Source organism: Leptodactylus fuscus, chromosome 1, assembly GCF_031893055.1.
Source record: "Leptodactylus fuscus isolate aLepFus1 chromosome 1, aLepFus1.hap2, whole genome shotgun sequence".
Lineage (NCBI taxonomy): Eukaryota > Metazoa > Chordata > Amphibia > Anura > Leptodactylidae > Leptodactylus > Leptodactylus fuscus.
Window position 1 is genome coordinate 96,380,443 of NC_134265.1, and position 72,089 is coordinate 96,452,531.

The 72,089-nt window shown below is 41.2% G+C and overlaps 1 protein-coding gene across 3 annotated transcripts; it reads right to left on the reverse strand.

The window, feature by feature from the left end:
- Positions 1 to 718: 718 nt before the first annotated feature.
- CCDC92 (coiled-coil domain containing 92) lies at positions 719 to 28,239 on the reverse strand. Of its 3 annotated transcripts, XM_075274372.1 has the most exons (5): positions 28,049 to 28,239; positions 15,315 to 15,405; positions 10,644 to 10,808; positions 6,845 to 6,886; positions 719 to 2,018 (listed from the first exon to the last, which is right to left on the reverse strand). In XM_075274372.1, exons 3-5 carry the CDS (start codon positions 10,771 to 10,773, stop codon positions 1,252 to 1,254), a joined length of 939 nt encoding a protein of 312 aa, XP_075130473.1. In that variant the 5' UTR covers positions 10,774 to 10,808; positions 15,315 to 15,405; positions 28,049 to 28,239; the 3' UTR covers positions 719 to 1,251. The 3 variants fall into 3 exon arrangements, with proteins under 3 accessions (XP_075130473.1, XP_075130455.1, XP_075130464.1); XM_075274354.1 differs by lacking the exon at positions 15,315 to 15,405; XM_075274363.1 differs by lacking the exon at positions 28,049 to 28,239 and having other exon boundaries at positions 15,315 to 15,710.
- Positions 28,240 to 72,089: the final 43,850 nt, after the last annotated feature.

Genomic DNA, 72,089 nt, shown 5'->3' on the forward strand with positions numbered 1-72,089 from the left:
CAGCTTTGCATATATGGGGCTATTGCAACGCATGGTAAATAGGTAATAACCTATGTAGACTCACTGGTCACTGGTGTTATCTCTGCTAGGCCTACAATATCATTAACACAGAATGAGAACTACCATGTTTCCCCGAAAATAAGACAGTCTTATATTAAATTTTGGTCCTAAATATGTGCTGTGTCTTATTTTCAGGGGATGTCTTATTTTATTTTTTTGTGCTGCAGCCACCACTGTGCTACACTGAGATATGCTTACTGCGCAAAGGTTGTATGAAAAAAAAACATTGCAGCTGGCTGAACGCTGTGTGCGGTGCTCCGTGTGCGCAGGAAAGCCGGCTGCTGCTGTGATACAGTATGCTTAGTGTTTGCACAGCGGGCATCTCCCAGCTCATCCCACAGCAGCAGGATCAATGGATACAATGTATCGCAGCAGCATCAGCAGTCGGCATACCTGTGCACAGGTAACATCGCGCACAGTGTTCAGCCGGCTGCAATGTTTTCTTCATACAATCTTTGCACAGAAAGATTATTATTGGGGGATGTCTTACTTTCAGGGGGTGCCTTATATTAGGCAATTCAACAAAACCTCTGCTATGTCTTACTTTCGGGGGATGACTTATTTTCGGGGAAACAGGGTACTAAAATACATAGATACACAACATGTATTCAGTAGCAAGGGGAAATCCACCCAACAAGATTTCTTTGAGAAGGCCTATCACCCTGAAAACTAAAGTTGAGAAGAAACTGGATAAGGGCATCTGGCACTGTGGGTAAATGAAATCTCTAAACACCATGGACTTGGAGTAAAGTGTCTTATTAAATTGATCAGACATATACATTTATCTGCGTGACATCACGTTCTGCCAGTACAGTAAAGGCATTGTTATACAGTGTACAGAATAGAGCAGTATGTGTGAACAGACTTATATAGCTCGCCACATTGGTATTGCTGTGTTAGTAGTGCTGCAGGCCTGTGCTTTCGGCAGCATAGTCAGTTACGGTTGGAGGGAGCAAGCTATACAGAGACTGATAGTTACTGAGTAATTTGCCATAAGGAGTTCAGGATTGTGTACTAGTTATCAAGAAAATGTCTGTGTATATTTGGCATGCAGGGAAATCAAGTAATTGTAAAAATAAAAAAAGAAATCAAATCTAGGGTTTTGTATTTACCGGACATGGTAACATAGTGCATAAAAAGCGTCATCATCATCATCATTACTATTTTACCAGTGGATTTGGATAAATAGGTTTAAATAGTTCTGTCCGTTCCTGAGTGCTTCCTAACAACTTTGCCTGCATTGACCTGGTCCACTGCTAGGGTCTCAACTTCTGGCTGGGGTTGACTCTGAACAGAGGTTGCATGTGGGATCCTGTGGGCAACCCCAACATGGGCTTTCTGTTTCTTCTCTTTAGCTGGACTACTAGAGTCAGAGCGTATGGGAGGGATAACAAGTGGGCGCTCTTTGATGATCTGTGTATCCACCGTCTGTCTTGCCAATAAAAATGGGGTGGGATCAGGCATTGCATCTACAGGTTCACGCAACATAATCTTACGACCATCAGCTCCAAGCCTATACACCTCTGCAAAGTCAGCGTTAAGTGGCGTGGATAAGCTCTTCTTCATCCTTCTTCGTGGAGTCTCAGGTAGCTTTTCTTTTGGAGGAGAAGGCTTATAGGTGGACATTACAGGGCTCCCTGGTGGAGCGGCCTCAGGGGCCCCACTTGTACTCAGCAGCTTCTTCTTGGTTGCATGCAGCTGTGACGTAAGATATGCAATAGTGCTGGCTCTCTGCTCCAGCTCACTGGACAACATATTGAGTTTATGGCTTTTAACTTTCAGTTCTTCCAAATATTTCTTCTCTCTTTCCTTTATTGTATTTTCCAGCACCATTATCATTGCATTTTTCTGCTCAAGCTCCTTTATTAGCTCGTTGTTCTCGGTTTCTTTGTCTTTTAGCTGGGCTTCAAGCTCTTCACATTTTCTCCTGAGCTCATCACTTCTTGAATAGCTATCACCTGTAAATGAAGTAAGAAATAACATTACTATCCAATATATTACTATCTGTATATCAAAACCAGGGCTGTAGAGTCCAAGTCATAGAGTCAGAGTTGGGACCAATTTTGGGTGGAGTTGGAAAAAAGGTACCAACTCCGGCTTCCAAATAAAATGATTATTTATTTTTAATTACATTATACTATTAATATTGTATAATTAGATGCACAGTTTATTACATATTTACTTTTATAGAAACTCGGTCACTGTGTTTTATGTCTTTCCTGCTTGTGGCTGATCAAAATGGTCAGTCATTTATGGAGGAGTCGGAGCAGGACTTCAAGTTGGACTGTGGAAAAATAGAGGATTCGGGGTCTACCAACTCCAGAGCCCTGATCAAAACCAGTCCAATATATGTAGTATCAGCTATATACAGCATATCACGATATTAAATAGATATTCCCCACTACAAGATCACACCATTACTTTTTTACTTATGGATTTGTATGAAATTGAAAGTGGTCTTGCTTGCTTTCCTTTAAGTCTCTTTTAGTAAGAAACTGTATTCCCCATAATACAACCATTCTGGATCCATTTTGTGTCGTGCTCTCCCTCTACTATTCCTCCTAGAAATGTATGGATAATCCTACAACTGGGTGATACCATTCTCCTTATCAAATGGTCCCCACACACTCTGACACTAACCAGTCAGTGCTACGGTGTCAGTGTTTCCACCCCTTTGACAAGAAAAATAGAAAAATCCACTTGTCAATATATTCCTAAATTTGGAGAAATGACCGAGTTCTAAGAAAAGAATGCTCCAGATTTGTTAATTCATGAAAAATACAAGTATTTCCTAAAACAGACATGTCATATGAGATGACCAATCCTTCTGAAAATATGCCAAGGTGCAAAAATGAACCAAATGATATTGTACTGGTGCCGTATTACAGCTTTTGTACAGTGCCATAAGATGGTCATATGTATGAGTCCTTACGAAAAGGTTCTGGCGTATGAAGTCATGATGCTGATGTGAACAAAACCTACAATTCTTTATTTGTCCCTCCATCCACATACTGATGTTTGTCTGGAATCTGTATGTATAATCTGATTTTAATTGATATTGCGAAAAAATGAAAGCCACCATTTAATGGTCTATGAAAAATAATCTTAATATTTTTCCACCATAAGCTGAAGACAATTCTGTGATACAGAAACAAAACATACTATTTACATTCATTATTCAGAAATTACATTACATTTTTCTTACTTTGGACAAATTAATTTAAAAAAATCTCTAGGAAATTCATTTATAGGGAAAATATATCTATGCATTTCCATGAAGCATATACTGTATCTCCCCTTCCCTGTGTGACATGGTTTAGTCCTTGCACTGTAAGAAATAATAAAACATTTATGAAACTGCAGTATTTGTATCCTACCACCTGCAAGCTCCAATTTCAGTCTGCAAGCAGGGCACAGCATGGACAAGTGCTTGTGCTCAAGGACACTAATGGCCAATAAATCAATAAGAAGAGGTCATTTGTTGTTTAAGGGTCCAGCTTTTCGCATACACATTTGACCCATCAATGTAGGCTGTAACAGGATTACATGAAACATTTATATCTCCTGTAATTCTGTCTTCCGAAACTCACAGGGGACCCTGTGCATGTAGCAGAGATGCAGCTGAGAGGAGATGATCAGCTGCTTAGTGACACTTAAAGTGACAGCGTGACCTTAGTGTCTCCAGGAACAATTTATGGTATGCTCAGGATGAAGTAGAATTATTCTTATTGCCCCCTTGGATATAATAAATACAGCTGTAGTAAAAGCATCTATGATATAACATATCTCATCAGAGGGGGGTGTTTGGGGGAAAAAAATAGCAAATGTGATGAAATAACAAAAAAAACTACACAACAGTACTTACATCTTAAACAACTCTGCCTGTCTTTGTCTATAGGAAGGGTTGTTTTTAGAGATGAGCGAGTAGTACTCGATCGAGTAGGTATTTGATCGAATACTACGGTATTCGAAATACTCGTACTCGATCGAGTACCACTCGTTATTCGAATGTAAAAGTTCGATGCAGAACCAGCATTGATTGGCCGAATGCTATACAGTCAGCCAATCAACGCTGGTTCTTCTCCTACCTTTAGAAGTCTTCTCCGTGCAGCTTCCCCGCGACGTCTTCTGGCTCTTCATTCACTCTGCCAGGCATCGGGCCTGGGCAGAGCCGACTGCGCATGTCCGCTTGTAGTGCGGGCATGCGCAGTCGGCTCTGCCCAGGCCCGATGCCTGGCAGAGTGAATGAAGAGCCGGAAGACGCCACGGTGACGCTCCAGGGAGAAGACTTCTCGGAGGATCCAGCCCGACCCTCACTCGTGGACTTGGTAAGTATAATTTGATCGAACGTTGCCTACCCCTGAAACGAGCATTTCCCCCCCATAGACTATAATAGGGTTCGATATTCGATTCGAGTAGTCGAATATTGAGGGGCTACTCGAAAGGAATATCGAACCTTGAACATTTTACTGTTCGCTCATCTCTAGTTGTTTTGACTCAGTGGCCTCAGAGTTATGTGCCATACTACTGGCTTCAATAATAGGGTATTTAGGACTTTTGTTGCTGGTCCTACATTTTTTTTCAATCCACTAGCAATTTTATGCACATAAAATGATAATAAACATTGCGCATTTTCCAGGTCTTCTATTAACCCTTTAGTGACTGGACTCTTTAAGGCCTTAAAGGGGCTCTATCATTGGGAAAAGTCAATTTTAACTAAGTATATACTTGCATAACCTATAGAAAGGATATTCCACACATGCCTTTTGTATGTAAATCGCCTCAGTAGTTTTTGAATGAGCTCATTTTTATTCATATGCTAATTAGCCTCCAGCGAGCACAGGAAGTTCTCAGTGAGCTCTCTCTCTGCTATTTTCTCTTATGTGTGTGTGTGTGTGTGTGTGAGAGCAAGGAGATGAGTCATAAGCAGCAGCAGCCTGTGCTGTACACACAAGAGAGAGCTCGCGGAGACTTCCGGGTGCACCAAGAGGCTAATTAGCATATGAATAAAAACTGGCTCATTCAAAAACTACTGAGTCAATTTACATACAAAAGGTATGTGTGGAATAGCGTTTCTAAAGGCTATGCAAGTATGTGCTTACTTAAAAATGACTTTTCCCAATGATAGAGCCCCTTTAAAAGGGAGTCTACCACCAATGTTTGTTTTTTTTTACATTTTAACATTGCCTGCAGTCCATTTCGCTTCTCAAAGCAAGTTACACTTCATATCTATGTGGTTAGAAACTACAGTCAGGCTATGATCTCACTACTGTTATCATAGCGCATGGCTGACACTCATCGTAAAATGACAGCAACAAACATTAACAGTAGTTGGGTAAAGGAACAGATGTAGTCCCCTCCATCTGTGTCCATTTGCAATGACCCTAATGTAAAGAATATGATGGAATAAATGCAGACAGACACCCTACTGAGTGGGCTCCATCTACATCTGTCTGTTGCTCTCATCCTGAGACAAATAAGATAATAAATAACAGTAGCATGAACCTGCCTCTAAGCTGCTTTCAAACCACAATTTCAGAGAAGGAATCATGTTTTTTGCTGGATGCAACACAAAGATTGATCTGTCTTCCTTGAATCAGTTTGTATGCATTTTTTGGAAACAAAAATAAATCAAAAATTCAAAAACGGATGTGTTTTTTTTTTGCTGGATGGAAAGGTGAAGATGTCTATGTGTTTACATTGTGAGAAGGTGACAGGTAGGGTGCTGGAATCTCGCTATATCTCCCCCAGATTTTTAACTTATGTGTGGTCCAGGGTGGATCTAGAGTAGGCCTCAGCTCCATGTGCGAGTCCTTGGCTCATTACTGGGCCAGAAAAAGGCTGTAGATCCTGAACTCAAATACAGATCCATGGAGTGAAAGAAGGTGTGTGGGTCCGTCCTGTAACCGGTGAGACAAAGTTGTGCTTATTTTGTTCGTGTGCATGGTAGTAAGCCACACGTATAGTTAGGTTAACACTGAGCGAACACTATTCGAAACAGCCATTTTGAATAGCATGCTCCCATAAAAGTGAATGGAAGCGGCCGGCACACAGTGTTTGCTGGCGGCCAGCCGCTTAACCCCCCGCGTGCCGGCCACGTCCATTCATTTCTATGGGAGCGTGCTATTCGAAATGGCTGCTTCGAATAGTGTTCGCTCATCTCTAGTTAACATTACTGGTCAGACGAGCAGGTTTTTATTTTGTTTTTGCCTGAAGTTAAGGCTGGTTTGCTGCATATTTTGTGTCAGTGTCTTGACTGTTTGGGTCCACACCACTGCTTCTACCGAGCTACATTTCCACAACATCCAGCAAACAAACAAATAAATAAATGGTTGGGTTTTTTTTTACATTTATGAAAATGACCAACAGCTTCCAGCTAAAAACTGCCTGAAACAAAAATCATGCTGTGTTACCAACATTGCATCCAATAAAGTCTCAGTGCTCTCCTGTGTATAGACAGGAGAAATGTAAGTGGAGCTCTGACAGATAATAAGTACAAAGGCAGCAGTGTGAGTGATATGTAGTCCACGCTGGCACAGTCCCTGTAGCCTTTCATTCTTCACAAGTCCTTATAGATTTCTACTTTTACATCAGGTTCAGCTTGAAGGGAACCTACTGGAGCAGGAAATAAAGGTGTCCTTGTTCTTTCCCATTGAGTAGAAGTGAACACAGAGCATGGACACAACTATTAAAAATCTTCATTTGTAAAGCAAACAAAACATATAGAACAAGAAAATAAGAAGACATAGTAACATATTAATAAGTAAAGCTTTACAGATTTTACCTGTCTGATCCGAGGTTTTCAGCGTCAGTTCATATGTTAGATCTGAAGCAACAAAAAACAGAAGATTGTAAGATGTAAGATATAAGTTAGACATAATAATATTATAATGTTATGGCCTATTACTAGGACAGCAGTAATCAACTACTTTTAGCAATGGTCCACTGACTGTGGTCCGCCATCATGTCAAGGTCAGAGCTGAACAGTAGTTGAACACATCCAATATTTGAAGTGGTTTTTGAAACATAAGATAAACTCCAGGTTTAGACAAGAAAACTAAACTTAATTTAACTTTCCCTGGTGGCCAAATTAAGTTGAGGGGTCGTTAAGGAGCTTTATACTGTGTGGGGTGGCATTAAGGAACTATACACTCACCGGCCACTTTATTAGGTACACCTGTCCAACTGCTCGTTAACACTTAATTTCTAATCAGCCAATCACATGGCGGCAACTCAGTGCATTTAGGCATGTAGACATGGTCAAGACAATCTCCTGCAGTTCAAACCGAGCATCAGTATGGGGAAGAAAGGTGATTTGAGTACCTTTGAACGTGGCATGGTTGTTGGTGCCAGAAGGGCTGGTCTGAGTATTTCAGAAACTGCTGATCTACTGGGATTTTCACGCACAACCATCTCTAGGGTTTACAGAGAATGGTCCGAAAAAGAAAAAACATCCAGTGAGCGGCAGGTCTGTGGGCGGAAATGCGTTGTTGATGCCAGAGGTCAGAGGAGAATGGCCAGACTGGTTCGAGCTGATAGAAAGGCAACAGTGACTCAAATAGCCACCCGATACAACCAAGGTAGCCAGAAGAGCATCTCTGAACGCACACTACGTCGAACTTTGAGGCAGATGGACTACAGCAGTAGAAGACCACACCGGGTGCCACTCCTTTCAGCTAAGAACAGGAAACTGAGGCTACAATTTGCACAAGCTCATCGAAATTGGACAATTGAAGATTGGAAAAACGTTGCTTGGTCTGATGAGTCTCGATTTCTGCTGCGACATTCAGATGGTAGGGTCAGAATTTGGCATCAACAACATGAAAGCATGGATCCATCCTACCTTGTATCAACGGTTCAGGCTGGTGGTGGTGGTGTCATGGTGTGGGGAATATTTTCTTGGCACTCTTTGGGCCCCTTGGTACCAATTGAGCATCGTTGCAACGCCAAAGCCTACCTGAGTATTGTTGCTGACCATGTCCATCCCTTTATGACCACAATGTACCCAACATCTGATGGCTACTTTCAGCAGGATAATGCAATGCCATGTCATAAAGCTGGAATCATCTCAGACTGGTTTCTTGAACATGACAATGAGTTCACTGTACTCCAATGGCCTCCACAGTCACCAGATCTCAATCCAATAGAGCATCTTTGGGATGTGGTGGAACGGGAGATTCGCATCATGGATGTGCAGCCGACAAATCTGCAGCAACTGTGTGATGCCATCATGTCAATATGGACCAAAATCTCTGAGGAATGCTTCCAGCACCTTGTTGAATCTATGCCACGAAGAATTGAGGCAGTTCTGAAGGCAAAAGGGGGTCCAACCCGTTACTAGCATGGTGTACCTAATAAAGTGGCCGGTGAGTGTATACTGTCTGGGGGGTACTAATGTGGCAGTAAACTGTGTGAGGGACTCTAATTTGGCATATTACTGTGTGTGGGGCCAATAAGCAGCTTTATACTGTGTGAGGGTCATTAAGGAGTATTATTCTGTGGGAGTCCCGCACTGTGTAATGCCCCATTAGTGGCCCCCTCATGTTATAAAGAACTATTTGTATATTTTGTGTACTGTATGTAATCCCCAAATGTAAAGCACCATGGAATTAATGTTGCTATATAAACTACTACTACTACTAATAATACTGGTGCCCCTCTCCAAGCTATATTCGTTCCCCATTAGTGTCCCATATACAGTATAAAGCTCATGTATGCCCCATAAGACAGTAATCCCCTGTTGTACTCCCACAAACAATTAACACTTAAAGAGAAAGATTCATCTCCGGGCCTTTGTCCTCTGTGCCCTGATTCTTTACACCAGCGGCAACAGGGGTCTTCAATAATTCCTGCTGCCTGCACATAAGCGGTTGACAAGGACGTTTGCCGATCCCTGCTGCTACCGATGTAAAGTCTCAAGACTCAGGAAACAGCGGTCCGGAGAAGAATCTTTCTTCTGACCGCTGTCATACTGAAAGATGCCTGGTGGCAAGGCTCTGGACAGCTGGTGGCTACGGTCCACCAATGAGTATTCCTGTGCTAGGATATAGCATAACATTGATAGGCAAGGTACCTGTCGATCAAAAACTAATGGACCTTGATTTGCTTGGCTGATTTACTGCCTAGTTGAGCTGCTGACCAGACATTGTGCAGAGAACACAGTGCCCTTGAAGTGTAAGAGGCCATACTGTAGATCCCTGGGAATGTCACTGTGCAGTGAAATGCATCTGTAGTGTTTCTTTTGAGGCCTCTACTGAAAAGGTGATGCTAATTCCTAACAATATGCCATCACTTAAAGGGGTTGTTCAGTTTCAGACAAATATTGAGAGACAAATGTTATTGTTTGTATAATGAAAAGTGGTGCCGTTTTCTAATACACTTTCTGTATCAATTCCTCACTAGATCTCTGCTTGCTGTCATTCATTCCGCTTACTTCAGTGGTAAAAATTCATGTGTTGGACACGCAGGTGCTTGTTACCAGACAGATGCCGGATTACTGTGACTATAACAAGTTGTTTACCCCTGTGTCTGCCACACAGATGGAAAAACCCTTGAAGACTAAGGCCCTGCATAACGGGCCCCAGTGAAAAATTACTGCGGTAAAAATCGTGCTGGAAAAGCATCACAATTTTTACCATACAGATTTTCACATTCTACTTCAATTATACCCATAGGGAAACTGCCAGCGTTTCCACAGGTATAACTGACATCCTGCAATTTCTGAATCCACTGCAGCATTTCCGCTGCACTTATTTTTCTGCAACTTATGAATGGGATTCGTTAAATTGGTGATTTTTTCGTATTATTTTGTACCCATTCTTCCAATGTACATCTAGCAAGTATCTAGTTATTGATTTATATTTGAAAATTCATGGGATCTTAATCATTTGGGTTATGTGATGTTACTTTCCATGATCCATATTATGATTCCTCAGCAAAGCATCACAGGAGCAGCTACAGACAGTACCATCTGAGGGACAGTGCATTTATCCTTTTCTTTTCATGTCCTCCTAAGAAACCATAAGTATACAGTCAGGGAGACTGAGCTGTCTTATAATCTGCAGTAACTAGTGTTTATCCTTCCCTTCCCATACAGTCCATCCACTTTGAATTATACAAGACGTGCTGTTGCCTGAGTCAGTGATCCCCCTTGAGAGAACAGAATGGCAAATTATCATCATTGGGGGTCACCATGAGATCACATGCAAGCAGCACTTTTCTCTCCGCATTTTTCGAGCTGAAATCCAGCAGACCCCATTATAGTCTATGGGGTCCACAGATTTCCGCAGGTAACCACTTTTTAAGTGGATTAGGTTTCTGTTCTTCGGGTCTCCAAGTGGACCCGTAGAACGGAAAGCAGAAGGCTAGTGTCAACGTAGCGTAATGCCTGTGCAGTTCCACAGCAGTGTACATCTGCAGCAAACATCCAAGTGCCAGCCTTGGCTTTCTGCCATTCGATTCTCTGGTAAATACAAGCTGGATTAAATCAGACATGTGTGAACTATTCTAATTTTTTTTTTTGTTTCCAATGGCACATATTGAGCTGAACTCTCAGAAAGTATCATGGCTTCATCCATTCTCACCTGTACAGTGTTGCTGTAGTCGCCGGATTTCAGAGTGTAATCCTTTAAGAGTGTTGGCATGCTCTTGTTGGAGAAACAACAGATTCTTTTGGGCACTCTGTAACTGATTTTCCAGGTTAGAGGTGGCCATCTTGATCACTCTTAAGGAAAGAGGAAGGAGTCAGCCTGCAGTAAAAAACAACAAAAAAAACCCTTAAGATCTTATAAATGAATGCAAAGAATATGTGGAATCTATCAAATGCAGCATACATCTTTATTTATGACCCAGGTAGTGTCATCCAATGACAAAAGGTTTACATATTATAATTCCTGATAAAAATGTACAAGTACTTCCACTGCCTTTGCTATAGCTAATGCTTGTGCCATCTGTAAGTTTTCATATATGCTATACTGTACATTAGCACACATTTAACAAACTGACCCCTATGGAAATTTGACAGCAGACTAGCAAATATATTACTGCTTTATAAATGCAAAATTGTGTCGTCATTTTGCTATGCTGGATATGCAAGTATTGGTATGATCTCTGTGATGGGTTGGCTATAGCATTCTGGATACTATATTGAGGGATTCCTGAAACAATCTTGCTCAGGTGAGTATTTCCTATGAACAGGATTAACATGTAATCTATGTATAAATAGCTGTTGAGTCATGAATGAGTGCCTACTCCACATGACACCAGTGAGGAGATGAATATTACAGGTCTGTCAGTACAGCATTGAGTCCCCTTCTTATCATCTCACTACTTCAGACATAATTCTCCAGGAAACTCTGAAAAATGAACAAAATGTCTGCGGTGGACACGAAAGAAAAAAAAATAAAAATATATATATATATATATATATATATATATATATATATATATATATATAGGCAGAATTCAGACTTAATTTGCTGAGGACCAAATTTATTATGTGTTTTAGACACTTCTATTACACCATCTCCCTTGCCAGGCACTTGCTTTGGCTTGTAAGACAAGGGTGGTGTTAGCCAGCAAATAGGTGGGGCTTAATATGCGACTATGCGCACCAGAATTGTGACAAAACTGGTGTAAATTTCTGGTGCAACGTAAGATAACTAAGATTTAAGACTAGACAGCCCAAAGATACCCCAGATATATTATACAGAATACGCCACTGTGAAAAATCTGTTGCAATTCTAGCCTAAAATTGCTAAAAATGAGACAGGATTAGTAAATCTGGCCCATAATTTAACTGATATCTTCCTGCAGTTTTATAGAATATGACAAGTACCATTACATCATGCTATTATCTCCATAGAGAGGCTACCAGGTGTAAGTTCCTCATCACCACAGGTATAGGTATTGAGGTAACAGTCTTTTCCATTTGACTTCTTTATTGAAACTAGATATCTTCTACAAAGTGAAGTTTTTGTGTGGTGTGGACAGATACTCGCCAGTGTTTGTTGTTAAATTGTCATTTTTCAACACAGAAATTTTGGTCTAAAAACAGGATTTGTGCCCAAAAAATGTCAGAGCAAAGAAAAAGGTGTGCCCACCCTAAATAGACAATATAAATGTCTATTTTAGCGTCTATTTAGGATGGGCACACCTTTTTCTCCAATTTATTTTAGAACACACAGTATTTTTTAGTTTCACTCAGACAAAATCCTTCCCAGGTGTCACAAGAGAGACCATCTTTAGAGGTTTCCTTAGAACAGAAAAAGTGGTTTTGTTTTTTTTGGAGTTTTGTGGCAACATGAAGAACACAGTAAGGGAGTCTGTCAGAGCCTTTACTAGTAATAGAAGCATACCTTTGTTGTCAAATATAGGGAAACAATGCAGAGATAATTATATTTTCATAGATATGCAAAATGTCCTGTAAGTGCTTTGAGGGTGGGTCTGGTTTGCCTCATTTGCATATAGACAGTTGCAAATGCTCCAGCACTTGCAGAGGTATCTAAGTTATTTCCAGAGATATCACTGGTTGAAAATACATATCTTCTATACTATACAGCTGCAAATATATCCTAATCCCAACTGTGTTTTCAACCAGTGATATCTCTGGAAATAAATTGCATACCACTGCAGAGAATCTCCTCTATCATATGACACAAAAAGCAAGTTTGTACGTTTTATAATGTCTGAGATATAACTGAAGTGACATTTACAGCCTGTACTCCCATACACAGTAACATTCAGCAAGAGGCAGGGACCGCTCTCAATACAGAAGGTGAAGGGTGAAAAATGCAGGATTTCACAGAAAAGTATATTACAAAAAGTATTAATGACACAAATACTCCCAGAAAATCAAAAGTTGTCTGAAAGTTTAGTTATGCTTTAAGATTGGCTTCAACACTGCAGTCCTGGTTATTAGTCAATATGAGGCTAGAATGACAAAGATCTGTTGCCGTGATGCCGTATACTATCAGAATCTATATATACTAGGTGTGGCCCATACAACTGATGTTCTGTCAGTTGTATTCAAAATTGAATGTAACTACCAAACACTTAGCATTAGTGAGACATCTCACAAGTCTCGCCAGAGGGGCCATGTGCGCAGTGGGATCCACCTTATTCTTTGTCCTATCACAGTGCAGTCATATCACATTGTTCTGCCTCCAGTTCACATTCTTGGTATACATCTTGCTATACAATTGGTGCTGTATGGTATGTTATTTCAGCCATATAAACTTATGGATCTGACACAGACCAAAAACATGACGTAAGTTCACTCTTTCCTGCTATTTAGGTATTTCATTGTATAAGTATCTGCTCCTGTTTAACTCAATGAAACAACTTCCATTGGTGAAGCCTTGCACCGACCAAGTGTGCTCTTAAGAGTCCAAGCTGTCTTCTGAGTCTGTGTGTTCGTTCTTATGGACCTGAACAGGAGCTTCTCTAGAAATATGGGAATGGAGGCCCAAAAGGCTCTCGGACAGCCCACTCCTCCATGTACATGTAACCTAACAAGCTTAATTCCCACAGTACATCTCTCAAAACTAACTAAAAGAGAAAACGTATTTGTTGCCTGGAACAACCGGTCACAGGGCAGCTTTCATTTTACCAGAGACATTTTAGAAATGAAAGCTGTGCTCTGATTGGTTGTTATGGACAATAAAGAAAGCTTTCTTTTATATGGATTTGATAAATGAGGCTCAATGACGTAGTTATCATATTTGTCGCTATCTTTGGTCTATTGAAGGTATTGAATCCAGCCTGTCAAGTTCTATGATAAAGTAAAGCAGACAAGCTGCGACAGCGCTCTCGTGTGTAGACTGTACAGCCTGGATGATGTTATCTCCACATGTAAACCATAGGGTACTGTACAAATGCTGGCCATCACATATCTCTATGGGCCTGTACAAATCCTAAGCATAGTATTGTTCTGGCAGTGTGTACAGGACACGGGGCAGGACTGCAGGACGTATGTTGTATCCTCTTCAGCTATTGGAGGAGACTGGAGGAGATCATAAGACCTGAGCACTGTGAGCTTATGGGTGTGTCGGAGAACAATGGTAAACTGACAGCTGACATAATACTTCCCGGCAGTCACCGTATACTGAAGGGTCAATAATATTTTCCTATACCACATCAGTAAATTTCATTATCTCCCTGGTTTATGAAGGTCCACACTGGCTGACTACAAGTGGCACTGCAGATAATCTAAGGGTACAATGAACTCGCCAAGGGGACACCAGCTACACAAGCCAAACTATTCCAAAAAGTCACCAGGGAAATAACACGCCATAATAGCCATACACACAGCGCAAATAATGGAGTGTATACGCACAGTACATTGGAAATTGATGTTCTGAAAACTCATGTGAAGAAAAGGTTAATTGAGAAAGTGACATTCAATGCTGTTCTGAATCACAATGTAGTTACAGCTGCAAATTCCCAGAATTTTACTATGAACAAAAACAGGAAAAGGGAACAAAAAGCCGCTTTGATAGATTTTTTTATTTTGTTTGCCAAACAAGATGAAGCAATGAAGCGAGCGATCTCTGCAGGAGATATCAAATGAAACGCACGTGGACTGGCCTGTAAACCTAGATTAACTCAAAATGGTCCCTGCCCGAATACAATGTCTTGTGGAGGGAAACTTCCCTTTTTCAGCTGTTTGCAGACAATGTAGAGTGTGTTGACTCTGGCTGCATACACTGCAGGTAATATGGATGTTCTCTAGGGTAGGTCATATGCACACATCTTTACGCCCTTTGTTGTCTCCAGGAACAAGTTGTTCTATTATCAAGAGTAAAACAGATATAAAAGCTCACCTACTTCTTCCATGTGCAGTCATTTCCCTGACGGGATGCCCTAAACAACAGGATACCTGGCAGCGTTACGTATTAGAGCTTATCTAAACAAAGTCAATGAGAAGACAGGAGGAAATGTTGCTTGTCTGTATGCAGGGTACTGGAGAAGGAATGTAGACACATCAGGTACCGGAGCTCTGGAGAGAGGTTATAATTAGAAGGCAATGAATCATTTTTGGACACTGCGGGGCGCAGCAGAAACATATAAAACACTACTATTTTACAGCAAGTCGCAGAGAGTATCCTCTCACATCAAAGCGAATAAATCATGATAGTACCAGCCAGGACACATAGTTTAGCATCTGCAATGCGGATCATCTGATCTCCACTTACATTCCTTCTGTAACCTGGAACAAGGAAATCCATTACATTATCAGGAATCTATGCCATTACCTCTGGGGGGAATATCCTCGCCTCCTGTAGATTTCAGCACCACGTGTAGAAGGGTCAGCTCATGAGGAAGTGCAGCACTGCTGTTCACACACTGGGGAATGATGAAAGGCACTGGATGTATGCAGACACAGACTGCAACGTGTCCCCACCCTGTCATATAAAGAGCACAGACAGAGGATGCTCCAAGCCCCTTGTCCTCTAGTGATCAGGGGAGGAAAACGCCCTTCATATCCCGGGGGTATGATATGGATCGCTTATTCCCAAGCAATGCCCCGCATACTGATGACGAGAGATGGGAGGTTGGGAAAGAAGACTCTGCCCCTCCTTCACATCAGAAGTAGATCAAATGTATTGCTAAAAATACAAGCTGCCTCAGGACTGCATCTACAGACAGTACAGTCAAACCCATGCAATGGAAAATAGAGAGTTAATACAGTGATGATATCACAGAAGTTCTACTACATTCACAGAATAGGCTTATGCCAGCCTATGCCCAATGGGTCCTATATTACATAATGCAGGTAGAAAAAACATTAAAAGCAGGAAAAAAGTGGATAAATAATGTTCATGCACCACAATATACCACAGCTCTATGTACCAATGTCAGAAAAAGAGAATTAGGCTTCATGCACATGACCAAGCTGTGTATTCAGCTGTAATACACTATGGCTTTCACAGCCGACGTACATCCGAGCGTAATCCGTTCTCACAGATCCCTCATAGACTTGACATAAACAGCCTGAGATATGACAAGTTTGGTTTTTATTTACTGACCAATAAAACAAACAACAACCCTCCCTTCCTTCCCCAAAATGGGCATATGAGTAGATCCATTATTTTCAATAGGGCATTGTGCTGTCTGTTACAAAAAAAACCAATGGCTCAGGGCCCTGACACCAGTCTTGTGAATAAGCTCTTAGATAATGATATTCATTAAAAGGGTTTTCACCAACATATTTTAAAAACTGCTTAAGGCCGGGACCCCAAGTGGCTTAGACGCTGCAGCAAAAACCGCAGTATTATCCAGTCCCTGCAGAATGGATGGCATTCTAGTGAATCCCATGCACACATTGTGGAAAGAGATGTGCAGAAGAGACGCTGCGATTTCCCAAACCGTTGCGGTTTTGCAAATCACAGCATGTCAATTATACCAGTGGAAATGCCGTCAATTTCCCTATAGGTATAATGGAAGCAGAAAGTCCTCAGAGGAAACCTATGTGGGGCCTTAAATGGTATAAAATATAAAATCCAGCACAGATATTACTCCTGCCGGTCTCTGTTCCTCGCCTCTAGTAATGATACATGTACAGTAATGTCTAGCAATGAACATAGACAGGTAGCTGTCATCACTGCGGGGGATGGGGCAGGACACACAAACTAGAGAGGAATTAGTGAAGGTATACATATTATACGTAGGTATAATACTTCTTTTATGGCATTTTAAACAGTTTTTACATTTTCTGGTGGCAGGATAACCCATTTAAAATCCATGGAGGCATATCAACACAAAATCACAATATTTTGCTTCATTCGACAAGCAATGACATTTTTTTGATATTGGTTGTTGGTATTAAAGTGGATACAGCCATATGGGACATACTTTCCACTCTTCTTATAATACATTCGTGGTCAGGACAAACGATGCAGAAAACATTCTCTACGATTGTTAGGATCACTTGGATTGAAAGTCAAGCTGAAGCCATAGAAACTGGTCAGAGACAGTCAATCCTATACAAATACACAATGCATGACTGATCTCTATGGGTCACTGCAAATGTACATCCAAATGTCATGTCAGAACATAATCCACAGTAGATCAGCAACATAACTTCTTCCTCTACTCTCAGGTTTCCATACTTATATCAGCTATAGAACATTACAAAATGATTGCAAAAAAGCTTCTACAACAAATCCAGCACCTATCAGAATACTGTACAATGTATAGTAACTACCAGGCGGTTAGTGACAGATTTTAGTTAAAGGGGTTGACTGGTACCAAAAATTTATTTTTAACTAGATCACCGAGGAGGTCTTTTTCCCAATTTTCTAGGGATGTTCTTCTGGAAACAGAACGTCAGCTATAATAACCTTCCCCTCATCATACTTACCTGTCTTCCAAGTAGGACCTTCTGGGTACCGGAAGTCACTTCCTCCTAGGTGGTCGGCACCTCCTCTTCTTGACGTCTGCTGGCCAACCACGTCTATGTAATAGAGCCGGAGCAACAGCAAGTCCTGCTTGCAGAATTTTTCCCTCTGCCATTTTAAGTGGAATCTCGGGTGGGTTCCTACAAAGTCACACCCCATTTTCAAGTTGAAAAAGTGTCTAAACAATTGATAAATATGGCACACAACATTCTAGACCATTTTTTGCTGCAATACATGACAGAATTCTGGCAAATTTTATTTAATAAAACACTCTCTATGTGTGAATCTAGTCTTAAAGTTGACCTTTCACGACACCTCTTGGTAGCCTTTAATCCTGCCACCCACGTATCTATACGTCCCCCCAGCCCCCAAGGTGTCACTTTTATAACCAAGGACGTATCTAAAATTTTCTTATTACTAATGCCGATATCTCAGGATTGATTAGGGTTATAAAAATGATTTTGGATTCATTTTAAAGATGAGAATGAGATTTTCATTATAGTCTTTACAGATCCAGAGCAATTCATTGCTGAATACACTATTCGGCATTGAGATCCCATTGCAGATCTTAATTACCGACAGTGATTTTAACAGTAAAATGCTCTGAATCTGTAATGAACACCTTTGTATCATTGGATCTTCATAGCCTTGATGGATCCTGAAATATAGGGCTCTAAAATCCCCCCCCCCGTCTCAGGTAGCATTTCAAGGTTGAGTTCACACTGAGTTTTTTGGACTGGATTTTGACGCAGAGGCTGCCTCAGAATCCGGCTCCAAAAAAACATCTCTCGCGGCTAGCTGCGACTGGATGTCAGTGTATTCTACTCTGGATTAGGCCCAAATGAATGGACCTAGTTGGGAGGGAATCTCGCGCCGCAGACACCGCAGCGGATTCAGCCGCATCAAGATATGGCAGCTCGCTTCTTTTTTCTGCGAGTGGGAAAAAAAACGCTAGCAGAAAAAAGAAGTGAACAGCTCCCATTGAAGTCAATGGGAGGCGTTTTTTGGAATCAGATTCTGAGGCTAGATTCTGCATCAGAATCTGGTCCAAAAATCTCCATGTGAACTCAGCCTAAGAGCTGCAGTAGGAGGAAGGAGGGGGGAGGAGAAGCCCTGCAGACTACACAGAGATGACAAATCATCATCATCTGTGCATAACCTGTATGTCACCCCAGTGGAGGGGTAGCATAGACTTCTGTCCATGTTATCCCCCCTCCTGTCAGAGCGCATACTATACCTTTGCTCTCTGATTGTCACATAGAGGTATAATGTAATACCCCTGTGAGCCTAATCACAGGAGTATTCTTATGTAATACCCCTCAGAACATAGGCAGGAAATTTATTGGCGCTGTGACCCAGACATTTACCATCAACTAGGTCACAGTGTCATAAGAGTTGCACCACTTACTCAACACAAAACGCAAAGTCATCAATAAAGTTTACATTTCTCCCTGTCTATAACTGATCTTTCTAGAGTAACATACGCCTCTCTAGCAATATCCATTGCACTTATTGCAATTTAGGTTTTATGTGTCTACCTCAAAACTATGAAAATTGCCCTGGCAGTCAGAGTAGAGAAAAATCTGGAAACCCCTGGCAGTGAAAGGGTTAATAGGAATTTCCAGCCCTCACTATTTCTGATATATGCCCCTGTTCCTGTGCAATCAGTACAGTTATTTGTGGTGACCAATATAATAGTTAGACTAGGGCTGGGCGACTACAACCCACATTAAAATAACGAGTAATGTAACATTTTACCTCGAATACAATTAATGAACAATTAGGACACATCAACAATCCTCTAAGGGTTAGTACACACGGGGAGTGGAAGCGTGGATTTTGGCACCGAGAGTGATGCAGGGAGTCGCGTCACTCTCAGGCCAAAATCCGCCTGCCATGACTGTCGCGGCTTCCGACAGTCGCGGCTTCTCCCTCCGGAGTAGGCTCAAATGAATGGGCTGACTCCGGAGGTTGCTGCTTGTCAAGCCGCGGAATCCGCCTGAAGAAAGGGCAGCTTTGTAGCGGTCTCCATAGACCACCAATGTGAGGGGGTGGATTATGACGTGGATTCCGCGCCATAATCTGCCCGTGTGAACTAGTGAAAAAAAAAAAAAAAAAATCGCTTAACGGCACATAGTGTAAAACCGTAGACCACAATGAATAACAGTGGATAATGTGGATGTTCAGAGGAGAGAGTGCACTGACACAATAGTGATACGGTCAGGATGTGCTGTCACCTGATAAGCCACAACCACCGTTACACGTATATAGTAGCAGCAGCAGGACTTCTACGTCTCAATGGAGAGGATTCCAAATGAAATTGATGATCCAGAGGATGAAGTGAAAAAATGTTTGCGCTTGCCAGTTAGTAAGTTCTTTTATTAATGACCAAAAAACACCATGCGTATTGGGGCAAGACCCCCTTTATCAAGCGCACAAATGATAAAGCATTACAGATACGTGGTATTTTTGGTCATTGATAAAAAAAATTAAAAAAAACCTGTTCACTGGCGAGTGCAGACATTTTTCTACTTTTTTACTTCATTCTTTGAATATCAACAAGCCTGATTTGGATAGTGTACAGTTAGTGACATATCCTGTAGTCAATGGCAGTGTGACACTGGGTGGCATGGGTGTGAAATAACTGAAATAATCAATCAGAGAAGTTCACAATGATTATTAGCTGACAATCGACTTTGCTTATTTTTCGATTAATTACCCAGAACTACTCTGTACTGTCAACTTCCAAGTTTCTCTCACTAGATAATCACTTAACCCCTTCCTGCTCCATGACAAATATATTGTCAAAGGCAAGGGGCATTTCATGATCTATGATGAATATATTCATCATGGTGATCACTGCCATTGTACTTGTGTGTTCACCAGCAGCAGTCAGGCTGACACACACACATCCAGATCACTGCTGTAATGGTCAGGGATGGATAACTCCAATTCCTGGAAGTTTAACCCTCTACATAATGAATACAGCATATAAAGAGGTTAGACAGAGGAAAGGAGTTCCCTCTGCCAAACCCTCCGCACTCCACAATTGCATTGCAGGGTGGATAGCTATGGCAACCAGAAGCCTGGCAATGGCCTCCTGCACTGCTATGTAGAGGCTGGGTCTGAGTGAAGTTAAGTTTTGCACTGATATATATATAATACCTGCAATACGATCAGGAGATTGCTTCCAGGAAGAAAAATGTATTGAAAAAAAAGTAATAAAATGTTAACAAATGTTTAAAAAAAAATTATTTTAAAAAAAGCACAAAACATATCACAATTTACACCCGATACATAATTTTTTGATAAAAAATTAAACAAACCCGCACATAACCAGCACTGCAGTGTCCAAAACAACCCGCACAAAAAGCTAACAAGTAAAAACTGGAATAGAAATAAAAAATAGTCTCATCTCCCAAAAAAGGGAATACAAAGTTATCAAAAAAGTTGTGTGCACCCCAAATAAGCACAAATGAAAATTATAGCGCGTTCCTTTTGCCGATTTCAGGAGTAACCAAAGCGAGGAGTTCATCAAATAATTCTCCGTCCATTTGTACAAAGTTGCGGAAATCATTTGATTCAATTACTCTCAGTTCATTGAGTAATTTGTCGTGGGTGAACTTCTTCCTATCAATAAACCACTGTTTGGCCCATTTTCTATCTTTCTGCGAGCCTTTTTTACGACTTGCGGTCACAACAATTATCGCGCAACAGAATTCAGTTTCACTCAACATGTTGACTTCTGGCAGGGAATGTTTGCACAATGTGGTTGTATGTCTGTGCTCTCGATTGCGCAATGTATTGCACAACCTTCAATATCGCCTCCATACGGTACAATCTTTTGTACAAACCAAAATATTGTACAATAATATTGACCGTCTAGGGGCCGCCATCAAAATATTGTGCAACCCACATTGCACAATAATATTGAACTTCTATGGGCCACTTTAAACATACAAACCACTCTATAAATTTGGCATCGCTGTAACCGTACTGACCCACAGAATAAAGTTACCATGTCATTTATACTGTATGGTAAGCAATGTAAAAATAAAACACAAACAAAAAAACAAAAAAATGGAAGAATTTGCTTTTTTTTTTTTTAAACCACTTCCGGACCGCCCATAGACTTTATACGTCCGGGAAGTGGTTGCCTAGTTCTGACAGGACGTACCGGTACGTCCAGTCAGAACACAGCAGCTGCACGGAGATCGTGCAGATACTGAAGTTGGGAGCTGGCTGTAACTTCAGCCGGAGCTCCCAGAGAGATGACAGGGAAGGTTTATTCCCTTCCCTGCCATTTCGATTGCTGTATATACAGTACAATGAGCGCTGTATACACGGCTATGGGCGCCCCCATGATGGAGGCGCCCCCATGATGGGGCCGCCCTCTGATCCGGCGGTCACGTGATCCACCCGGAGCAGCGTCTTGCAAGAACTGCTGGGTCCTACAGGACCCAGATCAGCTCTGTATACTGTGTATACAGCGTGCAGGAGGCTGTATTCCTCCTGCAACTGAGGCTAAATGTACCAGCCTCAGTTGCAGGGGAAATCACCCTTTGTAACAAAAAAAAAGTGATCAGATGTCCCCAAAGGACTCTTATGACCTTATGGGGACACAATCTGAAAGAAAAATAAAATAAAAAAAAGTTTTAAAAAATGTAAATAAAATACAAAAATAATAATACGCTAATAAAACGCCGTTATTAAAGGTTATAGCCCCACCCCCGACGACACCATACAAAATAAAAATTACCGCAACAGAGAGGAAAAAATATTTTATAAAGTTTTTCAGTGACACTTTGTGTTATTAAATAAAAAAATAAATAAATTGAAAACCAGACACAATTTCCCTTGTATTTTGTTTATATTTTCCCGGATAAAAAAACAATTAAAACACATTCGAAAATAAAAACAACATAAAAATAAAGCCCTATGTGTCCCCGAGAAAAGATGCAAAAATTAGTTGACTGAGACATACGGGAAAAATGTTACAGCCCTCAAAACCGCACATACAAAAAAACCTGAAAATGTGTCTGGTCCTGGAGCACAAATTGGCCCGGTACTGAAGTGGTTAAATTATTCCGTCAGTCAAAAAATAAATAAATAAAAAAAGGTTTTTAATGGATTATTCGTGGTTCCATGCAAAAATGCATCTTGTCTCGGAAAAATCAAGCTAAGGATATGCAAATGAAAAAATAAAAAAGCAAAAGTATGTTAAAATAATCTGTGTCATTAAGGGTGTATTCCCATCTCAAGGATCCTACAGGTATCTATACTGCTATCTTATGTATGTTGAAGAGTTTTCCTAAATATATTGGTTTAGTAATGCTGCTTTGTTTTCCTACTATGTGAATTGTTTGCATATCGTTTCCATAGAGCCAGCCCTTTGTGATAAGACAGGACAGATGACCTACCTCACAGCTCTCACTGTTATCTACAACAGGACAATCAGTTCAGCTAATTGCATTTTACTGATAATGTCCGTTATCTCTCTATGTAAACACACAGATAACACTGAGTCCATTCTCTACAAACGTGTCTATTAATTGATTTACATTTATATTAGATTTCTAGTAATCATAATAAGGATTGTGATACTTCGTAGTATCCTGTTCAGCAAGCTGGGGGGGGCAGCTTTGGCTGTTTGATAAAGAATACAAGAACTGAGAAATAGAGACAAAATGTAAAATTACTGAAACAGGGAGATGGAAAAACCCCTTTAAGGCTTGTTCACAAGGCAGAAAAGTTTTTCGTCGTGCAGTTTTTTGGCGTGAATGAATGGGCCTAAACAGGAGTCTGTCTCGAGCCGCAGCTGACTTAGCTGTGGAATCCGTGGCAAGATAGGGCATGTGGCTTCTTTTACCTGCTACTAGCTAGCGGGGAAAAAAAAAAAGCAAGCGGCTCCCATTGGAATCAATTGGACCCATTTTTGCAGGCGGATTTTGAGGCGGATTCCGCGTTAAAATCTGCCTGCAAAAAACTCAGTGTGAACATACCCTTAAAGGGATAAAGAAGACCTTTCATGTCCTCTATGATGTGGCATTTTTTATATTGCTGCGAAGCTGACTTTCAGTTTTGCAGGTATGTTCCCCAGTGCTGTTATTTTTGGCTACTGAGATCATTGTACTTTCAGCTTCACAGCACAGGATCATTGCTGGGTGGTGAGGAACACCCCTTTATGGTACATTTCTATAGACTTGAATGGTGAAATGAGCCTATTTTAGTGACACTCAGATCTACAAGTTATGCCAGGTGTTGGACACCCAGCCCGCACTTATCAGCTGATATGAGGAACCCACGGCGCTAGAAATTAATTGTGGATGAAACCAGAAGAAGACGGTCGCATTCATTGTGTAGAGACGGTCCTGTGCTACTGATGCTCATATCCCACTCACTGAAATCAGGAAGAGCCACTACATAGGGGATGGAGCAATCGGATTCAGTCTGTGCCCGCTATATCGTTTGTGTGGAACGACCTCATCTTGAAGTTGAAACAACTCACAAAAATTTTCGGGAGTAGATTTACTGATGCTGGGTTGGGTTTGTTATTAGGGCCCTTTAAGGGACCAAACAAGAGGCAACAGCGGTACACACAGAGCCCGGGCGGACCCCCAATGACTATAATGGGGTTTGTCGGGTGTCTGTCTTTTTTAAACTGAAACCAACAGAGGAAAACCAGTTTACTGAGCAGGACTTTTTCCTCTAATCTTTTACAGACTATGGCACTAATGTGCTGTATTGTTTCTCAAATTGTGCCCAAAACTGGTGTACATGTCAAGCATCATATTTTAGACATTTCTCTGCTTCACTTTACAAGCAAGTGGTCTTTTGCAAGAAGGGAGCTTACAATGCTATACCAGGGGCTAAAAGTCAACCAAAGTTTTGGCACAGAGTAATGCTAGGTTCACACTAGCGTTCTGGGACTCTGTTCCCCATTTCACTTAAAATAGACAGAGAGAACCTGGAGGACCCATCACAGTCTGCTTTTTAAGTGCATAGGGTTTCCATTTTTTCGGGTCCCCAAGCGGACCTGAAGAACGGACACCTGAATGCTACTGTGAACCTAGCGTAAGCTATTTTAGTAAATGAACAGAAAGAAAACAACAGAGGTAAAAAATCCACAGAACTGAACGGCACATGATGGACTCGACTAACTATAAGGATAAGTTCACAAAGGGGATTTTGCAGTGAGACCCAACATGCAAAAACAGTTAAGGAAACCTTCCTGCTATTGGCAGAAAGATTTTCTATTCCGATTCACTTACGGCCGGTTGCACACGACTGTGAATTAAAGGCACGGGCGGCACATGGGGGACATGCCGATGTCCCCCCGTGTGCTGCTTGTGCACGGGTCGTGCTATTGCGGCTCCTTTTATTAAATGAATAGGAGCCACAGAAGCAAGGGCTGCAAAATAGGACATGTCCTATCTGATGTGGCATGGACTGCAGGTCCGCACACAGGACCGTGTAATTCACAGTCAAGTGAACGGCCCATAGAAATGAGCGGTCAGTGTGATATCTGGGAAATACACTGACAGCACACTGATCACGGTCATCTGCAAGGGGCCTAGTAGGTGGAATCTGCCCGAAGATCAGGCAGGATGTTTCTCTTTTTTTCTGCTAGCGGAAAATGAAATGTTTCCTTCCCATTCAAATGAATAGGAGGCAGATTCTGCTGCAGAAGTTCCACTGTGAGAATATACCCTAATGAAGTGTCTTAGCTTTCTGTCAGGAAGTCTGGCATTTCACAAAAGAATAAAGAACAGCATGCTGCACTAATTCAGGTTCAGGTCACACACTTCAAAACATAGCGGGAACAAGCAAAAATACAGTGGAAATAAAACCACAAAAATGTTGGCGTTTTCATTGCTGTTCTGCATTTTTTCCTTCCCTATATAAGTTGCATTTTCACGGGTAGAATTAATGTGCTGTGTGTTTCAAAATGCTGCATTTTCCATGGAAAAACACAAAAAAAACATTCATGTGCAAGAGGCCTTAGGCTAAGGATTTATTTATTTTTTTGGACTCTATGACAGAGAATCAAGCCCCTGATGCACAAGTGAACATAGACTAAGGGTCGGTTCACACTTCTGTTTAGATTCCATCCGGAAGGAGTCTGCATGAGTCCCCACCCAGGACGAAATACAATCGCAACTGCAAGCGCTGTGCAGTTAAAGCACACGGACTCCATAGACTATTATGGGGGGACCCCATAGACTATTATGGGGGAACTCATGTGGACTCCTTCCAGACGAAATCCAAACACTAGTGTGAACCGGGCATAACATGACTAGAAACATCGACCCGATTTATTATACATTGGAAACAACTGCAGTTGGTTTGACATATAGACTGACTGAACTAAACCTACCCTCTACAGATATTAGGATTAGTATATATGCCTGAAATTTTGGAGATTAGTATTGCTGTGGTATTGTTGGTGCACAACTTCATGTACTCGCCCACTAGGATGCCACTTTTATGTTTAATCACTTTTTATTAAAGTTTTCAAATAACAACAATGAAACGGGGACAAAGTCTACAAGCAAAAAGCATGGGGTCTGACATTCCCTCACACGCAAGTAAAAAAACATTATGGCAAGGGTAGACGGCATTTGTCTCCTGACACTAAGAAGGCAGGAATGGGCAAGACAAGAGCATCGTGGAGGTTGTCAAAGTCCTGAACCAATAAATGGGTGTACTCCATGGGGTGAGCAGGGGTCCAGCAGCATGGGACCCCTACAACGCCATCCACCAAAAGATAAAAACAAGATAGAGGAGGACATGAGAGGGACCATATAACACTAAATAATGAAGAGACAGAATATATGACAAGGACAGGGGGAAGACGCATAGGGGAAAGGGAAGGGGTAACAGGGAAGAATGAGCAAGCTCCCAGGAGAGAGAAGGAGAGCATGATGCCACTATTAGACCTGGGATTGACAAAAGTTGTATACTAAGGGGTCATTTGAGTTGTTTTAAGTCACTAAAATATAACAAGCTATATTTTCCTGTTTAATTCCAGTCTCTGTTCACTTGTCCTTTAGTGATGATGTCACTTATCACTTCTCATTCACTTGTCCTTTAGTGATGATGTCACTTATGTCTACATGATGCCCTAGCCAAACATTTCCTTTAGTAATCTTGTGCTTTACATGCTCCAGCTTGTACAGGTCATCACTCTGAATAAGTATACAGAGAGCGATAGGGGTCAGGTAATTGAACAGGTTTTTATTTATTTATCTGCACTTTGACAATATTTAAGAAATGATGGACTACCCTTTTATACAGGGCTGTGGAGTTGGTAGGCCAAGCCGCTAACTTCAGCTCCTCTCATTCACGGAACACACTAGTGACTAAATTCCTTTTTAATGTAGATTGTGAGCCCCATATAGGACTCACAATGTACATTTTCCCCTATCAGTATGTCTTTAGAGTATGGGAGGAAATCCATGCAAACACGGGGAGAACATACAAACTCCTTGCAGATGTTTTGTCCTTGGCAGGATTTGAACCCAGGACTCCAGCATTGCAAGGCGGCAGTGCTAACCACTGAGCCACCATGTGGCCCCTGTGACTGAATTCCTATGAGAGTAAACATGAAAAAACTTTGTATCTATTAATTATACAATATTGATAATATAAATTAAGGTAATTTATTCATTCTATTTTGAAGCTGACTCGGTAACTTTTTACTGACTACAAAAAAACAACTTGACCCAAAACTGTCCCTGACTCAGACTCCACAGCCCTGCTTTTATGTGCATATAGCCAACAAGCAAACGCTCAGCCTCCATTAAGGCCCCACATCTATATCTATACTGCCTATGTAGACATCTATACTGCCCATATACTCATCTATATTTCCCAAATACACATCTATATTGCCCATATACACATCTATATCTATACTGCCCATGTACACATCTATATTGCCCATATACACATCTATATTGCCCATATACTCATCTATATCTTTACTGCCCATATACACATCTATATCTATACTGCCTATGTAGACATCTATATCTATATTGCCCATATACACATCTATAGCTATATTGCCCGTGTTTCCCAATCTGAATCTGGTCCATGAACATATAGAGCACTATGAGGCAAGGAGTCCCAATCTATGGGCCAGGTTTGGTATGGGAAATGCAGACAATATATACAAACTGGATTTTTTGGACCATATTTGCCCTTGAGCAGAAGGCCTCACAAAAGGCAATGGGGGCAGAAGGGGCCCCGCATTCCAAAATCCCAATAAGTAGTCTTTCATAATGACAAGTCATGAGGGTCACATTTGCTCCACCATATTGAGAAGCATAGGGCTGGAAACAAGACAAAAAAAAAAACCAAGAGCTGCTCATCCTGCTCACATGTCTGTCTGTCTACCTGATCATAAGGCTATGGTCAATCTACATGAAGACAGGGCAGTCTCATACATGGAGTCCCTGCACATAGGACATGGACACTGTGACCTGCAGCTCTGTCCTCCGCCATTGTAGACAGGTGCAGGTAGAGGTGTCACACACCACCATATATCACACTGCAGGGCTGCGCCGTACAAGAGGCGTACCTACCCGCTGAGGAGATTACAGGCTCATGTCCGCCGGCCTGCTGCTGCTTCTTCTGTCCAGCTGCCTCCACTCCTATCTCCCTGAGCTACGGGTCACAATAAAGCAATGCATGACGGGAGGCCTCCGGCAGATGCAGCAAACCCTCGTCTGCGGGATCCCGGCGTCCGACCCTATGGAGGACAGGCTACAATACAACGGCCGACCCTATGGAGGACAGGCTACAATACAACGGCCGACCCTATGGAGGACAGGCTACAATACGACGGCCGACCCTATGGAGGACAGGCTACAATACGATGGCCGCCCCGATCCCTCCAGGGTTTCCAGTCTCAGCGGGGTCACGGCTGTCTACCCCGCACACAGCGACACAGGGCTCAGGTGCACCGTGGTCACCATAGAAACGAGGTCACGCAGGAAGAGGCCAAGCTCTGCAGTGACACCTATGGCCGCTAGGGGCTCGCTAGAGTTCTCAGAACAGGACGACACAACATACTGTGTGACGGTGTAATGTAATGTAGTGTGTAGTGTATAGAGTGTAGCCATAAGGTGTTTTTTTTTTTGTTTTGTTTTTTCCATGGACAGACATATAAGGGTCTATTTTTTGCAGGATAACTTATGTTTTTATGTTATGTATAATATACTCAGAACGTGCCAAGAAATGATTTCTGTTCTAGAATGGGAAGAAAACATAATTCCGCCATAGTGTTTGCGAGCTTTATTCTTACTGTGTGGTAAAATAACATGTTAGGTTCATAGAGGTGACACATATATAAAGTTTTTCTTTAAAAATAAATAACCATTTTTTTAATTGCTTTGTGTTACATTCTGATATTGATGACGATATGATATTCTCATATGTAAGGGCTTGTTTTTTGCAAGACAAGCTGTATTTATTGCTACGCTATTGGGGTACAGTGCGATATTCTGATAATTGTTTGCTTTTTTTTTTTTTTAAAGGTGACCAAACCCCCCCCCCCCCTCAGCAATTCTAGCATTGTAAAATCTATGTCATTTTTCTATGTTAAAAACTTTTTCTTCCACTATCGTAATCGCTATTACAATGTTCCAAGGGGTCTTTCTATTAGGACTATATCCAGAAGATCATGATGCAAACCGGTTTTGAAAAATGCCATATTTAGGCCAGAGCCCCACAGGCTGGAGATGCTGTGATTTGCTCGCGGCAGAAACGCCATGGGAAAAATTGCAGCGTTTTACAGTATCTGCAAAGTGGATGGGATTTATATGGCGCGGTTTTGGAAATCGCAGCATGTCAATTATATCTACAGAAATGCCGGCGGATTTCCCATAGATACAATGGTAACAGAAAGTCCGCGGAGGAAAACACTGTGAACTTTCTGTTCAAAGTGCTGCGGGAAGAACCGCGATGCATTTCCACCGCGGTTGTTCCCGCCGCGGCCCATGGGGCCTTAGCTTTAGATTGGTTTTATTATGTTTTACCATGTTTACTAATAAAATGTCATCTTTCAAAAATTAAAGATTTTCCTGGGGTCATCATATTCTGACCTATAACTTTATTTGCGGGGCAAGTTGTAGTTTTTATTGGTACCAATATCTGGTATGTATGTTTTCTGATAATTTTTTAAAGGTATTTTTTGGAGGAAGTGAAATGACCAAAATATATTTATTTGCACCTTTCGGTATTTTTTTTTCATGGCATTCATCTTACAAAAACACTATTTTTGGATAGTGCGGACTTCTATGAATTTGGGGAGGCCTAACAGGTTTGTTTATTACATTTTGTTTACATGATGTGTTTTGAACCCCTTAACGACATGTCATGTACAATTACATCCTGAGAACCTGGTACTTGATGCAAATGGATATAATACTACGGGGAGGCATTTGGGTTTGTTTGTTACATTTTGTTTACATGATGTGTTTTGAACCCCTTAGCGACATGTCATGTACAATTGCATCCTGAGAACCTGGTACTTGATGCAAGTGGATATAATACTACGTCACCGGCTTCAGGAATGGATGATAGTTGGCAACTGACAGCTAATACCCGCTCAATCAACCCCCAGTCGGAGCTGAGCTCCGAATGGTGGTTTTAACCCTTTGGATGCTGCAGTAAAAAAAGCGGTCTACCATGTAGATGATCCCCTCTGCACCACCCATAGCGAGATTGGGGGTGCTGTTATGCATTTTCGGCAGACCAGGGTCTGGCCAGTGATCCTGGGCTGCTATAAGCCCCCAGTACCTGGTTGATACTGCCTCCAATGCAGGAAGTAAGCTTATGCGTCTGCATGGGCTGACTTCCTCTATAGACTGCAATACACGTGTATACTGCAGTCTATAGCATTGCTGTTTCAGGTCTCCTTTTGGGACAAGTAGAAAATGTAAAAAGAAGTGCAAAAAAAAATAAAGTGTGTGAAAAACATTAAATTAAATTAATAACGCTCCAAAAAAGCTCTTTTTATATATAAAATGAATTATATAAAAAAATGGGGAAAAAAATTAAAAGGTAAAAAGTTATGCCAGAGTTTTGTGTGTTTTTAATCCCCCAAGAAAGTGTTAATAAAATTTAGTCAACAAGTTATAGGCACTCAAAAATAATATTACAAAATGCATCTTATCCCACAAAAAACACCATTACATTACATTACATCACATCATTACAGGAATTATACTGACCCATAGAATTCAGGTGATATGTCATTTTGGCTGCAAATGTGGTGGAATTTAAAGAAATAGCATTTCTACCATTTTTTTATGTGTGCTACTGCTTACATTTTGTGCAATTTACTCTGTCTTGTGTAATAATCTGTGTATTTTATTTGTACAGTTTAATATGTTTATACACAAAGCAGCCCTGGGGGCCTTCGTTGGGCCCGGAATGCCATGTTAAGACATCAGACTCATTTGCATGGGGTTCTGATGCCCACAAGAGGGAGCGGTCGCTAGTGATTGTGGCATCTAAATGGTTAAACTCCCAGGAGTGGTAGTTTGTCAATTGCTGGTATGCCAGTGAGTACACAGCTAGACCCCACTTTTCACAGTGGTGGAGACTCCACACTATTCTGCTGAAATTGACGTAGAATATCAGTTCGTTTGGGGGCCTTGATAAATTAACTGCACAATATTCCAGACACCCTTAATCTAGTCCTGGATAGCCTAATACTCTAGAACCGTGGTGGTGACCGTGGCACCTGTGCCAGAGGAGTTAGTCAGAGCCCTCTCTGTGGACACACACACCGCCGCTCCAACCAGGCTCCTAGTACGTACGCTAACGGGGAATCTGGGGCAGCTATCCCGGGTCCTATGGCGAACAAGCGCTTCTTTCAGGTGCAAATACACATACACCTCAAAACTGTCAGTGCAGGCTGCGAGACCACAGATTACACAGACAGAAGATTGTGACCTCTACCCCAATGAAGGCCCAATAATGTCATCCATCAGAGCCTACTTTGTGGTGGAAGTAGGCCATCCAACTACTCTTCGTGGAAGTGCAGGTAAGTACAGCAGCATGTTATTCTGTTTAGGGGCAACAGTGGAGTATATTATGTTTCACAGTGGCCCCCATACATTATATTATACTGTGTAGTGGCGACTGTGGAGTATATTATACTGTGTGGGGCCACTGTGGAGTATATTATACTGAGTGAGGCCACTGTGGAGCATATTCTACTATGTTAGGGGCCACTGTGGATTATATTATACAGTGTGGGGCAACAGCGGAGTATATTATACTGTGTTGGGGACCAATGTGGATCACATTGTACTGTCTGGGAGCCACTGTGGAGCAGATTGTATTATGTTGGGGCCCTTCACTATTGATATCACACAGCATCTGTTTTATAGCAGACATGTGGTATTATTACAGATTGTAATAACATTGCACGGTCACTGTCTGGGAGCCACTGTGGAGCAGATTATACTGTGTGGGGGCCCTTCATTATTGATATCACACAGCATCTGTTTATAGCAGACGTGATATTATTACAGGTTGTAATAACATTGCACGGGCACTATAAAAGAGATCCTGTATGTTGTAAATAGTGAACAATAATTGTTCAAAAGCTATTACCTTTCACTACAAAGTTGTTTGTATTATTGGTAGCTCTGTAAAGCCCCATTTATACAACCGTATTTTGTGGGTCCATAACTGTCTACAATTGTGTATCCACACAGTATTAAAGTTAAATTACCATGTTGGCACTTTCGATACATTAGTAGGTTTTGGGTTGCAGTTTGGGCACTTGGTCTATAAAAGGTTCACCATCACTGCTCTAGAGGATAAAAGTTTACAATTTTGACCAACCAACCATTACATTTTGTGTACAAGTTTGTGATGGCTCAAGGCAGACTAATGTATGTAGAAACAGTGTTCTGTCTTGTTGGAAATTTGCAGCTGTGTATGGCATGATCAATTTGGTCTGCATTGTTGCTGGCTGGATTGTGCATAGGACTGATCCAGCGTACTACTAATCTGCCACATTTTGGATATTCCTAAACTCATTTGTATGGGTATCTTAATGTTATAAATGGAGGGGAGAGCCATGGTAAAGTAAGATTTTGCAGACTAGGAAATGTTTTCTTGCCGTTGTTATCCAGTTTTAATGTCACTGTTGTGTTTAATGTTGGTCCTGTGAGACCAACATTATTGTGTAAGACCTGCAGTGCAGGAATGGCCTGTCACACAATACACTGTAACTAAATTAGGGAGTAAGATGTCAGTAGCTATGGTAACAGAAGGAAATGAGAACTTGTTAACACAAACAGAGTATACTGGATACTTTGGAAACTACAAGCTGTATATATTTGTCTGTTGACAAGCTTTTTCGACACAATAATATCAGTATGCTGTGGGTCAAATCTTTATCTCAATGGGCAGCTTGAGAAGTTAAAGTGGACCTTTCACATCCTGGGGCACATGAGGTATAATACACTGCTAGAAAGCTGACAGTGGGGCTTACACGTGCTGTGCCCCTGGTGAAGAGCTATCGGTGCCGGTACCATAACTCTTCACTGTCAGAAGGGCGCATCTATTGCACTGTACTGTGAGGGGGGGTGTTCCTTACTGCCCAGCCATGACGCTGAACGGTGAGGAACGCTCCCCAGTACTCGTCTATGGACGAGTACTATCAGGAGGGGAGGGGGGTGTTCCTCAGCGTCATGGCTGGGCAGTAAGAAACGCCCCCTCTCACAGTACAGCGTATTAGATGCTAATATCAGATAATTCATATCGCCTGTATTACAGCACTTGCAACTGTGTTTTCAAATGACAGTAAAGAGTATTACATATTTCCAGTCAAAACCTTGGGGTTGTAAGCATATGCAATGCATGAGTATATGCAAATATGTGGACACTGCTATAATTGTTTGTTTTATGTTGTTTATGTGCTACTGTGTCTGTATATATTGTATATAATTTATATTTGCATGCTTCCTTGTACATTTTCCTTATGTTATAGGGAAGTTTCACTTATATACACTTCCTTCTGGGGAGCTGGGTCCACCCCAACCAACAATTGCCTGGGGTAAGGGGAGGAGACTTGGAATTCAAGTGAGTTGAGTGGAGATTAATTTTTGGCCTGAAGCAAAGCAGACCTACTGAGAGAAAGTCTTTTACAGCCTCAGATGAGAAAAATGTGTTGGAGTTCTTGTTAGAGCCTTTGTTCAGCAACATCATTACTACAGTTTCTAGACAGAAAAGAAGTCTGCTGTTAGCCTACAGACAGGAGATAAAGTGCTAGAGGAGATGTTGAGGTTTGCTAAAGACTCACAGCCTGACCCTGCAAACACCTAAGGTAGACAGGAATCCTTGTCTGTATATATTTAATACAATTTATGTTTATCAGGCTTCCTTATATACTATCCCTTTGTTTTAAGGACGTTCCACCAGTGGGAATGGTATACATCTTCTTTTTTAGGGGAACATGGTTCAGTCCAACCAATGGTTGTCTGGGCTAAGGAGAGGAATCTCCAAGTGATTTAAGTAAAGTGAAGCAGAGAAGAACTACTCCAAGAGACTCTGTTACAGCCTCAGATGTGGGAGGTGTGTTGGAGTTCTTGTTAGAGCCATTGCCCCGTGACTTCATTGCAAAAGCCCTCAGACAGAGAAGAAGTCTGCTGCGAGTCTTCAGAGAGGATATAAAGTGCCAGTTGTAGAAGTTGAAGTTTCCTAGAGTTTCACAGCCTGGACCTTGCAAATTCCTCGAATAGACAGGGATTCCTGGGACATAGTCATTCACAGTCCCCATATCTACATATCAAATGAGAGAAGACGAATGGAAAAGCAATAGTTATATTAGAGTGGAGATATCAGGCACTAGACATTAAACCTATAATGGGCATTCCCTTGTTGTTGTAAAAACTGTTACTAGGCTCAGTACCATCTTCTACAGTAGAAATTGATGCATTCCTACACCCATCTCGAAGCGGCATTGGTTGCCATTATCTCAGTAAAGTTCCACCCTTTTGTTCAACTGCATCTGCTGTCTCCTGAGTCATTCTTGTGCTTTCCATCAAGGGCTCTTCCCATCACCATCATCTAGCACAGAGAGAGAAAAGGACTCCTCACCACTGGAAGTGCCCTTGGGAAATTATCACCAGCATCAGGTACACTGCAGGCCTCCTCAACACCACCTCGACTCGAGAGGTGTGCTGGAAGATTCGGTTGAGTTTTCCTTGACTAGTGTTGACAACCACAACTACTCCCGTGACCTAATTTATTTTATTTTTTTAAAAAAGTAAATAAAGAAAACCAAGAAAAACAAATGAGTCAAAAACATTATACTTGTGCAGCAATAACTGCACCTAGTTCTATCCAGTAACTGTTTATTAGTCCTGTACATCAGCTTGGGGATATTTTATCTTATTGCTCTGTACCAAATAGCTTCAACTCTGTTATGTTATATCAAACTTGCAGGGGGGAATATGGACATAAAAAGGGACAAGACTAGCAGAGTGCCTCTTGCAAATTTATTTGTATTAAGCCACTTCCCTAACTTGGCTAATGTCCCTTTTGACTTTTCCCCAGTCCCTTTGTACCCATACACAGTATAATGCCCTCCACATAGTACAATTGCCTCTTAGTGGCTCTCACACAGTATAATGCTCCCTTAGTGGTCCCAAACATTCTAATACCCCCTAAGTGGACCCTACTCAGTATAATCCTCACATTATATTATGGACCTCCAAACATTTTAATTTATACTTGGTGATCCCATACTGAAACCAAGCAATAAAAATAAAAAATATGTAATACTTACCTACTTCTGCTCCTACAGAGCTGCCTTCAGATCTCCACTGGCTTGTCCTATCTCTGTCTTGGAACAGAAGATATTTCTTTGGTTGCAGGATGAATGCTGGTGAAGGGCTTAAAGGGCATAATTAAAGTCATCATTTAAAGATTGGTAGAGGTCTGAAACCTGGACCCCCGGATGGTCTGCTGTTTGGCACACAGGCTGCTCACAGTAGAATGAGCAACATGTGGCATGGCTTTGTCCTGTTGAGAAATGTCTCGTGTGACACTTTCAAGAAATGGCTATACCATGGGTTTCACGAGGGGTAGCGTGAAGCTGATGGAAAACCTTTAGCTGCATGTGATTTTCAAATTCACTTGCAGCACAGAATGGATCACTACACGCCATTCTCCTAATCAGATGATTGTCCATGCAGAGGTTCGCCTCCAAGCACCTCATGCTGTCTTTCCAGTATGGCATTGTTCTCTCACCCAAGGAAAAAACAGATCAAAAAATCTACCTATTTGTCCCCATTTCCCCCCCCACATAGCATATGACCCCCTATTTATGGCCCCAAACACAGTTTATACTCTCCCACACACCGTATTTGACCCCTTTTTTTAAAGCCCACATGCAGTGTATGACACCCTTTTTACACCCACCCCACAATGAGTAGTGGCCAATAATATTTACTCACCCTTCCATGACACTGTCCTAGCCATCATCCACTGCTGCCTCCATGGTGAGCTGTAGGCGACCCTGAAGAACGCCGGGACGCTGTATGTAGCATCCCGGTGTTCTTCAGTGTTGTGATGTACATGTAGTGCCACCTAGAGAAACGTGGACAGGTGATTAAAAAGTATTGGCAGCTGCTTATTGCAATAACACAATAAGTAGCTGCCGATTAAAAAGAAAAAATGCTCCCCAGTTTATTCCATAAGGTGCCGCCTGAGGCCATTGCCTCAAGTTGCCCGACATGTATCCGGTGAGTGCCAACCCACATATATTAGTATTGCTATTTTGCTAATGGAATATCCACCTGTCTGTATCTTTGTCTTTTATGTTTTCTAACAGCCAATGTTCCAGACCTCAGGTGAACCATTATACTGAACCTGATACCTCTTATCTAGTGGTTTGCTCATAACTTTGCCATCTGTTTATACATACAGATTTCCATTTGATCTCGTCTGTGGGATCCATATATGCTCCCAATCAACCATTCACTTCTTTATATGGATTTGAATCTATATTGCTACATGCATATGTATATATATTGCATACGTTTGCATACATTGACTATTACACACAGTATGTCTTTCACTGTTGGATTTATTTACATTCGTATTTTTTAGTACTTTTTAGGATATTTTTTCAGTTTGTTTTTTTTACCCCTATTATAATATTATAATGTTATTTGTATTCGATCAGGGACAATACTTTAACTTGATCATCTGATCATTAGATCTCATTACACAATAACCCAATACTGTTAATGAACAACGCTACCACCATTTATGTTTCAAGTCATTTTTATTTTCATTATCGATTTTTATCAGAGAAATTATGATATTCATTTATTAATTTTATGTGTAGAAGCTACGGCTTCTCTTTTTTTTATGGAATTATATCTTTTTAAGTCCCCACACAATGAATTATGCTGGTGCACATTTGCTCTATATACATCCAATTTTATGACTTTACAATTTGAAGTTTGATAAATTGTGGTCCGTATACACCAACATTTATATCAATTGCATTTTTTTCCCAAACATTATTCAACCAATTGCTTTGAGTTTTCTTGGTTGTGTTCTAATAGGGCATGATGCTTCCTTGTGTTTGTTACTCAAGGCTTTTTGTTCTTATCATTTTCATTGTCGTACAATTTTCTTTGTCTTTTTTATTGCTGCAGTGATTTGTGCACTGGAAAAAGGGTGTTTTACAACCCGAAACGCGTTGTGCTGTACTGTATTTTATTCCATTAAAGCTGGTCCTTACAACACGATTGTTTCCTGCTTCCTGCTTCTCCTGCACAACCTTTGAGTACGGATCCTTGTCTCTTTTTCTTTCCTGCTCACCTCCCGGGTTTCCGGTGTCTGTTGACGGAACCGCTGCCACTCTCACCTGAATCACTTATCATACAACTGCATCTTTGGGTGTTGTGACTCCATCACATCCCCATCAGGTGAGAGGCCAACTGTTTTTTTTTTTTTACTCTCCTAAGATTTGTCCTTCTGCAATAGTGTTTACTACACTTAGTGTGCTCGATGTCTCCTTTTCTTTTTTTGCATTATACTGTGTAGAGGAGCCAATATGAAACATTATACTGTGTGGAGGGACAAGCCATGGGGCATTATACTGTATGGAGGGACTGCTATAGGATATTATACTGTCTGAAGACCACTTTATGACATTATAGATTGTGTAAATTGAGCATTATACTGTGTAAGAGCCAGAAAAGGGAGTGCAATGATGAGTGGGGACACAGGGCAAAAGTTTGCTGTGGGGCCCAGTCTTTGCTAGTTACACCCCTGTTTGAAATGATATGTCAACTGACTTTAATGGCTGTATAATGTCCATCATGGTACCGGGCTTGAAACAAGGGCCAGGCCAGTCTCGGTGCCCACCTAGGCCACCTTCCAACAAAGATTGGTCAGGCAATTTTGTATTTTGGGGATTTCATATAAATAACATTTTTGTTTTTGCCATTTATTTAGATTAGTTACAAAACTGAAAATTTGCCATATTTAGATCGAACCCGGCTCGGAACAAATGGGTTTTACTTTATTAATAATATTTAGTAATTCAAGGGGTTTTTCTCGACAAAAAATATTTTTTTAAAAAGGTCTGCTAGTGCTATTAATAGGTCAATGAGTACACCCATATACCTTTAGCAGTGTTTTTGAGTGGTTTTTGGGTTTCTTTGGGGGTTCCTGGCATCTTCTGCAATTGTTTACATGGGTAGCTTCCTGTTCCTGTTTTCCTACAGCTACCATGATGCCTAGCATTTCACTCAGTGCTAACTCACTTACCCTTCTTCTCTCCCTCCCTCCCCCTCCCTTTTTCACTCAAACCCCTCTCTTTTTCCCTAGTTAGCCTACCCACTGCTAGCCCTTCTCAATTAATTCAACCCCCACCCCATCATACTTACCTGTGTTCTGGGCAGGATCTTCTCGGCTTGGGACTTCACTTGTTCTAGGTGGTCAGGATCTTCTCTTCTTCACCTTCTCTTCTGCCAACCGCCCACACCTGTACAATAGACCTGGAGTGCCAGCATACACTAACAGGAAGACAGGTAAGTATAATGGGGTGTGTTTCCGGAAATGGGGAAACCAAACGTCACAGGAAAATCGGAAAATATGCCTGGGGCGATCATATGAACGATTGATTTTTAGTAATCTAAGTAATTTAGAAGGTAGGCTGGGGGGGGGGGGGTATCTTAAAGTAGAAAGATCATTTTATCAACCCCTTTAATATTTTTATTTCATTCAGAGTTGAAGTTGATACATTTCTAAGACTTGATTCAAAACTGACACTGACTCCATGATGCCAATGTCCTAGCTTTATTTTTTTAGAGGGTCTGATTTTGGGCCTGTAGTTATTTTTTGGAGCCTGAATAAATCTTGTCTGAGGGTCTGTATTAATTCAGATACCTGTATGCATCTGGTCTGAAGAATATTTATTCTGAAGTCTATATTTATTTAGGGGTCTGCTCTGAAGTATGGATTTTTCTGGATTTATCCTGGGATTTATGTTCTGGGATCTGGTCTCAGATACATTTTATTAGCAGATCTGTATTCAGGGGGACTACTCTTAGATCTGATATATTTGGGGCTGGATCTAAGTCTATTTATTCTGGTGTGCAGTCTGGGTCTGTATTTATTTATGGAGTTTTTCCGTCTATATTTATCATGTGGTTTGGTCTCAGGTAGTTGGTTGGTCTTTGGTATTTATTTTGGTTAAAAACTTTGAGCAATATATGTGACCAATATATGCCTTTAACATATCAGGATTTCTGCACTCTCCTATGTGCAGATAGGGAGAGGTCTGTTATGGGGAAGCCAAAGGGGGCCATCCAGCAGACTTTTCTCCTATTTTCAACTCACTACAACTATTATTTTGAATGATTTTATGGCTTGGGGGAGGTAAATTTTGCTGTGTTACTAGGGCACCTTTTCCTGGCCTGCATTAAACTATTTCATCCTAAAGCTAAGGCCCCACGTTGCGGAAACGCTGCTTTTTTTGTTGCAGATTTTGTTGCGTTTTTTTGAGTCAAAGACAAGAATGGCTACAAATGAAATCAGAAATATATAGAAAGCTCTTAAACTTCTAACTTCTGCACAATCTAGTCTTGGCTTTGGCTAAAAAAAAAAAAAACAACAAAATCCGTAACAAAAAAGCTGCATTTCAACAAATGTAGCAGCCACTGCCCAGTGATAAGATATAATGTCTGTATGACCAACATTTTACAATGACAGTATATAGAGAGTTGAACTTAGCTGAGGATGCTTACATAGTCTGATATTGGGGACCAAACTAGTATTAAATTTTTTCATACAGTTTTTTGTTGTTTTTTTTTGGAGGGGGGGGGGGCAGCTTAAAGTCCTGTTCCTATCTAATAAAAAAAACTTTTATAAGCCTATATGTATACCACAGCTTCTGAAGTTATGTAATAAAGCATAGACTAGTAGCTCAGGTCACATATGGAAAATATCTATGTATTCAAGTTAGAGACATTAAACAAGCCCTCTTATCTCTTGTGTCTTTCTATTTCCTAATAGATTGTAAGCTCTTGCGAGCAGGGACCAAACTCCTATTGTTTGATACATTGTCACATTGTAATGTCAAATATTGTCTGTTCATGTACCCTCTGATTTGTAAACTGCTGCTGTAATATATTGATGCTGTATAAATAAAGTTATTATTATTAGCTCTCTCAATGGCTTGTGGGCCAATATGAAAAGTTAACTGAAGAGGGCGCTGATGTTACATAAAATGCACTACAGGCACCGCGCTGATCATCTAGCTTCCTTATCTGAGAAGTAAGGCCTTTTTCACATCTGCACAACCAACCAAATTTATCCTTCAATAACAAATAGGTTTCCCCAAAAACCAATAAGACTATAGCGAAACAAAAATTCGAGGAACACATAAAAATTAAGGTAAAAATTTCAAATATATTTATTAAATTAATAAAGATAAAACACCTAAACAGACATATAACATATAATGGAGGGCAACACAGAGGGGTCCGCCTAAAAAAGATCGGCGCTTCACCTCACTAGTGATGAACCGGAGATGATACCCCTTAAAATATGTATGGCATATAATCTAAAGGAATATAAACCCCATAATAATTAGAGGTAAATACAGTATATATACACTGCATAATTCAAATATACACCTGAAAATAATGAAGGACCCCTCTGTGTTGCCCTCCATTATATGTTATATGTCTGTTTATGTGTTTTATCTTTATTAATTTAATAAATATATTTGATATTTTTACCTTAATTTTTTGTGTTCCTCAAATTTTTGTTTCTGGTTAACATCTGGGTTTGGTATTCCATTTGGGGAGTCCACTTGGGGACCCCTGAACGGAATACCGAACGCATTGACCAGCAGTGAAACTTTGAAAGCACACGGACACCATAGACTATAATGGGGTCCGTGTGTTTTGTGTGCGGTGTCTGCACGGAACATGTGGAGAGAAAAATACTTCATGAACTACTTTCCTCTCCGCATGACTCCGACTGGAAAACACACGGACTCCATTATAGACTATGGCGTCCATGTGCCTTCATAAACTCACCGCTTGTCAATGCGCTTGGTATTCTGTTCGGGGGGTCCCCAAGTGGAATACCGAACACAGATGTGAATCGGGCCTAAGTGGCAGGTCATAATTATTTGTCTTTTTTTTTTTGTAGTAAAAAGGAAATCTCCCCCACATTTCGTATAGTTGGTGGTAAGAATTGCCTTTATGTAGCCTTTAAGGCTGAGTTCACACAGAGTTTTTTGGACCGGATTTTGATGCGGAGGCTGCCTCAGAATTCGGTCCAAAAAACGCCTCCCGCGGTATTCCGCTCCGGATTATGCCCAAATGAATGGGCCTAGTCGGGAGGGAGTCTTGCGCCGCGGACACCGCAGCAGATTCAGCCACGGCGAATTCAGCTGTGGAATCCACGTCAAAATAGGACAGCTCGCTTCTTTTTTCTGCCTCAATGGGAGGTTTTTTTGGAGCCAGATTCTGAGGCGGATTTCGTGTCAAAATCCGGTCCAAAAAACTGTAAATTCAGCCTAAGACACATGCATATGTGCTATATGATGCAAAAATGCTGTGTGACATATTGTCTTGTTGTTATGACTTTAACAGTGATTCTCCAGTGACTAGTGAACCACGTCATATAAAATGTGGCAAGCGATGCAGAGGGTAGGAAGTCCAAAGAGACTATGCCGTCCATAGCTGAGAAATTGATTTGGTTATAACCTCGCATCATGCAGCAAAGGCTTCTGGGAAGTCGGTCATGATGTTCAGGGTGCTTGCTATAGAGGGCAGCATAACAGAGGCACTGTCTCCCTGTTTACATCTTGGGAGACAGATTTGCATATTCTTCCCATGTTCCCTTGCAGTGGAGCAACTATGGCTGTATAAGTCTCCACACACCTGAGAAGGTGGTCTCTCCCTAAGGATAGACGTTATCCCCATAATTAAGTTTTGATAGTCTACTTGCTCACTGAATAGCCTTATACAGGGGCATAACAATAGGGAATGTAGTGGTAGCAGTCACTACCAGGCCCTGGACCCTCAGGGAATCCCAAAGCTCCCTCTGCCTTATAAAATCTATCAACTATTCTAAATATCACAAGGTAGTTAAAGAGTATGCAGCTTCAGTATAACACCAGATGAGACCCGCCGGAGCAGATGAACCAGGAGGAGCGGGTGGACACCAGAGCAACGGGGACAGGTGAGTATGCTTTTTTTTTTTTTTTCTACTGCCCCGAGCTTATTTAAATGTTAACAATGTTGTCCATTTTTGCCTCGTCAATCCCTTTAAATATGTTTCTTGCTTTGCATAGACATCCTTAGTAGTAGGTGGAAATGTTACCATAGTATACACACAACTATGAAGTCTGAAGCATGCACAGTTTTTGCTTGTGCAAGTATTTTACCATGCTAGGGTAAATTAGACTTTGCATGTTTTTTTTATTTCGCCAGGTGGGGGCGCTTTCGACTTCTTAATCACAAATTACACTGAAGAATATGCCATGTATTATTCAAGGCTGCTCTGCAATATATATTTTTCACAGTCTGTTAAACTGGCTGTTCAGTGAGATGGATTGATTAAAGCGGCGCTCTTATAGAATATTCCACAGAATGAAGCTGGAAAATACAAAAGGATTTTTAGAAACCTAGAAAAGGTAATAAATGGCTTGTTCCATGCTATTATCTTCCAGTTGGCTGTGATTAACTGATTCTTTTGGCAGAGAAATGTTCATTCACACCTAATGCTGAGCTGCTCATCCTAGGTAGATAAAGTGAATTCTTTGCATAGTATTTTCCCTGTAGAAGCTGGACCGGGCCTGTCATTGCTTGCTAGGAATCTCATAAAAATATTCCATTTCAGCAGTCCTGTGCACTGTGCAAATGTGTCTTCTCTACAATCATTAACCTCAAACGTAAGTTCACCTCCAGCTTCTATATGCAGAGACTCGCATCTCCGGACATCTGCAGAGCAAATGTCCTTTCTATCCATTTGCTAAATACTACTACCACCAATATTGAGATAAAAAGGTTTGCAGCTTTGTATTACACTTTATGTTTCAATTCCTCACCATTTCATGATTTTTGTTTGCTGTCAGTGAATTGAGCTGTATACAAAGAAAGACTGAACATAGTGGGCAGATTTATTTAATAAAAGCCATGACTTGCGCAGAGAACAAGTTCTTTATGAAGAGGCCCGTGCCCCTGAATAGAGTTCCTATCTGGTGTAGATATCCATTGTAACTTGTGCCATAACTGGTGTGAGATGCCAAATATGTCAGGCTGAGGCACAATACGATGGGCAAGGTGCAGAAAAGGAGTCTGGTGCAAGAAAGGGCCTTGTGCCAAATGTGTACCTCAGTATTATTCCTCTACCCTAGAAAACGGGTGTAGAAGGATTGATACATTTTCTATATTCTGTTTATAGTTCAATCTTTGGTAACACTGTTTTTTTCAAACTTGTTTTGTTGAAAAGAGTACAAGTTATTCAGTACAAATGAGTAGCACAAACAAACAGGTAAAAGGAAAACATAACCAACCAGAGCAGTGCTGCAAGGTCCAGTACATATACATAAAATTGTGAATCAATAAATAATCCAGAAGAGAGTCCAAGCTGGGGAGCCAAGAGGAAGATGGTGATCAATCCAACCTGTAAAGGGCGAGAGTATGGAAATATAGCAATACAAAAAGTACAGTTCAATGCAATCAGAATTAAGCAACAAGAGATGGTCCCAGGACCAGTACGGACGGCATTCCGCTCCGGATTAGGCCCAAATGAATGGGCCTAGTTGGGAAGGAGGTATCGCGAGGTAGATGTCTGTGGCTGAATCTGAATCAGCCACAGAATCTGCCTGAAGAAAGGGCATGTCGCTTCTTTTTTCCGCGAGTGGGAACAAACTGCTCACAGAAAAAGGAAATGACCAGCTCCCATTGATTTCAATGGGAGGTGATTTTTTAAGCCACCTTCTGATGCGGATTCCGCGTCAAATTCCAGACCAGGAAACCCTGTCTGAACCTGGCCGAAGGGTCGTATGAAAGTACAGGACGGAGTATAAAGTAAATAGAGAGTTACAGCAGGGTATTACCCCAGACGTTTTTGGAATGTGTTAGGACAGCCCCTACCTTTATAACCATGTGATTATAGGGTAGAATTGAGTTCTCCAATTTTCTTCACATTGACAGATATGGTGGTTGGGGAGCAATCCAGCATAAGGTAACGGCTTTCCTGGCTAAAAATATATGAGAATGGTGTGACCATAGTTCTTCATCTAAGATACCAAATAAGAAAATTTCAGGAGTGAGTGGAACAGGGGTACTTAGTACATCAGATACAAGACCTACAACCTCCGACTAAAACCTTTAGCAATAGGGCAGTCCCAAATCATATGCCAGTTGGTAACATTATTTTAATGTGGATTATGGTATTGAATACTTATCCTGAGGCAAGCCAACTGACCAATAAATGTGATGTCATAGGCATATCCAAGTCCTCCTTCTACTTTAAACATGCTGATCTGTGAGGGTACTGTTTGTTGGATCCCCACAATCGTCAATATTTAACTGGGTTCTCCTCTCTTATAAAGTTGATCCTTAACAAAGCCTATCCTTAACAAATCTATAAATGTGACATACATAACAAAGGTATATTGCTTATGACTGTAATCTGCTCTGTAATATGTTGGTGACATGAAATATGCTTTAAATACAAGAGAAGAAACCACACCGAGCGGATCCTCGTGTAATACGTTCACAAAATTAGGCTAATTTAGGTTGGGACAAATGCCCACTCACCTGAAGAGGTTGTGTGATAGCACAACACTCAAGAAGCTCATAACACCCTAATTTAAGAGTCCAAGCCAGTGTTTTGGCGCGCGGCTCTCACTTCCACTGGAGCAACAATGGCTATTTAATGAGCGATCAATCCACAGTGGAGCCATGTTTTAGCCCACTGTGGATTGGTAAGTAACACCCTGTGAATATGCCATTATTATTATTAATATTCTTAACTTTGCTGACATGTTTATCTTATTTGGGGGTTGGCTGAATATTTGGCCCTCCAAGTAATAAGTCTAACTACTACTCTTTAGCCATGGTGCTTTGATCCACATACAGTCCTATGAAAAAGTTTGGACACCCCTATTAATCTTAATCATTTTTAGTTCTAAATATTTTGGTATTTGCAACAGCCATTTCAGTTTGATATATCTAATAACTGATGGACACAGTAATATTTCAGGATTGAAATGAGGTTTATTGTACTAACAGAAAATGTGCAATATGCATTAAACCAAAATTTGACCGGTGCAAAAGTATGGGCACCTCAACAGAAAAGTGACATTAATATTTAGTTGATCCTCCTTTTGCAAAGATAACAGCGTCTAGTCGCTTCCTGTAGCTTTTAATCAGTTCCTGGATCCTGGATAAAGGTATTTTGGACAAACAATTCAAGTTCAGTTAAGTTAGATGGTCGCCGAGCATGGACAGCCCGCTTCAAATCATACCACAGATGTTCAATGATATTCAGGTCTGGGGACTGGGATGGCCATTCCAGAACATTGTAATTGTTCCTCTGCATGAATGCCTGAGGATTTGGAGCGGTGTTTTGGATCATTGTCTTGCTGAAATATCCATCCCCGGCGTAACTTCAACTTCGTCACTGATTCTTGAACATTATTCTCAAGAATCTGCTGATACTGAGTGGAATCCATGCGACCCTCAACTTTAACAAGATTCCCGATGCCGGCATTGGCCACACAGCCCCAAAGCATGATGGAACCTCCACCAAATTTTACAGTGGGTAGCATGTGTTTTTCTTGGAATGCTGTTTCTTTTTGGACGCCATGCATAACGCCTTTTTTTATAACCAAACAACTCAATTTTTGTTTCCAAAATGAAGCTGCCTTTTCCAAATGTGCTTTTTCATACCTCAGGCAACTCTATTTGTGGCGTACGTGCAGAAACGGCTTCTTTCTCATCACTCTCCCATACAGCTTCTATTTGTGCAAAGTGCGCTGTATAGTTGACCGATGCACAGTGACACCATCTGCAGCAAGATGATGCTGCAGCTCTTTGGAGGTGGTCTGTGGATTGTCCTTGACTGTTCTCACCATTCTTCTTCTCTGTCTTTCTGATATTTTTCTTGGCCTGCCACTTCTGGGCTTAACAAGAACTGTCCCTGTGGTCTTCCATTTCCTTACTATGTTCCTCACAGTGGAAACTGACAGGTTAAATCTCTGAGACAACTTTTTGTATCCTTCCCCTGAACAACTATGTTGAACAATCTTTGTTTTCAGATCATTTGAGAGTTGTTTTGAGTAGCCCATGATGCCACTCTTCAGAGGAGATTCAAATAGGAGATCAACTTGCAATTGGCCACCTTAAATACCTTTTCTTATGATTGGATACATCTGGCTATGAAGTTCAAAGCTCACTGAGGTTACAAAACCAATTTTGTGCTTCAGTAAGTCAGTAAAAAGTAGTTAGGGGAATTCAAATCAATAAAATGATAAGGGTGCCCATACTTTTGCACCGGTCAAATTTTGGTTTAATGCATATTGCACATTTTCTGTTAGTACAATAAACCTCATTTCAATCCTGAAATATTACTGTGTCCATCAGTTATTAGATATATCAAACTGAAATGGCTGTTGCAAACACCAAAATATTTAGAACAAAAAATGATTAAGATTAATAGGGGTGCCCAAACTTTTTCATAGGACTGTATGTGTGCAGTGTTTTTTCAACCTACCAAAACCACATTAATATAGTATGGGATATGGAATGTGGATCTTTACAAGATTGGTCACTGTCAACATGTCACTATTATGGCATACAGTGCTTAGCCATTTGGCTACAACCTCTTTGGTGAATATGTAATATGTAATATTGGTGAATATGTAATATGGGATTGGCCACTTGAACTTGTTACTACCTTCTGGTACAGGCAGTTTGGTGTATCTATACAATTCTGTGACTTTAGTCTCTCCAATTATTTTGGCTCAATTATTTTAGCTTAATTATTTTTAGCTTCTTTGTTCATTTTTGTGACTGTTTCCTTTTATATATTTTTTTATATGTGTTTTATTGAAGAAATGTATACACTTGAGAAAGGGCTGTTTAGCCTGAAACGTGTTGTGTGTCAATAAAGAAGTACCTATTATTATTTGTATCGGGTGAGCGCTGTTTCCTTCTTGGCCGAAACCTACAAGGGGGCTGGTCCATTTTCTTCTCTATGAAATATGCTTGGGAGAGATGGAAGATTCCCTTTGAACTGAAGCTCCAGTTACAAACTATGCAATCGAAGGGGACCAGTTTAAATTCCCTGTAAAGCAAGTTGGCCAAGTGCACCACTGTTTAGGGAAAATTTAGGGCTAGTTCACACGGGGCCCTTTCTGCCCTTTCTTCAGGCAGCCGCAACCTCCAGCGTCGGCCCATTCATTTGAGCCATCTCCAGGGTGGGGGAAGCCACGACCGCAACATCGTGGCAGGCGGGTTTTGACCATATTTTGACTTGGCTTGTCTTATATAACCAGTTACCATTGCCAAAAAATAAATGCATGCATGTTTGCTTTATTTGTTGCAGATTTCACTGAGGTTTTTTGATCCAAAGCCAGAAATGGATTTAACAGGAGGGAAAAATAAAAGTTTCCTTTATATTGCTCTGTTATTAGAGAACAATGTTATGAACTAATGGCAGGATGGAATAGCTTTTAAAAAGGCTATTCTACTCCTACCTCTCATTCTCTTGTGCTCCCTGCTATTTCTGTAAAAAAAATGTTTTTTCTGATATGCAAATCATGCTCAGGGAGCACAGGTGTTCCCCTGTGGGGGGGGGGGGAGAGAGGGTGAACAGGAGGCACTAAGAGGCAGTGAGTAGTTGATGACGCTGGTGTGCTCGAAGCATATCAGAGGGGACACTTTATCACAGAAGCAGCAGAGAGCAAAAGAGAATGGAAGGTAGGAGTAGAACATCCTTTTTAAAGGCTATTCCAATGTGCCATTACTTCAAAACATCATTTTTTAATAATAGAACCCTTTAAATCATTCTTGAGTTTGGTTAAAAAAAAAGTGCAGCAAAAAAACCAGTTTGGTCTTGGCCTAAGGTCACATCACTGTTATTAATGTCCATTGCTCTCATCCATCGTTAAATGCAGATGGAGCACCCTATGTCTGCTGTCTGTCTACATTTACTCTCATGTTATAAAACATGACAGAAGGATAAGTCCTGCATGCAGGCCATTTTCTTCTGTTACTAAAATAAAACAAACATGGTGAAAGAAATCTTGTGTCATGTTGTTTACATCACAGTCAATGGGGCTGCATCTGTGCCCTTCACTCTATTGCTGTAAAAGTCCATTGCTCACAACAGCTGCCAACTTACCAATTGTGCTGCTGTGTCCTGCTCTGCGGCATCTTATATTACCTTGCACTGGTCTGTGTTATAACGCTGGTCCTGCCTCAGTTATCCTGCCTCAGAGAGTCTGTTTCCTGCATATGTTGTGTCCATCTCTGACAGGTTGAGTCCACACCATTGCTGCTACTGAGCTACCTTCCCCACAATATTCAGAGGTTACACAACCTTTATGTAGCGATCACTCAATTCTTTAAATGAAGGACCAGATCCAAAGTTGGGTGTATGGGCTGGTTGATAAAGTTCCAAATTAAAGGCTTTGCCTACATGAAAATTAAAATCATATCTTTATTATAATGTTTAATGTTTATGTTTTTCGCCTCCTGTTGCCTTCTTCTTCGTTTTGAGCAAGTCATAGTAAACAGGTAGGAAAACAATGGAAATTTAAAAACAAAGGCCAACCAATAGTAAATCAGCAACAACAGGTTGACATGTGTCCTGGGTAAATATGGGCCTGAATATACACGAGAGTCCAATGTAGTCCAAAAGAATAAAACACAAGGATAAACAAATTGGGAAAGTGGCATATTTGGATCCAGTTGGTTGTAGGAATATTTTAGGCATTAGAGGCATGCTCCTATATATCACACTGTACTGGGGCCACAAGACGGTCTCATCTCCCCTAGTGGTACTGATCCTGCTCTCACGCTGCTCCAGGGGGTCTTCTGCCTGACCTGTTAGTTTGCAGTTTTTTCGCACATGCCCTATGACAGGGTAACAGAAACACTTCCCTGAAAACCAGTACTCAGGGTGATCTCTTCCCATCTGCGTTAAAAAAGAAGAAAAGAACAAAGGTAAATGAGACCAATAATGCTATCCCTCTTCTGACAAAGACACGGAAACATTTGAAAAGGAATCTTTGGATTTTTGGTTGCTACAGTATAGAGCACATTGTCCTGGAGTCACAATGAATAAAAATAAACATTCATAGCTCTGCTGTGTCTAACTTCAGTTTGAGCGACTGGGAATGATATGCACCAACACATTAGTCACACCAAGATAGGGAACACAAATGACCAACTTCTTCTCAATTAATTGTTTCCATGCCACTGGCTCACTCTCAAAGGGAAAGTGGTTACTTCAAAGCATCCTATTTTATCCTCCATTAATAGCTTATAAAAGGCAGTCTGAGAATCATCCATTCTATGGAAACATCAAGTAAAATTGGAATTTTACCTCAATGTACATTTTTGTCTTTATTTAAGACAGTGGTTTATGTAACTGGAATTTTAATGAGTGGGAATCTGAATCTCTCCAACTGGGTTCTTTATTAACACTGGTGTTGTATTCTGAGCCAGCCAAGTCCTGTTTTAGAATCTCCCAGAACTTCTTGTGTGTTCTGCTCTTTTCTTCTTTTCTTACCAAGCTGGCAACTCTATATTAGGTTAGTGTCACACTAGCATTTGTTTCTATTTTTTTTTTTTTTACATGTAATTAATAAAAATAGAAGAGATTATTGTGTAATAATAAAAATGATATTATATTATTCATAGAAATAAAGAGATACAATTAGAGCACAATCCCCTTTCCCCCTGCTAGTGTAAATCTAACCTTGTTGACATGTTTAACCCCTTAGAGACACAGCCCAAAAGTGACTTAAGGACCAGGCCTCTTTTTTCAAATCTGACATGTGTCACTTTAAATGGCGATAACTTTGAGACGCTTTAACTTACACAAGTGATTCTGAGATTGTTTTTTCGTAACACATTGTACTTCATGTCAGTAGTAAATTTTCGTTGATATGTTTTGTCTTTAATTATGAAAAAATAGGAAATTTGGTGAAAATTTTGAAAAAAATGCAGTTTTCAAACTTTGAAATTGCAAGCCTTTGAAATAGAAAGTCATACTACCCGAATTTTTTCATAAATATAATTAACCATGTCTCTGATTTATGTAGCAATCAAATTTTAAGCACCCTTTCATTTTTTTCAGATATTATAAGGCTTACAAGTCAAGCAGTAATTTTCCAAATTTTCAAGAAAATTTCCAAAACACATTTTTCAAGGGACCAGTTCAGTTCTGAAGGGAACTTGAAAGGCCTCTCTAATAAAACCCCCCAAAAGTCACCCCATTCTAAAAACTGCACTCCTGAAAGAATCTAAAACAGCAGTTAGAAAGTTTCTTAACCCTTTCAGCATTTCACAACAATTAAAACAAAATGGAGGTCAAATTTACATTTTTCAATTTCTGTCACTAATATATTCATTTAGCCCTAGAATTTACACATTTACTAAGGTTTAAAGGAGAAACTGCACCCCACATTTTGTTACACAATTTCTCCCGAACACGACAATACCCCATATGTGCTGGTACCCTAATGTACGGGCACACGGTCGCTCTCAGAACAGATGGAGCACTAATTGGATTTTGTAGGCCAGATTTTGCTAGAATATTTTTCAGGCGCCATGCCCCGATTGCAAAGCCCCCAAGGTGCCAAAACAGTGGAAAACCCCAAAATGTCACCCCATTTTGGAAACTAGACCCCTCAAGGAATTTATCAAGGGGTATAGTGAGCACTTGGACCCTACAGGTGTTTCACAGATTTTTTTACCATTGAGATGTGAAAATGAAAAATTACTTTTTTTTATAATAAAATGTCACTGTAGCCCCAAATTTTTCATCTTCACAAAGGGTTAAAGGAGAAACTGCACCCCACATTTTGTTACACAATTTCTCCCGAACACGACAATACCCCATATGTGCTGGTACCCTAATGTACGGGCACACGGTCGCTCTCAGAACGGATAGAGCGCTAATTGGATTTTGTAGGCCAGATTTTACTAGAATACTTTTCAGGCACCATGTCCCTTTTGCAGAGCCCCCAATGTGTCAAAACAGTGGAAACCCCCAAAATGTCACCCCATTTTGGAAACTATACCCCTCAAGGAATTTACCAAGGGGTTTAGTGAGCCCTTTGACCCTACAGGAGTGTAACAGAATTGGCCCAACAAAAGGAAAAGTGACATTTTTTGCTATAAAATGTAGCTTTAACCCCAAATTATGCATTTCCACAACGGGTTAAAAAAGAAAATGCACCCCACAAATTGTCAAGCACTTTGCCCCAACTACAGAAATGCCCCACATGTGGATGTAAAGTGATGTATGGGCACACTGTAAAGTCCAGAGCTGAAGGATCGCTATTGGGATTTTGGAGGGCAAATTTAGCTGAAATCTGTTTCAGGCACCATGTTGCATTTGGAGAGCCCCTGAAGTGCTAGAACAGTGGAAACCCCCCCCCCCCAAAACGACCCCATTTTGAAAACTAGACCCCTCAAGGAATTTATCAAGGGGTTTAGTGAGCACTTGGACCCTACAGGTGTTTCACAGATTTTTTTACCATTGAGATGTGAAAATGAAAAATTACTTTTTTTCCAATAAATCGTCCATTTAGCGCCATATTTTTAATTTTTGCAAGTACTTAGAGAATTAAGAGCCCCCCACAATTTCCCCTGAACACGGCAATACCCCATATGGGATCATAATCTGCTGTATGGGTACATGTTGGGGCTCAGAATGGAAAGAGCGCTATTTGGATTTTGGAGGGCATATATTGCTGGAATAGTTTTGAGGTGCCATGTCGGATTTGCTGAGCCCCTAAAGTATCAATACAATAGAAACCCCTCAAAAGTGACCCCATTTTAGAAACTACACCCATCAAGGAATGTATCAAGTGGTATTATGATTTTGAGACTAAAAATGCTTCCCAAAATTTGAAATTTTTAAAGAAATATGCCATTTTGGTATCCAATGCATTGCACCCACTTTGTATTGTCAGAGACCTGCACTCCTAAAACTATTAAGTGGGCGATCCCGAGGGGCAAAGAAATTATATATGTGGGTATAAACTGCTGCTTGGGCGCACAGCAGGGCTCAGAAGGGAAGGAGCACTGCGCTTTATAGCTTTTGGGGTACAGATTTAGAAGGACTTTCTGGGTGCCATGTTGTTTTTGCAGAGCCCTGGAGGTGCCAGTAAACTGGAATTCCCCAAGAAGTGACCCCATTTTGTAGGGGAAATTTTAGAGTCTATGCAAAAGTGCCATGGCATCCAAAAACCAAACCGTCTAAGTCTGTGCTCCAAAAACCAAATAACCTTCTTCCCTTCTGTGTCTGGCTGGGCCCTAATATCAGTTTATACCCACATATGACATTACGTACGTTATCCGGGGTACACCAGTGTCATATATGTGCCCTAATATCAGTTTATACTCACATATGACATTACCCCGGTTACACCAGTGTCATACATGTGGCATAAACTGCAGTTTGGGCACACAGCCGGGGGTCAGAAGGGAAGGAGCGCGATGCGGCTTTTGGAGTACAGATTCAGATGTTTGGTATCTAGATGCCATGTCATGTTTGTAGAGCCTGTAAGGTACCAGAAAAGTGGATTCCCCAAAGGAGTGACCGCAGTTTGAAAACTGCACCCCTAAAAGAATTTATCAGGGGGTGTAGTGAGTATTAGTATCCCGGACGTAACTGCACAGCGGATGGCGAAGAGGGAATGTATAAGCGGTGCGGAGGACATTGCAGACACTAAATTCCCTACTGTACCCCCAGTAGCTCCTATGATTGGGGGAGTCACAATGGGGTCACTTTGGGGGTCACTTCTGGTATATTTTCCCTCATAAGCTGTAAATATAGGGTGTCCCCTGATATTCGCTTGCACAGCTTATACATTCCCTGCCTGCCGCACCCAGTTGTGTTCTAATGATTTGGCGATTTTGCGTGATTTTGTCTTCACATTGGTAGAGGCTATATTTTCTTTATTTTTCTGCTGACGTGGCCATATAAGGGCTTGTTGTTTGCGGGATACGATGTATTTTGTAATGACACCATCTTGGGGTGCCTAAAACTTACTGATTACATTTTATTAACTCTTTTTTTGCTGGATTTAAAAGAGAAAAAATCAATTCTGGTATTGAGTTTTACCTTTTACATTTTTCGCCATGCAGCGTACAGTATAAGTAACATGTGACCTTTATTCTGCGGGTTGGTACGGTTACGGCGATACCTCATTTATGTTATTTTTTTATGCGATACTAAGTCTGCAGAACAAAAACACATTTGGGGACATAAATCAGTGATTTTTGCATCGCCATCTTCTGAGAGGCGTAACATTTTTATTTTTCGCTTGACAGTGTTGGTTGAGGGCTTATTTTTTGCGGGACAACCTGTGCATTTTATTGGTACTATTTTGGGGTGCATATGACTTTTTGATCACTTTTTATAGCACATTTTGTAAGGTGAGATGGCGAAAAATCACTACTTCCGGCGGGTTTTTTCCGTTATTTTTTACCGCCGTTCACTGTGTACATTAAATATTGTTTCAGTTTTGTTGTACAGGTTGTTACGGACGCGACAATACCAAATATGTATTGTTTTTATTAATTTTTTGTGTTTTTTTTACATAATTCATTTTTTATAGAAAAAAGGGATTTTTGGGACTTTATAACTTTATTAATTGTTTTAAAATACTTTTTTTTTTTTTTACACTTTTTTTTTACTTGTTCTTGTGTCTATGGGACACATGGATCAGTGAAGATTGCATCACTGATTCTCTACTGTAGACTGAGACACAGGCTGCAGTGACAGCCTGCACGTGTCTCACTCTAGACACAGGAAGTGAGCTGTGCGGACGGCACAGACTCACTTCCAGAAGACGCCGGGAGCACCAGGTAAGTAAGTGAGTGCTCAGGGCTGTCTGGGGTCACTAACCAGACCCCAGACTACGTACTACAGATACCGGCACCCCCCGATCTCGGTCCGGGGGGTGCCGGCGGGGGGGGAGAGATCGCGGCACCCTTTGTTTGCGGTGGTCATGTTTGACCATCGCAATCAAAGGGTTAAAACCTCCGATCGGTAAAAGTACCGACCGGAGGTTATGGAAAAGGGTGATAGCTGTCAGTAACAGCTATCACTCAGTTCCGATTCCGCCCGCTCAGCTAGTGAGCGGGCGGAATCACCATGACGTAATATTACTTCATGGTGCGCGAAGTACCTCGCGTCCATGATGTAATAGTACGTCAAAGGTCGCTAAGGGGTTAACATGTCAGAACCCCCTTGGAGTCTTGTTGCAGATAATCATGGGAGGCCGATGCTAGGGTCCCTTTAACATGACAAATGAGTGGAGCTCTCATTAAATTAGCAAATACAGTATATCCTTTCTGCTGAATAGTGCATGTTGTAGCAGGGTAAAACACTATGTAGACTGCCTTGGAGCTCATGAGCATGGTGCTCAGAATTTACTTATTAGTTACAGCAAGTGAGAGCAGGGCTGATGGAGGCTCCCAATGTTTTTTGTTTCTAAAGTAGATGTAGCTGGGGGTATCTCTGAGCTGTGTGCATGCTTGTCTGCTATCACTATGTCATTAGAGGCATGGCATGTGCTGACTGGTAGGAATGGGCACATGCCATGCCACTCATACCTGCACTATCTCGCAATCTCAAACAGCTATTCACCATCTTCAATTCCCTCCTCCGTCCTCCTGTGCCTCCTCTGACATCACTTATCTTAGCTGATGGCTTTGCCTCTTACTTCAAAACTAAAATTGACACCATCAGAGACAGTGTCATCCTACTGCTCATCATCCTTGACCTGTTTCTCCACCATCACTGACGAAAAACTCTCCTCCCTAATCCCCAAATCCCACCTCACCTCCTGCGCACTTGACCCGATCCAGTCACATCTCATCCCCAAACTCACTGAGGTCATTACTCTGGCCCTAACCCATCTCTTCAACCTATCCCTAGCCAATGAATCCTTCCCTTCCACCTTCAAACATGCCACTGTCACTCCTATACTTAAGAAACCGTCCCTCAACCCATCCTCTCCAGCCAACTATTGTCACTGCTCCCGTACACCTCAAAACTGCTTGAGTAATATGTCCACTCAGAACTATCCTCCTATCTCTTGTCCAACCTGCTCTTTGACAGACTACAGTCAGGCTTCAGACCTCTCACTCCACTGAAACTGCCCTAACCAAAGTCACTAATGACTTTCTAACTGCCAAAGCCAAGCGCCATCACTTTGTCCTCCTCCTCCTTGACCTCTCCTCTGCTTTTGACACAGTTGACCACTCCTTCCTTTTAGAAATTCTCTCATCCCTTGGTATCTCAGACCTCGCCCTTTCCTGGATCTCCTCTTACCTCAATGTCCACACATTCAGCGTCTCCCACTCACACACCACCTCCTCACCTCGCCCTCTCTCTGTAGGTGTCCCCCAAGGCTCCATCCTAGGACCCCTCCTGTTCTCCATCTATACCCTTGGCCTGGGCCAACTCATAGAATCTCATGGATTTCAATACCATTGCTATACCGATGACACCCAAATATACATCTCTGGACCAGACATTACCTCTCTGCTGGCCAGAGCTCCAGAATGTTTAGCGGCCGTAGCCTCCTTCCTCTCCTCCCGCTTTCTCAAACTCAATATGGAGACAACGGAGTTCATCATCTTCACCACACCATGTATGGCCCCTCCACCTCACCCATCTATCAAAGTTAATGGAACCACACTTACCCCTGTCCCACGGGCCCGATGCCTTGGGATAACCCTGGACTCTGATCTATCCTTCAAGTTGCACGTTCAAACCTTCAACACTTCCTGCCACCTCCAACTCAAGAATATCCATCGAATCCGCTCCTTCCTCACCCCTGAAACAACTAAGACGCTCGCCCATGCCCTCATAATCTCCCGCTTAGATTACTGCAACACCCTTCTCCATGGACTCCCAGCTAACACCCTCGCCTCCCTCCAGTCCACCCTAAACTGCGCTGCTCACTTAATTCACCTCTTCTCCCATTCTTCATTGGCTGTTCTCCTCTGCCAGTCCCTCCATTGGCTACCCATAGCCCAGTGAATTGAGTTAAAACTACTAACGTTAACATACAAAGTCATCCACAACCTGTCCCCTCCATATATTTCCGAACTAATCTCTACCTGCCTACACATAACCTCAGATCCTCCAATGGCCTCCTACTCCGTTCTACTCTCATCCGCTCCTCACACAACCGTCTCCAAGATTTTTCCCATGCATCCCCCATACTCTTGAACTCCTTACCAAGACACATAAGACTGACCCCCAAAATCACAGGCTTTATGAAGGCCCTGAAGACTCACCTATTCAGGAAGGCCTACAACCTCCAATAACACTATCACCACACTGCCATCTGAACAGTCTCTACTCTCTCCTTCTGTCTCTACCCCCCTTCCCTCATAGATTGTAAGCCCTCACGGGCAGGGCCCTCTACCCCACTGTGCCAGTCGGTCATTGTTAGTATTATATCTACCTGTATATTTTGTGTACTGTATGTAAACCCCCAAATGTAAAGCACCATGGAATTAATGGTGCTATATAAATAAACAATAATAAAAATACCTCTAATGACACATTGGCAGGAAGTCCACTAAGTGAATGACTTCTGATATAGAATTATCCTATATCCCATTAGTGACATATGCTGGGGAAATTTAATAAATAAAATGCACTTGAATAAGGCACCAATTGGGACAAAAAAGAGCAGTTCATTTTGTGGGCCAAATTTATTAGGTGTCTTAGATGATAGGCTACAGGGAAACATTTTAAGGGGTTGTCCAAGACTCCACATGCGATTGCCGTGTCTGACACAGGTATTCCCACCGATCAGCTGTTTAGCACAGTGTACAGGGCTACTCTGCACTATTCCTCACCATCTCCACTATCTCATATAAAGGTGACAATAAGGCCGGGTTCAGAAGGGCAGGTTGAGTATAGTCAAAACTGCATGATGTTTTTTTACACAGTTTTTGATTTTACAGGGAGTCGCTTCCCCCAAGCATATTTAACTGCCATCACCGTGTTACAGAGCACATTACACTGGTGAACAAACATACCTTTGTTACTTTTGTAGATTTGGAAAAAAACATCTTTGTTGTCTCATACAAATACAATACAGGTTTGATGCAGTTTTTGCTGCACTCACCCTGCCTAAATATTTCCTCAGGGTATGTTCACTTGGGCATGTCAAGAAGTACAGTGTTTTGACTGAGCAACCCATGGCGAAAAACTAGAGTGGAGAATCTGCTTTCTGCCATGGTTAGTGCTGCGGCTCTGCCTTTCAGCAGTGAAACTACAAGAATCTTTTGTTTTTCAGCCCACCTAAAGCAGCCTGTGACTTACCACAGTAATGCTATATTCACATGTCCACATTCTCCAGAGTGATGTCTGTACCTTTCATGCACCGTACCTTACCTTGCTAATTTGTGCTTGATCCATTTTTCCCATGTGTGAGAAACAGATGAACTTTTTTTTTTTAACTGTACATTGTCTCGGGGTCCATGAAAAATGGATGACACATGGATGCCATCCATTTTTTTCATGGACTCCTAGACTTGCACTGATGTGATGCATCAGAGGCAGAGAGAAAAAAAAACTGTTTTTTTTTTCTTTTTTTCAGATCCATGGTTCATGGAAAAAAAACAGATGTTGGAAAAAGGACATTAAAAGAAATGGATACATATGCCATCTGTGAAAAATGTGGATGACATACGTATGTGAAATGCAGATGTGTGAATATAGCCTTGGTCTACATAAATTGGCAAAAGTAGTCATCAGTATCGCTATATAGGTAATCCATATATTACATAGTGGTGCAAATGCACAACCTCCATATAGGTGATTGAACTACTGAAAATGATTATCAACTACTTATAGTAGACGATCCTAGACAAGTAGGCAAACTGCACAGAAGCATAACCTAAAAATAAAATGTGTATATAGGTTATTATTACCACATTCCCTTGGACATAATGATGGTGGTGGGCAAAGGGGCCACTAAACCTCAATGTGCATGTTGCTGCATGTAGCTTTACCAAGAGCCTCCTGACAAAACTGCCTGTTCATCTACAGTACATCATGGAGTGATACATCCCAAAGGAAACATGAATCCAGCACTTACGAAATAAAACCTCTGTCTTTATTGAAACATGTTAAAAGCTGTATGCCATGGCCCCCTTCATCTTCCATATTTCAAGATATACTAGCCTAGTCATAGCTTTTTTATGTCCTGGACTCCTCCTTACGCTAGGTTCACACCTGCGTTCTGGTCTCCATTCTGTGGTTTCCGTCTTCTGCATGCACCTGGGCGCAGATGTGAACGAGCCCTCACTTAGGATTATTCTGGCTGCTGAGTTGTCCAATAAGTAGTCTCAAGTCTATTAATAATACTATTGGTAGATTGATGTAGTAATTTCTGCTGCCTTGGCCCACATTCTCTTTTGGGTATGGTGTGAGGAAAGAAGTTCCTCTTGTGTATATATCATTACTGAATGATATTGTTCATCTATATGTCATTAGTGATTGTAGTGTTAATGCATGTGTCATCAGAATATTACATTGGTATGTGTGTATACAAGTAATGTCAGGGAAGGTCGAGAGTGAGACTGTTTCTTCCTGCCATCACAAGACCAGATATGCTGCCAAGGCAGGTTTGTTGCTTTACAACTTCTTAACCACCATCAGAAAGCAGCCAGGAATAAGAGATGGGAGGTTGTGACCAGATAGTGACCTCATGGCCATCTGTAGGGTAATCATATTTCCAAGGTGTGGATGAAAGCAGTCATATTATTATTATTATTATTATTATTATTTATTTATTTATATAGCACCATTAATTCCATGGTGCTTTACATTTGGGGGTTACATACAGTACACAGAATATACAGGTAGATATAATACTAACAATGACTGACTGGCACAGTGGGGTAGAGGGCCCTGCCCGCGAGGGCTTACAATCTATGAGGGAAGGGGGGTAGAGACAGAAGGAGAGGGGGAGACTGTTCAAATGGCGGTGCGGTGATAGTGTTATTGCAGGTTGTAGGCCTATCTCTCTAAGATATGAAAATGGAAAAGTGGGGCACCCTAGCAGGAGGCATGGCTGTGCACAAGCCAGGAGCTACCCATTACAAATCCCTGGCAAGGCCTTGGAACTTTCACACTGTAGGAGCCAACCAAACTGGTTGCTGGCCATCTCCACTCCATAGAACCAGAAGGACTTAATTCATAAGGTTTTTCTGTTATTTTCCTTTTTATTTTTACAACTGTGATGTTTAGTCATTTTTATGTAGTCCAGTTGCATCTTGGCCTGCGGGTGTGCTTTATCTGTTTACTGTCAATCATTTGTATTACTTTGTTAGATATTGTGAAATATAAATAAGATTTGATATTTTATGTATCTGGGCATTTGACCTCATTGTAGCTGTAGATTATATGTCAGCATTGGGAATCAGTGTGTGTGTCAGGGCATCGAAGTTTGTGCTCCAGTTGCTCCCCCCCCACTCCTTTAATGCGACCATAAGTTAGAGCATTGCATAACTCTTCATTGTGCAGTTTTGCAAGGTAACAAAAAATGTACTTTAAACTTGCAATGTTGGATGGACGCAAACAGATGGCCATCTATCTACAGTATAATATAGTGATCAATGTTTTAAAAAACAAAACAGACAGAAACGGATCCATTTTAACATTGATCTCCATGTGAACATATTGCTTTCTATTTGCGTCTGTTTGCGTCCATTTTTTTCATCTGTTAATTCTGCTAAACATATAAAAAAAGGGGATCTCAATGGAGCCTTAATCTCTTTTACGCTATACCTGGTATTTAAACTGAAATACTGCCTAAACTGGTCGCACTAAATGAACAAAGACAAAATAAAAGGCAGTACACATATAATCGAAAACTTTCATGGTGTAACCTTCTTAAGTTTCAAGAATGTTTGTTAGGGTATGTAACTAATGAAGCTGATCCACTGTAAGGAACTATGAAAATTTTAAAACACCAGGGTCTCACCATATTAACGTCTTAAAGGAGTTACAGTATCCACTTTCTAATTTTGATCATCTTTTCTTATGATTGGCTATCAATATTAGATCATTGATGGTCCAAGACTAGCCACCCCTGTACATGTGCTATTCTGGGAAAGCGTAGTAACCAGTTTTCATGCCAGAATCTGCATGTAGCTTGTTGAAGTCTATGGGACAGTATTTCAGTACTATCACTACACTTTGTACAGCGTGTGAGCAACGTGGCTCCTGGCTTGTACACATTACCTGAGCTATACTGTCCTGTGCAGATGATCTGCAGGGATTTTGCGTCTCAAGCCCTCACAGATCTAGTATTGACAGTGTATACTAAGGATAGGTCATAAATATTAGAAAGTGGATAACTCCTTTAACTGCTTGTGGATTGCCCATTAACTTTCTACGTCCGCATGGTCCACTGTAGTATTACTTTATTTATTTATTTATTTATTTATTTTTTTGTAGGAAAAGATTTGGTGAATCTTCTATTTTGTTAATTGAAATCACTGTTGTCTCTAGACTTAAGAGTCCAGTGAGTGGTCTTATCCTACTGGATTCCTAAGAATAGAAAGAGCAGGGGTAAGACTTGTGGCCAAACTGTGATTATGCCACCTAAGTGTTACACCGGGCCAGGTGCTCTTCCCACTACTCCGACCTACCCATGGACAGGGCAACTGGATCCCCACTTCTTAAGTGCAGTAGTGTCACGGCCAAGAATTACGCTGTACTCACATAGGCAAGTTGTCACCATTGTTTACTAAATTTACTGAAATTTCCCCAATGTGGGACTATTAAAGGATTATCTTATCTTATCTTAAAGTAGTTGATGTTCAGCATAACACAGGTTAATATAATTTGTTCAGCGATATTGAACAACCAGGATCAACATGGCTCAGTGTAAATACAGTGGCCCTCAGCCTGCACTCAGCAATTGTCCAGTGCACACAGGGGTTTGTGGTTCACACTTATTGCAACTGGTTCTCGGGAAAACACTAATCTTTGGAAACAACAGGATCAGCTCTGGGATTGCACTGCACAGACAGAAAGTGGACTGGAAGCAATGATGGTCTGGACAGAAGACCTGAAGGTCTGGTAAACCCTCCCTTCTGTACGAGAGTTTTCCTGCCCACTATGCCTACGAGGTATCAGGCTATGGCACATGAAGACTGTATGTCAAGCAGCTCCAAAGGGTCACTGCCCGCTGAACAGCCAATGGCCACAACCTAGTTTTGCCTGTTTTGGAAAATCATCGCACCACCCTATTTCCAGCATGTATCAGTCTGAGCTAGACAAGAGGCAGCAGAACCCAAAGGAACAGTGTTACATCACACAATGCAATAAATCATCAGCCTATAAAGTGCAATACATAAAACAAAATGTACAATAAGATGCACCGAGTTCAAGTAAATGGGAAACAGTTACAAAGGCCATTCTGTACAAAGTGTTCACTTCCAACACCTTAGACAGCGATTTCAATAAAGAAATGTTAAGCTATACTTTATCTCTTCCCCTAAATCCACAAACTGCTTAGCTCACCCCACTCTATAGCATCATGGGAAAGGTTTGCTTTGAAAATGTGTTGCTATCTCTCCCAGTGCCAGGGCTTACAATACGAGCACTGCAGAAGTATATGCCATGGGATGGTGAGGAAGTAGCACCAAGACGCTTCGACTTGAACATTTTAAGGGCAGTAGTTGCATCAGTTGAACTAAAGCATCCAAAAAGCTGATTGCAAAACAAGATTCAGAAATATTTTCACATCTATTGCGTGGAAAAATCACATATAAACATGGCTTTTGGCAAAGAAAATGTTCAGCTAGCTTTTTAATCTATTTATCTAAAATTAATCATGGAAAATGTGCAAAATTCCGCAAACTGCAAATTGTTCACTGGTATTAGCATTAGAAATAAAAACATAAAGTGCATTTACAGAACTGCGACTGAAAAGTATCTGCTAATCATTTTTAAGGCCGAACCATTAAAAATCAAGGTGCTGAATATGTTAAGTATAACATGTAACAAGGGTATCTATTGATAGAAAATTACTTGCTGCAAAAATCCAATGCAAATGTAAAAGGACAGGTTTATAGTAGACAGACAGCTGCGGCCTTACTCATACCGGTGTTTGTGGCTTACAAAGAGCTCGATTGTACCAGTCAGGTGTCTGGAAGTTCACGTCTTGTAAGAAAATAAAGAAAATAAAATACAGCATAGTGAGCAAAGTATAGATGCCTAAATTAGCCAACATTCCCCTAGAAGATTAACATTTCTGTGGGTTAAGATTAGTAGCTTTCCAAACTAAATGGTGCAAAGTGCTAAACCTAAATTAAATACACAAATAAATATACCTTTTATTAAAGGGGTTCAGTCAAGTGCTGCTTTACTAAGTGAGTAGCTCTAGTGCTCTAGTTTTTCTATACACTGTATATTAAAGGGTAGTCCATAGAGCTGTCCTATAAGGCTGCTGCTTGTGCAACATCGCAGGGAAGATGTGTGGCAGTGGTCGGGTGAATAGGATTCCCTACAATGGTCAGAGTGGTTTCCATACCAAAACCTTTCATGGGCCCAAGCATGGCACATTGATGAGGCATTGGTGTTAATGATGGTGGTAGTAATTCCCTCAGGGCACACCTTGAGGTGGGTTGCTTATCAGATGGAAGTTGGGGCGACCTTGTGGTTGGGTGTAATAAGGAAGCCGGAGACCTGTGACAGTTTAACAAGCTTAGCTTTAGGCTCACTTCTATTAAGCAATGAAATCTTTCAGCCAGACCAAATGGAGACACAGTAGCTTAACGTTGCAGAATCCACTTACAGAGCTCTCTACAAAATGGGCAGGAGTGACATCTGCTCCTCACTTCCTCCTCTCAGCGTCGCACCTCCCATGAGGCGACCTGAAGCGACCGCTTCAGGCGGCGCTATGTCAGGGCCCCAGGGAGGACGGCATTTTTGATTACATAAGCCAGTCCAGGATAAGCTGTCCTGGACTGGCTTAGCACCGAGTGCTGGATTGGGAAGGCCACTGAAGCAGCGCTGCTCCAGCAGCCTCCCCTCATGCTCAGGCAGAGAGCAGGTCTTCTCTGTGCCTGCTCTCTGCCTGCGAACGCCGCTAAGCCACTCCCCATTGATTTGCCCCGCCCCTTCACGCTCCGTCACGCCCCCTCCTCCCGGGGGGGGGGCGAAAGGGGCAAGTTCACCCCTGCCTCCTCTATTCATCTGTTCCTTTTCTCTGTAGTAATTATGGGTCAACTCCGACTCCAAGTCCTCTTTCCAATTATTTTTCTGGAACTAATAAGGTGAGCATATGAGGTAAATTCATCAATCTTCATGTCCATGTGGCCAATGTTATGAGGAGAATGGCATCTGTCCCATAGATTGCTTCTTATACGCTGGTAAGATTATTCCATTATTATTTTGCTTACAAGTTGCATCTCTTACCTAGGTCGAGTTTCCAGTTATTTTGCGGGGCCTTCTTTCAATTAATTTATTGATAGAATAAAAATTAAATGTGAAGGGATCCATATTTTACTATGTGCTTGATCAGAATTTTTGTGGACCCAATTGGAATGGGAGGATATTTATCTCCTGGACTGAACTTGTGTGCGTATGACACATTACATCATAATCAGTTATGATACAGTGAGCACCCAAATGGTAGCCCAGTGTTACAGTAATGAACTGACATAGCGCTATCATTTCATTACTATAGTGGTCAGACTGTATCTGGATGTCACTGTATCATAACTGACTATGATGCCATGCTTCCTATACACATGGCTGAGTTCAGTCTAGGAAATACAATCACAGACCATTTTCCATGGACCGGACTCTGTCCTGAGAAAGGGCTCTTAGTGTTTAAAACACATAGATAATGAAGAGTAAAGCATGTACAGTAATTGTTTGGGTTGAGATTAAGCCAGAATCCCGGTGCATATTTCTTTTTTTATCTGGCCCATTGTGTCCTAGCTCAGTAAATGTCGATGTGTCACACATTGTCTGTTGTGTTTATGTTCTTCAGGTGCCTATACATAGAGTTCCAGTAGTAGTATATTTAAAATGAGGTTTTAGTAGGACAAATCCAAGTTTGATGTGGCCAGTGTTACTATACATTGTCAGGATTTAATGTTAGGAATGTATAAGCCTGTGTTCTAGTGGGTGACATTCATTATAATAATTGAGACATTAGGTGGCTGCCTCTGTGCACCTTCCTTTCACTTGTGGCTGTGCTGTGCTGACGTACAGGCGTGAAATTTCATGGTCTGGTTGTAAATTATAATCTCTGCTCAGACGTTTTTCATATGTTCAGGTTCAGAAGACTTTGAAGATCTTGGCAGCATTTTAAGAAGCTGGTGGCAAAACTATACATTGCTAAATCCTTTAGCAGAACACATGCTGGGAGTTGACATAAAGGAAAATAAAATTTTGAGAATATTAAATTATGGAATCATAATACTAAATGACACATTCGAGCAACAGATACCAAATTGTTTAAGCCTGACTGAGCAGTAATATTATTTTCACAATGGATTGAGAGACTGTAGTTGTGGGTTATAAAGTAGGTAAAGTACATACAAACATATTGCCAAGCATTTAAGGGTTTGTTATCATGGGACTGAATACTGCAGATTTTCCGCAGCAGAAAATCTGTCGCCTTTCTGCTGGAGTATTTTTTTGACAGATGTTAAAACATTGACTTGTATTGGTCTGTCTGTTCATACGATATTTGTTAAAAAAAATGGACATTGACTCCTATAAGGTGACATTAATAAAACATTTGTTACATGTATGTTTTTCACTTTCTTGTGCACTTATCTGAGAAGTGTAAGTAAACTGAAAATGGCATAGACGAGAATGGAAGATAGTTCACAATCAGCATAACATAAGTAAAATAAGCTATATAAAAAATTAACCAAGTTTTTCTGTAGCTTTTAGTAGCATTCTGATAAGTACCTATTCTATATATAATACATGTTATTTAGCTAGTATAATACTACTTAGAGTGGGTTCACACCTGCACCCGGTCTCCACTTTGCAGGTTTCCATCTTCTACCGAGAGAAACTGGACAGGAGACGGAAACCCGGAAGTCAGTTTTCAAACCCATACACTTGAATGGGTTTGCAAAGTGACCACTCGTGAGCGCTTTCTGGTCTCCATGGCGAAACCAGATTTTTTTTTAACGGACACAAAGTCTTGCATGTCTGACTTTGTGTCCAGTTAAAAAAACCCAGTTTCCCCGTGGACAGCCACAAGATGCACATGGGCAGTCACATTCAAGTGAATGGGTTTGAAAACTGACTGCCGGGCTTCTGTCTCTTGTGCAGTTGCTCTCTGCAGAAGCCGGAAACCCGAAAGCGGAGACCAGGTGCAGGTGTGAGCCTGCCCTTAGTTATTTCTTCTATCTTAAAAATCATGGGACCTTCACTTGAATGGGTTTGCAAAATTTTCTCCCGTGAGCGTTTTCTGCCTCTCCGTAGTGAAACCATTTTTTTTTAGTCAGACATGCAGGACTTCGTGTCCGGTTAAAAAAAACGGTTTTGCCACGGAGACCAGAAGACGCTCACGGGCGGACACTGACTGCCGGGTTTCTGTCTCCTGTCCAGTTTCTCGGGCAGAAGACAGAAACCCATAAAGCGGAGACCGGGCGCAGGTGTGAACCCACCCTTAGGAAATATGACAGGAAGAGTCTCCGCCCTGACCAACCTTGATCCCCGCCCTAATTTGATCCAAACACCACTCCACTCACTTTCTTAAAAAGTGCCTTACATGACACAGAAAGAAAAAAGAGACCCATGTGTCAAAGATGTGCCACATCTACACCAGTTTTCTGGAGTAAATGAAATATTAAAGTGCCCCCCATAATCTTTCAGAGGATTCAAAGCTCTGTATAAAAATGAAGCTATAAAGGTGAACAATAAACTGAATCGCACAGATTTTGAGATTTGCTAAAAAAGAAAATGTAAATAGTGTATATACTTGGACATTGCTTTACGGTTACGTTCTGTGCTGTTGTGTGCCTTTAAGTTCTGAGCACTTCACTTTTGGTATTTTGAACAACCAGATTAAAATATTGCTATAATGTACTTTTCATACCATGTGTCAAACTTTAGGATCACGCTCAGGACAGAGCAGCTTAAATCCAGCGTTTTCTAGGAGTCAAATAACACGATCTAGGAAAGGCGAAGGAGACTTGTCAGATCGGAGCCAAAATCAACTTTACAATACTGAAAAGATTAGTTCTGAAAAAATGAAAATCTCAGTGGTGTGTTAGTGAGGAAAGGAAATAGTTTAGCTGTAATAAAACATGGTAGCTCTAAATGGTAACATTCATTTTTTACTGATCACAGAAGTCTGTTTAATAAGAGACCTGTAAGCTGAATGAAGCTTCACAGGTGATCAGTGAGAATTTTCACATCAAAATATTGTAATGCTCATTCTGTTCCATACAGTTTCAGATTTTTGACACAATGGATAGCATAGTCTTCAGCACTTAAAGGGATTTTCCCATCTTAGTGACTTTTCCTTTCACAACAATTACAAATCAGTGGAGGTCTGACCGCTGGGCCCACCTACGATCATAGGAATGGGTGTGTTTTGTTCCCTATTCTAAATAGAGTACCCCAACTCTATTAATTTCAATGGGTCCAGTAAAGGTAGCTGAGCAGTGTACTTCTATCTAACTTCTACTGCTATCTCTGCTGACAATCAGATGGATGAGATAGGAAATCTGACAGAACCACTCATGGGTGTAACTAGCAAAGATCGGGCCCCCAGAAAACTTTTGACTTGGCCCCCCATCACTTAGCACACCCTTTCCTGGACCCCAGACAGTATATCGCTCCTTTTACACACATTTTAATATCGCAAAGTGGCCTCCAGACAGTATAATGTCCCATAGTAGCCCCTCCACACAGTGTATTGCGTCATAGCGGCCCCTTCACAAGGTGTAAGGTCTTATAGTGGTCAAATATCAGAGACTTTAAGTACCCACTGGGCTAAAGAGGGAGGCATTGTATCTTTCCAATGTAGCGGTATTAGAAGCTTTGCTGCAGAAAGGAGGAAGGTGACCAAGTCCCCTCTACGTGGACGAAAATTATCATGAGGAAGACACAGAAGGACATGTTCAGGGGTACAAGGAATGGATATTGAGCAGATCCCGTCAATTGCACTGAGGACCTCATTCCAAAAAGGTTTAATAAAGGGGAAATTCCACCAAATATGTAGAAGGTCACCTACCTCTGTTAAGCACCTCCAACAGGTGTCTGGGATCGAGGAGTTCACAGCATGTAGCCATGCGGGCGTCTTATACCACCAGGTAGTTAATTTGTAAGAATTCTCACAAATGCATACACATCTCGAGAATCCATGTGCATTGGAGAGAATCTTTTGTTTGTCCTCTGGGCCAAGGGAGATGCCTAGGTCTCTCTCCCATTTAACTAGGAAGTGGGGATGAGTATTCTCTGAGAGAGAGAGAGAAAGCGGTAAAGCTGTGAGCAAGGGCCAGATCACTTAAATTTTGGTACAGCCATCACATGAGCCAGGCTGGTGTTATCTGGCCCACGTGACATCTGGCATGTCACCAAATAGGACCGAAGACAGCAAAAGGGCAGAAGAGGTATTTAACAATGTTGTTTAAGTTCCCTCACCTTCCCTGGGCCTCCGATCATTATACTGTGTGGTCTGAAAAGACCGCAGAGTATAATGATAGCAGTGTTTGTTGGGGTTCGCAGGCCTGTGTTCTCACCAATCCCCGCTCCTGCTCACTGGAAGTGGAGGCGGCTGTAAGCATGAGCGGGGTAAATAAATAAGTAAGTAAGTAAATAGTGCCTTTTACCTGCTCGGGTTACTCAACAACCCAATGCCACCAGAATTTTTGGGCTTCTCAGACCCCAGAGTATAATAAGTGGAGGCCAGGGTTGGTAAGTAAAAATAACAATCCAGTTTTCAAATTACCTTACCTGTCATGGGCGTCGGACGATTCTTCTGTCCTTTTCCAGCCTCTAACTGACATCAAGTGCTTCGGGGTCGCGTGGGGCTTGACCAAGTCTTCACACTTTTACCCAGCGTCTTGACGTTGGCACCAGGGTATGTGACATCAGCCATAGACCTGAAAAGGACACTGTGGCTGCCAGATGCAGCAAGGATGCCCAGGAGAGAAGTAAGGTGAGTATAAGAGTTTGTTACTTTTATTCACCTCCCCTGTCCTCCACTTATTATACTCTGGGGTCTGTGAGGTTCGCCCATCTCTAGTCAATATTTAAATATTAACTAGAAAAGCTTGACCTTTCATGCAAACGTAATATACCCAAATTGTTTTTTTTCTTCACTTTTTCCCTAAAATTTCTTAAAAAGCATGTTGACTATCTCCTGTCCAACACCTAGAAGAACCAGCACTGAGGCAACCATTATTGCCTCTTAGTTGGGCAATCCTGAAATGAAAGCCTTAAAGGGGTTGTCCCATCACAAGGATCCTATCTATACTGCTTGTTAATGTGGATGTAAGACTTTTCCTAAATACATTGCTTCAGCAAAACTGCTTTGTTTGTCCACTATCTTACTTTATTCAATTTTTTGTGGCCACAGCCCTGACTTAGCTGGTCATGAGTCAAGTGATGTATCTGCTGCTCTCAGGGGGGAGGGAGGAGGGGCTAAGTGCACGGGAGCCAGCCTGTTTATCTAGCTATTCCTGTGTCTACACCACGTGACCTAGCTTCCTGTTAGCAGATAGGGGAGAGGAGCTGCTTTCATTTCTTCTGTTCTCCCAGTTATCAGGCTAGCTAATTCAATTGTGTTCATTATGGCAGAGACAGTCAGTCTCTGTATGTAACACAGAATGGAGTTGCTGCTGCCTGTACTTCATAGTCCAATATGGGTGGGCGGAGCTATACACAACTTTGGGGGTAGAGCTAAACGGCAGGTTGCATGTGAAACCCTGTCCACCCAATGATGCAAGAAACCAGGAAGAAAGAAGATTTTACAGCAGTAAAGACTGATGAGTATGTGAGGTGGGAATACCCCTTTAAATAACATGCTAATGAGGGCAATGAGCAGATTACACATGTGGAATTTTATTAATTAGCGTAGAGGGTACAGTGAATACAGCCCTGAGTAAAATGTGGGTAAATGGCAAAAACCTACATGAGGAAAGGAAATGATATGAAATCACTAAGACTATTCTTCTCTTTCCGATCTGTTGAATTCCTATACCACTTATGTATAATGCTTCTGTTATAGACGCTAACATTTCAGCTGTGATCCCGATGACTAAGAGGTGACTACTGAACATTATACATGTGCTACTTCTTTCCGTACTTCAAAAGACAATCTGTGTGGTCTGTGCTATTATCAGGTAGTATATCATTAACACACTTACTGTATTATGTACTGCTCATGGCAGAACTTGTTCAGCTTGGATTACCTTCGCTTGTGGCTTTTCTTGACAGAACCTGACATTTGTATTTTTTTTATTTTATGGAAAAAAAAAATAAAAATTCAGCAAGAGGTAACCATTTCCATCCAGGTGTACTTAATATAATTATAGATTAACTTTATTTTTCATATTTAACCCCCTACGACTATTCTGTATGTTGTTGTTTAGTCGTAACAAGATTATATATAGAGGCAGAGTGGTCTGGACCCCTGAGCAATTACATTTTTAGTCCCTTTACCAAACAACATGGCTATGCGATACTTTGATCATGTATATAAGTAGGTAGAGATTTACTAAGCAGTATGAGCTAGAATTGTTTCAAACAGGACCACAAATGTGGAATACATGGCACATATTTTATTTTGTGTGTCTACACCTAAACTATACAGATTTCTGAACTTTACTGAGTGTCTGTGGAGTCTTGGGCACTGATCACAGAGTAAATGGTCAGTCAGCGCATTTAAGTTAGTAATGGATGACTGGACTTCCAGTGTTTTCTACCCATACAGTATTTTCAGCTTCATCAGGATATGGAATTTGTAACAGAAGCTGTTTTTTATGTGCAGCTTTATCCCATTATGTTGATCACAAGTAGGAAGGATGAAAGCTTTTTCTAACTAGTAAGTACAAGTACTTTAGTACTGCTATTACTTTTTCAAAAACGCCTTTTTACTAGAGATGAGCGAACAGTGAAATATTCGATATTCAATTCGAATAGACCCTCAATATTCGACTATTCGAACAAATATTGAATCCCATTATAGTCTATGGGGAAAAAAAAGTTTGGTTCAGGGGAAACCACTATTCGACTAAGGAGGGTCACCAAGTCCACTATGACACCTCAGCAAATGATGCCAACACCTCTGGAATGCAACTGGGACATCAGGGGAAGCATGCCTGGGGGTATCTAACAAGCCCAAGTCACAGTTTTACCCCACTATCACAGACCATCAACTACACACTTTCCACACTCCATACAACCTCTATGGAAAGTGGAAAAATACCTGGAAACCATCTTTCCTCCCCAACTGTATGGACAGAAACCCAAATTTTATGCTAGTGAAACCTTAACAAGCACCCCTTTAAATCATGTTGCCCATGACAACCACAGATGGAATAGGCAATGGGAAATCCAACAGTACCTACCCTTAACTCTTAATGTGTGTGTGTACAACCTTACATAGAAGATCCTCATGCTGAGCTGGCCTCATTACTGAACAAGATCAACCAGGATAATCAGGGCTGGAAACATCCATCAGCTCATACAGAAAGGAATGACTCTCAGTTTGGAAAGCTGGACTGACCATATATTTTGCTGTATACCGCTTGTTTTTTTTGAGTGTTATACAATCAGGAAAGCTGGATTGAGCGTATATTTTGCTGTATACCCCTTTCGTTTTTTGAGTGATATACAACCAGGAAAGCTGGATTGAGCGTATATTTTGGTGTATACCACTTTGGTTTTTTTAGTGGAATACAACCAGGAAAGCTGGATTGAATGTACATCTATATATATATATATATATATATATATATATATGACAGATTTGCTGTATACAACTTCGGTTTCTTTGGGGGATACACCGAGCTGTATATCTCCTCTTGCTGCAGTGTATAGCTCTGAAAAGAGCTGTTGTTGTTCTTCAGATTTCCTGCCTAGCAGAAGCAAATCCCTCTCTAGCCCTCAGCAAATGTCTCTCCCTATCCCTCCAAGCCGCAACTGACACAAACATGGCTGACACTATTCTTATAAATCCGAGGTCACCTGATTTTGGCAGCCAATGGCTTTTTCCTATTTTATTTCAATGCTTACATTGTTGTAGTTCCTGTCCCACCTCCCCTGCACAGTTATTGGTGCAAAAAAAGCACCAGGGAAGGTGGGAGGGGATACAAATTTTTAGTGTATTTGCCGCGTGGTATTCGATTTGAATATCTCGAATAGCCTGATATTCGATCCAATACCTATTCGATCGAACGGTGTTCACTCATATCTACTTTTTACTGTTATTTTTTGTGTACTATGGTAGATGGCAAAAATAGCACTTTAATCATTAGAGACAGATCTTAGTCCTGTACCCTAAAAATACTCTTGACTTTCATGCTTTATATCTCACCATCCACTACAGCTTCAAACATCAATTTATAGACAATCATCTTGGCTATCTCATACAAAAATTTGACTTGTAAGGATTTATCATATTATTAGTTTGGCAGATTCTTGTCATGTAATGTTAATGTTTTGCTCCAAAAATTCAAAATTAAAATTTTTGTTATTTTGTAAATTCACATTTGGCTTTAACAATACCTGAATCTTTCTGGTCATGCTCTCGATTAGATTCGAACATGTCTTGACTGAAATTTGATTACAGATCTCTTTTACATGTTTCCAATGTTGGTGCATACC

Bases quoted from the DNA above. Each gene is read 5' to 3' on its own strand.
- CCDC92 (XM_075274354.1), bottom strand. From the start codon at position 10,773: ATGGCCACCTCTAACCTGGAAAATCAGTTACAGAGTGCCCAAAAGAAT. The intron at 6,887-10,643 runs GTGAGAATGGAT...TTGTTGCTTCAG, and splicing joins ACTACAGCAACACTGTACAG to ATCTAACATATGAACTGACG. The intron at 2,019-6,844 runs GTAAAATCTGTA...CTTCATTTACAG, and splicing joins GAAAACCTCGGATCAGACAG to GTGATAGCTATTCAAGAAGT.